The 72,089-nt window shown below is 38.0% G+C and overlaps 3 protein-coding genes and 1 pseudogene across 4 annotated transcripts; 2 read left to right on the top strand and 2 right to left on the bottom strand.

Annotated features, from left to right (window-relative positions):
- Positions 1-14,983: 14,983 nt before the first annotated feature.
- Positions 14,984-28,543, top strand: LOC106876100 (uncharacterized). Its single transcript, XM_014924509.3, has 3 exons — positions 14,984-15,573; positions 24,588-24,835; positions 25,505-28,543. The coding sequence occupies exons 2-3, from the start codon at positions 24,690-24,692 to the stop codon at positions 26,982-26,984; spliced, it is 1,626 nt and encodes a 541-aa protein (XP_014779995.1). The 5' UTR covers positions 14,984-15,573; positions 24,588-24,689; the 3' UTR covers positions 26,985-28,543.
- Positions 28,544-36,215: 7,672 nt separating this feature from the next.
- LOC128248563 (uncharacterized) lies at positions 36,216-53,826 on the top strand. The gene is made up of 2 exons (XM_089356355.1): positions 36,216-44,686; positions 51,674-53,826. The coding sequence occupies exon 1, from the start codon at positions 38,182-38,184 to the stop codon at positions 38,830-38,832; it is 651 nt and encodes a 216-aa protein (XP_089212481.1). The 5' UTR covers positions 36,216-38,181; the 3' UTR covers positions 38,833-44,686; positions 51,674-53,826.
- Positions 51,494-53,632, bottom strand: LOC149134359 (SCAN domain-containing protein 3 pseudogene; annotated as a pseudogene).
- A 464-nt stretch (positions 53,827-54,290) lies between the features above and the next one.
- Positions 54,291-67,131, bottom strand: LOC106876098 (medium-chain acyl-CoA ligase ACSF2, mitochondrial). 2 transcript variants are annotated; one of them, XM_014924506.3, is made up of 3 exons: positions 66,958-67,130; positions 61,034-61,221; positions 54,291-58,303 (listed from the first exon to the last, which is right to left on the bottom strand). In XM_014924506.3, the coding sequence occupies exons 2-3, from the start codon at positions 61,177-61,179 to the stop codon at positions 56,818-56,820; spliced, it is 1,632 nt and encodes a 543-aa protein (XP_014779992.2). In that variant the 5' UTR covers positions 61,180-61,221; positions 66,958-67,130; the 3' UTR covers positions 54,291-56,817. The 2 variants fall into 2 exon arrangements, with proteins under 2 accessions (XP_014779992.2, XP_089212480.1); XM_089356354.1 differs by having other exon boundaries at positions 56,600-58,303; positions 65,779-67,131.
- Between the last annotated feature and the right edge of the window lie 4,958 nt (positions 67,132-72,089).

The following is a 72,089-nucleotide window of genomic DNA, read 5'->3' as shown; positions in this document are numbered from 1 at the left end:
CGTTGGAGAGGTAGGGTGGTGGGGTGGCAGGTGAGGGAAAAGGGAGGCGGGAGGGGTAGAGAGCAGATGCGCGGCCCACGGAAGTGCTCTGGCAAGGGTGGTGTGGATAGTGGTGAGGGGATATCCACGTAGGATGAAGTGGCAAGCCATGAGTTGAGACTGAGTCTCAAAGTCATGGTCGTCACTACGGAGCCTGCGTAGACGGAGGAACTGGGAATAGAAAGCTTGGTGTGTTTAGGGTGGGAGGAGGAGAAGTTGAGGTATGAGTGTGAGTCTATGAGTTTGTAGTGGATGGAAATGGTAAGAGTGGAGTGATGAATGCTGACCGAAATGTCAAGAAAGGAGACAGAGGTGTCAGAGATCGTGCAGGAGAAGTGGAGGGCCGGATGGAAACATTTGACAAAAGAGAGGAAGGAGTCTAGATGTTCGCAGGAGAGAGAGGTTGCATTGATACAGTCATCAATATAACGGCCATATAGTTCGGGAGTAGGACCAGTGAAACTTGAGAATATTTGGGCCTCAACGTAGTCAACGAACAGGTTCGCATAGTTGGGGCCCATTCTCGTTCCCATGGCCACTCCCGAAAATGCTGGTAGAAATCGCCCGCGAACGAGAAGCAGTTGAGTGAGAAGACAAGTTCGGCCAGACGAACGAGTGTATAGGTGTCAGGTTGGGGGTTGGGTCGGAGGTCAAGGTAATGTTTGAGTGCACGCATCCCCTCGTGGTGAGGGATCACTGCGTAAAGGCTCTGGATGTCGAGAGTGAAGAGAAGTTTAGAGGGGCCAGAAGGGAAGGAGAAAGAGTTGAACAAACGAAGCGCGTGGTTGGTGTCATGGATGTGAGAAGGGAGAGAAGTTACTAGTGGGGCAATGACACGATCAAGATAAGCTCGGTGGAGGAGTTACAGGCGGAGACGATGGGGCAGCCAGGGTTGTTAGGTTTGTGGATTTTGGGTAGGAAGTAAATGATGTGGGTGCGGTAGGTGCGGACAATGAGGTTGGAGGTGGTGGGGGAGACGAGAGGAGGAGATGAGGTCATGGATATTGGAAAATATAGCCTGTTGATAGCTGGGCGTGGGGTCAGAGGGCAGAGGGCAGTAGAAGGAGGTGTCTTGAAGTTGGCAGAGGGCTACAGCCTTGTAGAGGTCCGCGCGCCATACTACCACGGCTCCACCCCTGTCGGCCGGTTTTATGATGATGTCACTGCAGCATCGGAGAGATCGCAGGGCCGAGAGTTCGGCTGGGGAGATGTTGAGACGACAGGGAATCCTGGAAAAGTTAAACCGGTCCACAGCGCGCTGGCAAGCGCCCGAAGAAAGATCAACTGCTTGGAACTGGTCAGGAGCAGGCGTCCTCGTTAGATGCGAGTGGAGTGTCGCGAAAAAGCGCACACAGCCTAACACGACGCACAAAGCCGTGGGTATCAGTACGAGTCCCAAATTTGTTGCAGGATGGAGTAAGGGTGATGAAACGCAGACCCCTACTGAGGATGGAACGCTCCGCCTTAGAGAGGGGAAGATCTGGGGAATGGTAACAACAGACTGATGGAGAAGGGGTGGATGGAATAGAAGTAGGAGGGGTGGATGGGGTAGAGTTAGGAGGGTGGTAGGGATGGTGGAAGGGTGGGAGGGTGGGGATGGGTCATATATGTGAAGAGGTTGGGTGTGGATGGGGTGAGCGTATCAGGGAAGGAGAAGGGTAGTGTAGGAGTTGGGGTAGTGGCATATATATATATATATATATATATATATATATATATATATATATATATATATATATATGTATGTATATATGTATATATATATATATATATGTATATATGTATATATATATATATATATATATATATATATATATATATATATATATATATATATATATATATATATATATATATATATATATATATATATATATATATATATATATATATACATACATACAAGCATATATACAAACACGAGGCATTTGAATATCTGCAGACTTTAGACTGCAAGAACTCAAAAGTACCCTAATTGACAGACACTACCCAGTTCAACTCATAGAGGATGGTATCAGACGTGCAACACAAATCGATATAGAAAACTTAAGAAAAGTTCAACACAGCAATGTACCTTCCTCGAAAATACTGCCGTACATATCCACATACAACCCCAGAAACAAAGAAGCCTTCACCATCATTATCCAAAATTTACCAATGCTACATAAGGACCCCAAATTAAAGGAAATTTTACACATACATAAAATCATTAAAAGCTACAAACAACCGAAATCACTAAAAAAGATACTTACAAAGTCAAAATTATTTTCTAAAATAACAAATGCAAAAGTAAAAAAATGTGGTCGACCAAATTGCGCAACATGCCCAAACCTTCTAGAAGGATCAGAATTCCCTTTCAAAGAGAGACAAAAATTCAAAATCAAATCTGACTCCAGAAAACCTGATTTATGTCATAAGATACTCGGGCTGTCACCAAAACTACATGGGGTCCACGGGATTATCGCTCAGACGCAGATGCACTCTGCATGGAACAGCAGATCGCATGCCCAGTATACAGAATGATACCCTCTAGTGAACATATTGAGAAATGCGCAAAACAAATGCTACCACAATTTGTAATCTTTCCATTCTGTCAATGTGCCATTGGAACACCAACACAAGCTAGATTAAATAAGGAAACCTTCTTCATTGAAAAATATAAGCCAAAACTGAACCACTTCTAACATTTTTAAATAAGGAAACTCACCTCATTGAAAAAATATAAAGCAAAACCTAACCACTTGTAACATTCTATACCTTCTAAACCAAATGATGTTAAATTAATCAAACCTAGTCATCCCCAACATTTTTGATTATCTCCCTTATACCGGAAAAAAATCACTGATTACCTTCCCCTATCTGGAACTCCATCTTTTACACCATAGCGAAAACATGATACGTATAGGTAAAGAAATTTGAGAAATTTGAAAAGAAAATACGAAACCGGTTATTTCTCCCAAAACAATGTTACTATACTCAAAATTTTATAACATCTTTCTAACATAACGATTTAAATTTATACTTTAACCATATAACACAAACCTTCTGTAGTTTTTTCACTCTTTTTTGTCTTTATATATATATATATATATATATATATATATATATATATATATATATATATATATATAAGTAAATGTCGATCAATGAGAATGAGTGCTCAACATCACATTGGTGGATAGAACTTTTTTATTTGTGTATTAAGGCTACCATTTTTTTTTTCATGTTAAGAAAAATATCTTAATACCTTGACAATTTTCCAAGCCGATCACATGGAAGAATGGTGTTTGTCTCCATATTGGATGAAAACACAAAACGTCTCGTGAGATGTCTTGGGAGTTCACAAAAAGGCTCGTAAAGAAAACAAGAAATCCTTACTCTTGGATGACCCCTTTTAAGTCTGTGTGTGTGTGTGTGTGTGTGTGTGTGTGTGTGTGTTTATGAAGTTGTGTATGCATGGTTATGTGCACGTGTATGTGAGGATATCTGACTTGTGTGTGTGTATTCTGTCTGTATGTGTGTATATACGCGTGTATGAGTGCGTGTATATGTGTGAGGCTGCCATACTTGTGCGTATGTGTGTATGAGCGTGTGTATGCCTGTTAAGCTACTGTGTGTATACGTGAGTATGAGCACGCGTATGTGTGTGAGAATACCTGACTTCTGTGTGTGTGTATACTGTTTGTATTTATGTGCGTATACGTGTGTATGAACACGTGTATGTGTGTGAGGCTGCCTTACGTGTGTGTGTATGAGTGTGTTAAGTGTGTCGTACTGGATAGAGGTATTAGGTGGAGTGGTGGTGACAAAAGTGGTAGGTGTTGGAATGTGTAAGTATTTGAGTATATACTTACTCCTTTAAATGTGAAGATGGATTTGGAAGTGTGGGTGTTGTGTGTGTGTGGAGTAGGGAAGAAGGTTGTATGGGTTTTTGTGGGTTTACGTACAGACTGTCTGAATGTCAATGGTGTGTGTATGTAAGGGGAGTGTTTGGTTATATGTATATTCAGTGTGTGTGTGGTGGGTGGGTGGGTGGTCTGGTATGTATGTATATGCTGTCGGAACTTAAATGGTGTGTGTATATATGGATGTATGTATATGCAGTCTGAACGTGAATGGCTTGTGTGTGTGTGTGTGTGTGTGTGTGTGTGTGTGTGTGTGTGTGTGTGTGTGTGTGTTTGTGTGTGTATGTGCGTGCGTGTGTGTGTGTGTGGTGTTGTATATTTAGTTAAACACTCGTGATCAGAACTTATCTATTTTTAAGCTTGTTACTTATTCTATTGGTGTCTTTCTGTCTTTTAAGTTACAGGGACGCAAATACACCAACACCTGTTGTCAAGTGTTGGTGAGATACAAAGACACACACAGACAGTCAAATGTATATATATTCATGCACAGTGGCTTCTTACAGTTTCCTTCCACTAAATCCACTCATAAGGCTTTAGCCGGTCCGTGGTTGTAGTAGAAAATACTTGCGCACGAGCCATGCAGTGGGAGTGAACCCCTAACCATATGGTTGGAAAGCAAACTTCGTACCACGTAGCCAAAAACACACTCAATCTACACATACCACATACACACATTGTCACACACATAGACACACACACACACGTGGTTGCACTATATAGTTCGGGGTCAACATCTACTTTTTCACTACCAGTTCTATGTTTTCTCTCTAATCCAATTCTCGACGGAATTAAACGCATTTAAGTTCATTAGCAAGAACAATAACTACAATATTTTGACACCATAATAGAAACGTGGCTACATATTAACAAAAATACGATAAATTATGCTAGTTTAAAAATAGAGAGACTAATGTACCGATGCAACTTCTAGGCAGTGTAGATTCCTTATTTCTGTATTGTTTTTGTTTTAGTTGCACTTCAATAAAAGAGCTAAATTAAGTACATGCGTGGCTGTGTAGTTTGCTTCCCAACCATGTGGTCTCAGATTCAATCCCGCTGCGTTGTACTTCGGACAAATGTCTTCTACTGTGGCCCCAGAACGACCTGGTGAACGAATCTGGTAGGCAGAAATTAAAACAAGCCTGTCATATATACCGCGGCACACTGGTGCGTCACGAAACGATGCTAGATGTGCCGCAGTGTAACCTGAATATAATTCCCCCCTCCTATACTTTTAGTTCAAATGTGCCGCCAAATTTGGAAATTGTACCGCAAGTGAAAAAAGGTTGCGGAGCGCTATTATATACATACATATCGACGTGTAGGGAGCTTTTCCAGGACACTTTTCCGCAGTGAATTTGGCGTATAAACAAAAACACATACACTGTGTATGTATGACCGATAATATTTACATTACTAGAGCTACTCTTAGTTCGTTTATCTTTTATCTTTGACGTGTTTCAGTCACCCTACTGCGGCGCTTTGGGCCACCGCCTTGAACATATCGACTACAGGACTTCTTTTTAAAAGCCTAGTACTTATTCTGCCATCCTCCTTTGCCGAGCCACTAAGTGACAGGGACGTAAACCCACCAACACTGATTGTCAAGTAGTCATGGAGGAACACACACAAACACAAAGGCACACACACACACCGATATATCTATACATATAAATTTGATATGGGTGATTCTTTCTTGTCTTCGGATTCACAATCAAACGGCTGGGTGGAATTGCGCGAAAAATTACACAGATGTGTAGAATGATCAGGTGGTGTTGCTGGGACTTTTATGTTTTCATAGCTCCCGTGGTTACCGAGATAATCTACTATAATAATACTCTTGTGTTTATGAATGAGAAAGGAAGGGGTGACAGATGAATAATGAAGGAAGGGGTGATGTTATACTTGGTAGTGGGATGATGAAAATTGTACGCTGAAAAAATAAATCAGCGTTTCAACTCTGTGTGAATATATGTGTGTGTATGTAAAAGGGGGTATGTAAATGTGTGTGTGTGTGTGTGTGTGCGTACGCGCGCAATGGAAGTGGGATGGTTCGTCTTTGTTCGCTTAGTATTTGGGTCTTTTTTTATTTGGTTATATCTTAGTTGTTTTTTTTTTTGTTGGTCAGTTATTTTTAGCGTTTTGACAGAAAAAAGTCATTCTAAAATTGTTTTTTAACGTAAGCTTGCCCAAACAAGTCGAATGCTTACACAAAATAGGTTTTACAGCCACATCATCCAAACCAATCGGGTGAAACCGGGCTTAGCTGCTAATATATATATATATATATATATATATATATATATATATATATATATATATATATATATATATATATATATGTATGTATGTATGTATGTATGTATGTATGTATGTATGTATATAAACGATGGGCTTCTTTTAGTTTCTGCCAACCAAATTCGCTTAGAAGGACTTGGTAGACCTCAGCCTATAGTAGAAGACACTTGCCAAAGGTGCCACGCTGTGAAACTGAATCTGAAAGCATGTGGTTGGGAAGCAAGCTTCTTACCACTCTGCCACACCTGCGGCTATTTTTGTAATTTAATTTTCTTCCACGTCTGCTACGCCGCAGCACATCAGCAAATAGACGTCACTCTATTTGCATGTAAGCCCCAGACCAATGATTCACTTCGTTTCTTCGTGTCCGAGTGCATGTCATTAAGCCAAAATAATAGCGAAACATTGATATCTACCATTGTCGGTCATTTGAGGCGAATTGCCTCGCCTGGTCAAGGAATTCTGTGCTCTTTAACACTCAGCATCATATAGGCAGCTTTCTTCGGACACTATCCCGCAGCAATTGGGCGTTTAAACAAAACATAGGCATTATGCATATGCCACTGATAATGTTTATATTACCAGAGCTGCTTTTAATTTGTAAGTTAATGTGGCACCTTGAGCAAGTGCCTTCTACTATTGCCTCGGGCCAATCAAAGCCCTGTCAGTGGATTTGGTAGACGGTAACTGAAACAAGCTCGTAGTATATATATATATATATATATATATATATATATATATATATATATATATATATATATATATATATATATATATATATATATATATATATATATATATATATATATACATATATATACATATGTTTGTGCGTCTGTGTTTGTCCCCCACCATCGCTTGACAATCGATGTTGGTGTGTTTACTTCCCCGTAACTTAGCGGTTCGGCGAAAGAGCCCGATAGAATAAGTACTAGACTTACAAAGAATAAGTCCTGGGGTCGATATCTACAACTAAAGGCGGTACTCTAGCATGGCCGCAGGCATATGACTGAAAGAAATAAAAGCATAAAAGAATATATATATATATATATATATATATATATATATATATATATATATATATATATATATATACAAGAATAAGGGCAGAGAATCGTCAATTAATAATAGAATTAATAATTAACAATTCTGCCAAGTAGTTCAGTATGAAAAAAACCTTTATCGGTAAGACTATTTATCATTATAAATATACAGGGATTAGCAATTGAGTTGCTTCTCCAACATACTGAAAATTTAGAAATAGCAGTCAAAGAACTACTGATTCCAAACTACAAATTTTCTCTAAAGAGAGTGCCTTTCTTATCGTTGATTTTTGGTGTCGCATGGCCAAAGATTACCGTGAATTTTTTTAGAGACACTTTCAAATTTATCAGAATATTGAGGCTGAAGATTGGAATAGTGAAATTTCTATTCACTTAACCATGAAACGATTCGTATCCAATTAACTAAAAGCTTGGCTTGTTTACGCTTTTCCCTCCGGTTTTTTGTTCTATGTGTGCCATAAATATCGCCATCCACTTTAGAGAAAATTTGTAGTTTGGAATCAGTAGTTCTTTGACTGCTATTTCTAAATTTTCAGTATGTTGGAGAAGCAACTCAATTGCTAATCCCTGTATATTTATAATGATAAATAGTCTTACCGATAAAGGTTTTTTTCATACTGAACTACTTGGCAGAATTGTTAATTATTAATTCTATTATTAATTGACGATTCTCTGCCCTTATTCTTGTATATTTTATATTTGATATCTCTAAGTTAGATGGCTAAACCGTAATCCAGTTCGACACGGAACTTTTTTTCATACGGGACTATTTGTGACGCACATGGAATAGATTTCTTTGAGGTGAGGTGCCTGAACTCGCTAGCCGATGAATTCGTAAGTGCCTTTCTTATCGTTGATTTTTGGTGTCGCATGGCCAAAGATTACCGTGAATTTTTTTTTAGAGACACTTTCAAATTTATCAGAATATTGAGGCTGAAGATTGGAATAGTGAAATTTCTATTCACTTAACCATGAAACGATTCGTATCCAATTAACTAAAAGCTTGGCTTGTTTACGCTTTTCCCTCCGGTTTTTTGTTCTATGTGTGCCATAAATATCGCCATCCACTTTAGAGAAAATTTGTAGTTTGGAATCAGTAGTTCTTTGACTGCTATTTCTAAATTTTCAGTATGTTGGAGAAGCAACTCAATTGCTAATCCCTGTATATTTATAATGAATTATATATATATATATATATATATATATATATATATATATAGTTGTGTCTTGGGGAGTCACAAATACAAAAAGTATTTGTGTGTGTGCGTGTATGCGTGTATGTGTAAGAGGATCTCCAGAGGACCGATGTCACCTTGAAGCATGCAAAAGGGTTGGAACGGGGACCACTAGTGAGGAGAGTTCTGGTGGTAGATCTGGTCGGCTTTACGCATGATGACACCTCTAGGACCACTCCCGTCGGATGACCAAGCCCCATGAAACAAGAGCATGAAGTGAAGCGATATAGACATATACGTGTAACGGAAACTGAAAAAGCCCATCGTATGTATTTATGTGTGTGTCTTTGTGTTTGTTGTGTCTGTGTTTGTCCACCACCACTGTTTGACAACAGGTGTTGGTGTGTTTACGTCCCCATAATTAGCAGTTCAGTAAACAGACTCATACAATAAGTACATGGCTTAAGAAAAATTAAGCACTGGGATTGATTCATTCGACAAAAAGTTCTTCCAGGCGGTGCCCCAGCATGACTTCTATTTAATAATTGAAACAAGTAAATGATTAAAAGATAAGAGATATAGATAACCTATAACATATTTACATAAAGACATAGATAACCTGTAACATATTTACAAGTTTCACATAAACCCCTCCTCTTCACACACCACATACCTCTTATCTTCCCTGTGCCCCCTCCACTTCTACCCCGCACGCATCTACTCTACCGTTCGACTAAAATTCATCAAGGTGTACCCCAGCACGGCTGCAGTCTGATGATTGAGACAAGTAAACTATAAAACATAACAGATAAAGACACAAACGGCAGAAATAGAGCTATCAATTGATAAGAGGTTCTTCGCGAATCAAGAAGCTTTGGAGATAAGAAATATATGAATAAGCATATAAGCGTGCATGTGTGTGTGAAATATATTTCTTACAAACGTTTACATAAATTTATTCGGTCTTGTCACGGAGAGAAAATGATCATTTGGTTCACCCCAACTTTTCCCCTTCTAGTTAAGAATGTCTCCGAATTATTCTTTAAGACCATTGAAAAAAACTTTCCTTCGGATAATAAATATCACCCCATCTTTAACAAATCTAGTTTAAAATTGTAATAATCAACATCACCTAATTTAGGCTACATTATTGCTACTAATAATAGATTTGAACTTAAAAAGATTACTAGGGAATCTATGGAACGTAATCAGGAGAGTAGGAATCTGAATTCCATAAAAATAAACTTTTAATTGCCGATCCCCTGAATTTTTCCTGTTAAAGGGGTCTTGTTTGAGAAAAAACGTAGTCTATAAGTGCGGGGTAAGTACCTCAAAAGAATCCAAGAAAATCTACATGGGGAGCACAATAGATTTTAAAACTAGATGTAGGGGGCATACGAATTCTTTTACAAACCCGAGCACGAAAAATTCGAGAGCACTAGCCAGACACATAGATAGTTTAAAAGCGCAAAATAAACAATTTAAACTAGATTGGTTAATAATTACTCCACACACACACACACACACACACACACACACACACACACACACACACACGCACATTAGAATATGTAGATTATGCACTAAAGAATCCATAAATATAATGTGTACGAGTAGAAAAATATTAAGATTTCTGATGCTTTAATATTTTGTAAACAAAGGTATTTTTTTTTACTTTAAAATTTTTTTCACCAACCCATGTTAAAAATTGAAACCTGAATCCCGATCTTTCATCTCCAATATGTTTTAGAAAAGCCGTAAATGCATCATTTTAATGTAAGATTTGTAATATGTTTACTCCTAATTTTAGAATGTATTTTTCTGAACAAATTTTTATCACAACATAGGATACCTGGTTCAAGTATGAAGTCTTTTGATATTTCATAAACAATTTTAAAGACTTTTTAAAACTTTCCATATAATCCCCGATGAAAGAAATGTATATATTCGAGATGAGTACAAATAGACCACTCATTCTGAAATACCTTTCCTGAGACGGCCGGAGGATATATACGAATTCGAGATATGGAATTAACCATTTGCTCTTTTAGATACTCATTCATCTTTTAATATTTAAGATTTTACCAAGGCGGCGGCATGGCAGAAACGTTAGCACGCCGGGCGAAATGCTTAGCGGTATTTCGTCTGTCTTTATGTTGTGAGTTCAAATTCCGCCGAGATCCACTTTGCCTTTCATCCTTTCGGGGTCGATAAATTAAGTACCAGTTGCGTACTGGGTCGACCTAATCGACTGGCCCCTTGCCCCAACATTTCGGGCCTTGTGCCTAGGGTAGAAAAGAATATTTATGATTTTACATATGCAAGAGTGGCTGTGTGGAAAGAAGCTTGCTTCCCAACCACATAGTTCCTGGTTCAATCCCAAAGGGATGTGAGCTGGCAGAATCGTTAACACGCTGGGCGAAATGTTCAGCGATATTTCGTCTGTACTTACGATCTGAGTTCAAATTCCGCCGAGGTCGATCTCACCTTTCATCCTTTCGGGGTAAATAAATTAAGTACCAGTTGTGTACTGGGGTCGATCTAATCGACTGGCTCCCTCCCCCAAAATTTTGGGCCTTGTCCCTTAAGTAGAAAAGAATATTTATGATTTTGCAATGCACTGACTGAGTACATTTAACATCCGACCATTTTGTTTTAGAACTGATTCAAGCGACCTCATACGAATATATATTTTATATTTTACATTTCAAAATAATATTTATATATTTTATATATATTTTGTGTATCTATATATTATATATTTTATATGAGGTGTTGTGTCTTTCGAAGAATTTATTGAGGAAAATGATCTGTTTTTTGGTTGTCAATATCTCGAAAGTTGTCTTTTCATTGAAAGCTACATTCCTTATATATATATACAGATATAGGGAGGGAATCGTCAATTAGTAATAAAATTAATAATTAACAATTTTGCCAAGTAGTTCAGTATGAAAAAACCTTTATCGGTAAAACCATTTATAATCATGAATATACAGGGATTAGCATGAGTTGCTTCTCCAACATACTGAAAACTTAGAAATAGCAGTCAAAGAACTACTGATTCCAAACTACAAATTTTTTTCTCTAACCGATGGCGATATTTATGGCACACACAGAACAAAAAACAGACGAGAAAAGCAAAAACAAACCTGCCTTTAGTTAATTGAGTACGACGTTTCACGGTTAAGAGTATGATGGTACTCTATTCCGATCTTCAGCTCAATATTCGAATAAATTTGAAAGTGTCTATATAACTCTTGGCAAAATTGTTAATTATTAATTTTATTACTAATTGACGATTCCCTGCCCTATATCTGTATATTTTATATTGATGCCTCTAATTGGATGGTTAAACTGTAATCCTTTCATACGGGACTTTTTATGCGGGACTATTTGTGGCGCACATGGAATAGATTCTTTGGAGTGAAGTGTTTGAACTCACTAGCCGATAAATTTTGTCAGTGCCTACCTCATGTGTTTTTGATGTAGCATGGTCAAAATTCCCATGAGTTATATAGACACTTTCAAATTTATTCGAATATTGGGCTGAAGATCGGAATAGAGTACCTTCATACTCTTAACCGTGAAACATCGTACTCAATTAACTAAAGGCAGGTTTGTTTTTGCTTTTCTCTTCTGTTTTTTGTTCTGTGTGTGCCATAAATATCGCCATCCGTTAGAGAAAAAAATTTGTAGCTTGGAATCAGTAGTTCTTTGACTGCTATTTCTAAATTTTCAGTATGTTGGAGAAGCAACTCATGCTAATCCCTGTATATTTATGATTATGAGTATATATATATATATATATATATATATATATATATATATATATATATGCATGCATACATACATACATATATATGTGTGTGTGTGCGTGTGTATATATATATATATATATGTGTGTGTGTGTGTGTGTGTGTGTGGTGCAAGGTAAACATTTATGGTTTCTGATTCAGACAGCAGTTTTGAAGGAGGAGATTAGTCGATATCACCGACTTCAGAGCTTCGTTAGTTCTTTACTTTTAGGACTTTGACACAATGGAATGAAGAGGTGACCTGTACAAGATTTCAACTCAGGACGTAAAGGTCCAGGACATATAGCGCATAATATTTTTTCCGATTCTCTAACGTTTCTGCCAGTTTACAATTTACCCTCTCTTTCTATCAGTCTGTCTGCCTGTCTCTCGCATTCTCTCTGTATATATATATATATATATAATTATATAATTATAAATTATAATTATAATTTAGGGCGCTTAAAGGACAACACCAATACGCTATAAGTAGGTGTTAGATGTCTACAAAGCACTCAAAATTTGTTCGCCTTTTTTGCATAAAGTCTTCTAGTCATACTTGTTCAGGTACTATTCTGAGAACCACATGGCTGATGTAGGCGATTAGATATATTGTATACGTAAGAAATGTATGTATAGATTGGTACCAGTACGCAAGTATTTATCGATATGTATATATATATATATTTTCACTTATATATTATCGTTATACTTCTATTGAAGAGTGTAAAGTAATTTTTATTACAAAACACAAAATCTTAAGATATAAAGTTGTCCGAAATTTTATTAATCTTCTTGTCCATTTTCTCACATTCAGTTTTGTGCAAAAAAGAACAAATTTAGAGTAGTTTGTAGACATTTCACATCTACTACTGGAGTATTTGCGTTGTCCCTTCAGTGCCCTTAAATATAATTATATATTTACAATTATATACTTAAATATTAATTTTACCGATATGGTGTTTTTATAAGCTGGTTACTGGTGTAAGCATTTTAATGATCATACCCTCAATTTATACGTATATATATAAGGAGAACAAAAAGAAAATTGATGGGCGAATGGAGACTTTTTTTGGTTCTAACAGACAAAATCTAATTTTGTATACGTTACGGTTCGGTTTATATATAGTTTTTATTTTCAGACTTAGGAAAGATGAAAAACAAAAGTAATCGAGATTTGGTTAAGTGACTATGAGTTGACTGCGTGTGATTTAGTTAATTCCATTTACCAGATGTCTGAGAGCCGCAGTTATAAAATAAAACGATATTTCTTCAAATATTCCAATTTAGTAATTCACGTGAAATCGAACTTCTTTTTTTTCACTAAGTCTTCACGTGACATTTTCTATCGTGAAGATTTTCATTGGAAATGGACGGGCATAGAAGATAGAAAGTTAAGTTGATCCTCAAATAAAAATATGAAACTTTCATGGGAATAATAATCATATGCAGGAACATGCCGAAATAGACTTAAACATATTGCTTTCAAAATATGTATGCCTATTTTTAAAGAGTGTAAACAAATATGTTACTAAAAAAATTAGGCAAAATTTCATTTACAAAATCTAGCTTGATCTGAGACTGTGATGAAGTATATTTCCTCAAAATATCATGCTATGGGAACTGAATGCGAGCTCATCTTAAGCACATAGACAAATGACTATTGTTTTTTGTTTACATTACAGAGCTGTTGGCAAGTGTTCCGTAAGCGTTCTAGTTGAGGAAGAGACAAGGGAGTACATTGATGGGATACCGAGCAACTAGCTGAAAGTATGTAATGCTCGTATGTTGTTGTCTATACAGAATAAAACCAACGGAAAGTGGCTGAAATACTGTATGGTGGCGTCCATTTATCCTTAAGTAGTACCTCGAATAGTATAATTGATAGTGCAAAAGGATTTATGAGTGATTGTTTAGTTAGCGTAACTGAGACTTGCACTATCTGTGCTGACTCAGTGTATGCTATTTAGTATGGGGATTCAACTTTCATTGCTTAATGTAAGGGATAACCATAGATGACCACGAAACCTGCTACATATTTTTATCATTCTGAAAACTATAGGTTGAGCTTAATATTCTTTAGTCTATTAACTCGACCTGTCTCATCTGCGAGTTCTCTCTCAGAACTCATCTGTATACAATGAGTGCTGGTTTTGATGAACATAATTTTGTTTGCCCAAGTACAGTTCCCACCTAAAAGATTTATGACGAAAGGGTCTCCAGCTATGACCAAACTACTATATTTACAGACACAGCGTTATGTTCAAGGCTATATTGCTTAGTGCATCATTCATTTAAACATGGTGGGATGCAATTTGAAGGCAATTTAGTTGCCACTTTTGGTAGTTTGAGTGACCTCACAGTCTCCTTGCTGGTTTGTACAACAAAGTTCAATAGATTAACGTCTGGACAGTAGTGTGCTGAACTGAAGATCGAACTTCAATTCTTTAAGACTTTCTCCAAACCAGCAACGTATGCTGCTTTTATTTTATGTACAAGAAAACGGAGATTAGTATCAGCTTGGCAGTGGATCCATGGGATTCAGAAAAAGATTAACTAGAGAGCTGGCTGGTTTGTTTTTTATTTGCATCTTCTAGATGTTTTAAAAGTAGTTCACATCCAAATTCACTATATATATATATATATATATATATATATATATATATATATATATATATATATATATATATATATATATATAATGTGCCAACAAGGGAACCTAGACGAGCTTGGTTGACGTGTTTGAATTAGCAGCTAAATATCTATCAAGTTAAACATTAGCATCTAGAAAAAGGGAAAAATGTATCTGACTAACGTGATTCTCAATATGGTATTTAGAGAAAAAGATAAGACCCGCATGCACTACAGTTAAAAAAATTTGAGTGTAACTGATAAGAGTTGATCTGTGAGAAATATAACGACAACGCAGACATGCAGTTACAAATATTGTGCCGGAAAACTCGTCTATGACAAATGGCAAAATACTGTAAGGACAAATTAGATATCAAATTTCCAAAAACATAGAGTAATTCAGAACAGCAACAGCAATCACTTAGCAGTAACAGTAATTTTGAGCTGTAAAATGACACATATGCACATACAGGCGTATGCACGTATAAAAATAGAGAAACAAACAAAACCATAACTTGTTAGGACACAAAGAGTTGTTTACTCTTGGGCTTATGTAATAAACTGTTTTCATCATACACATTACTGTAAGAGATATAGCAGACCACGTTTACTGAAATTCCAAGCGACACTATATCTGAAAATATCAGAGTGGAAGAGAAAATTAGTAAGTTGTATTGATATGCTAAATTTTCTTTAAATAATAATTATTTTATAGACACATGTTACGTTTATTTGTTTTTATTTCAGGACCTGTGCTTCTTCGACATTTAGTACTAGCGGTATACTTTTGTGCTAATTTAGCCCCCGATGGGCAATAAAAAAATTGGTATACTTTTGTGCTAATCTTTTATTTGTTTTTATCGTTTATTTGTTTCAATCATTACACTGGCCATGCTGGAGCAAAATCATTTTGTTGGACTTTGGGCTTACATTACAAAATACATAATAAAAAAAAATAGAAAATGCTATTTACTGTTTATCAGCATATAAGACGCGATTTGTGGAGGCGCAATGGCCCAGTGGTTAGGGCAGCGGACTCGCAGTTATAGGATCGCGGTTTCGATTCCCAGACCGGGCGTTGTGAGTGGTGTTTATTGAGCGAAAACACGAGGCTCCGGCACGGGATGGGGATCTATTTTAAAACGGGGGCCACATTTTTCATTAATGTTTTTGGTACGAAAAGACTTTCAAACTTCGTATACTTATCTATTTTGTGTTATAGAACAGAAAAATATTTTTGTATTCGAATTTATTTCATGTAAAAAATTGTCTTATTTCGATAATTTCAACCATGGCTGATTAAGCGATGTAAAGCGTATTTAATCTCCATGCCTTCGTTTTATTTGCTTTTTTCATTTTAAATTTACTTTAACCCTAACCCTAACCCTAACCCTAACCCTAAGGTTAGGGTTAGGGTTAATTGTTTCAGAATCGTTTGTTTATGTAGTTGGCACTTAATGTATATCAGCTGAATGGACGTCAGTGATTGGTTGAAATTACAGAAATACGACAACTTTCACATGGAATAACTTATGGATTTCTTTTTTTTTAAAGAAGACTAAGAGAAAAAGATGTTTTATATGACACATTCTACCAGTGTTCCAAGTTTCAAAGTGTTTCGTTAATGAAAAATGTAGCCCCCGTTTTAAAAAAGATCAAGGGGATGGTGGTGAACCCTGCTGTACTCTTCCACCACAACTTTCTCTCACTCTTACTTCCTGTTTCTGTTGTGCCTGTAATTCAAAGGGTCAGCCTTGTCACACTGTGTCACGCTGAATATTCCCGAGAACTACGTTAAGGGTACACGTGTCTGTGGAGTGTTCAGCCATTTGCATGTTAATTTCACGAGCAGGCTGTTCCGTTGATCGGATCAACTGGAACCCTCGACGTCGTAAGCGACGGTGTGCGATTATACATAAGACGCGATTTAAAAACAGATGTACAAAAAAATGCTCTACGTTTAATTCGGCCGTATAACGGGAGGAAGACTGAGCACCACAGACTAACAACAGGTTGAGCATATTCCTGCTCATTTCAGTAATTCCTACTCAGAACAGAATATTGGTTTCAAATTTTGGCATAAGGCCAGCATGTTTGGGGGAGGAATAAGTCGATTATGTAGACCCCAGTGCTCAAATGGTACTTATTTTTTCGACCCCGAAATAATGAAAGGCAAAGAAGACCTCAGCAGCATTTCGAACTTTTGTCTGGCACATAATGATTTTGCTAGCTCACCACTCTTATATATGTCTGATATTAAATAATTAGCAGGACCCGTGAATATTTCACAAAATTAATGGTAAACCTATTGGGTTATTTCTGAAAACTTTATCCCAAAAACCTGAAAGCATAACCTGTGTTGTGTCTTTATGGAAAGATAGTCGCTCATCTGCTGCTCATTGAAAAGTAAGAGAAATTGAAATACGATGATAACTTAATGCACTTTATATATACACTTTACATATTTTATGCACAATTTTATAGACTTAATACAAAGGCACTCATAAGATAAATATTCACTCTTATTTTTCCATTTTCCCCATAAACGAACCCCCCCCCCTCCACCTTACATATGATGCAACCTTTAGTTAAATTACATACATCTATCACGTAAATAAGTGTGAATCCCTTTGTACTATCAATTATACTATTCGAGGTACCGCTTAAGGATAAATGGATGCCACCATACAATGTTTCAGCCATTTTTTCGTTGGGTTTATTCTGTATAGACAACAACATACGAGCATTACATACTTTCAGCTAAGTGCTCGGTATCCCATCAAATCCCTTAAATGATTTGTGGTCACAGCTGTAAAGCATTTTGCATGTGCAAGTTTAATCTTAAGTTTAATCTATGAGAGCTGATCTGGAACAGAACACTGAATTAACACGCACATACCTACAGACGCACACACATGCATTTTTCATAATTGTTTACATTGAAAACAATATGTGACACGTATCAGAACAACATATGTATGATGCCTAATGACTACGAATACAGAAAAAGCAAACACAATCACAACAGTGGCAAGAGTTCTGTCTATGTATGTATGTATGTATGTACGTATGTATGCATGCATGCATCTATCTATCTATCTATCTATCTATCTATCTATCTATCTATCTATATGAGTATGTGTGTGTGTTTGCTCCCTCCACACGCCATTTGACAACCGGTGTTGGTTTGTTAATCTCAGTAACTTATTCGTTCGGTGAAGGGGACTGATAGAACAGGCACCAGGCTTAAAAGAAAAGGTGCTGAGGTCGTTCAGTACTTTTCACATATACTCACTTGAACTTATTTAGTATCGTTCGATTTGGCTACGTTAACCTTTGAACAATGATAATGGTGTTGATTACTGATTTTCGGGGTTAATTCACACACACACACATACACACGCGCACGCACACGCACACACACAGACACACACACAGACACACACACACAGACACACACATACACACACAAACGCACACACAGACACAGACACATACACAGACACAGGCACAGGCGCAGACACAGACACAAATACACACACACACAGACAGACACAGGCACACACACACACACACAGACACACATACACACACACACACACACACACACACACACACACACACACACACGCGCTTTGCTTTTAATATTATCTCAAAAAGTTGTTTATTGCTTATTTTGAGACAATACGTTTCTCAAAACCGTCACCTTGGCATAGACTTGCTTGGTTTCATTTTTTTTCTCCCTTTTGGGGCTCAAATCCAAAAAGAAAAAAAAATTTGCTTTTTTGAAAGAAACTAAAAACAAATATGGTAAGGACAGCCTTGTTGAAAGACATGGAAGACAAAGTAAGAGGAAGCTCGGATAGTGTCAGATATGGAACTGTACTCTGCCTTCTACCCAGAAATAAAAGGTGGGGTGAGCACCCACTAAGTTCAAAGTTCACATTACCACTATGACAACAAATAGCAGCAGCAGATTTAGCAACATCACAGCTCAAGGATTTAGTTCCAGTTTTAAAGCTGAGTTTCTCTCAATTAATGAAACAATCCTAAAGACATCAGTCAACAACAGCGACAAGTCTTCGAGAACAGCCTTAACTTATTTCGCCATTACGACCCTACGATAACAAAAAACTATGATAGAGGCGAAAACAAGACCAACAGTAGCCTCGACAACTTAAACGGCATCAATATTTCCATTACGGATACCACCGATAACAATACATTCGCTGCTACAGCTGCGAAAAACATAGCGCTATATAAAATGGGCATTCTGCAGAAGGATATGTATAGCTCACGCAGTCAAAGTGATAAGTCTGGAAAAAAGAAAACACAATAAAACACACACACACACACATACACCTACAGTATCAGCAACCCCTCCAGTACTGCGATCGTTAACATATCTTCGGCTATCACAAAGAGCCACACCATTTTGTGATCTGGTCGACATAGACAGGGTCCATAGACAGGGCCTCGCATATTGGAAGCTGAATGCATCTTTCCTGACGCGTTAAGCATTCAAAGATCGGGTTAGCAAGTTAATCATCTGAAGTTGTTGGGTGCAATCGTCAACAACCGATGGTGGATAGCTCTGAAAAGTAAAGAAATGGGGTTAGAAGAATATAGGATAGAAAGAAACCTTGCTAGATAGCTAGAAGAGGCGCTTAGAAATGGCTTGGCGACCGATGTGCTAGAGACGAGATTGGATCTTGATCAATTCTTCAATGCCAAGCATGAGGGCTGCGTTGTCAGAGCTAGGGCGCGTGCGATAAGACACGAGGGGATGAAAACCGTTCAATGGGCATGGGTGGAAGAGGCACTACGTGGCTACAAAGCCACAATTCGGTATTTTGACAAGCCAGGAAGGGCGCATGCTACTCGAATCCAAACAGATGTGTACGGAGTATCAACGGCACTTTGTCGAACATTACGTAGTGTGCAGTGGGTCGAGGACGGGAGTGGATTTCAACGCCTATCTTGGCAGTATGTTGCGCCTTTTGTCCAGGGATGAGGAGTTCTTCGAAATGCCGATAACAACCGAAGATGTATGAGATGCGATGACGAACTGTACAAGGGAGAAGTCTCCGGGACTGGCTGGTGGCTCTTCGCGCTTTATCTTTATATGACAGACTTGTTCAGTGATTTCTTGACAGATATTTACCGCAACTGGCAGTAGAACTGGAGAATACCAGTACTGTGGTACGTGGTGTGGTATTGCTGCTGAAGAAGGATCTGAACAAGGTGATCAAACAGACAATTTTCGGCCTGTGACACATCATAAGATTTTGGTCAAGGTGTTAGCCAAGCGGTTGGCACTTGTCGATAAGCTTGTCTGTGACACGCAAAAATGCCCTATCCCGAAAAGAACTATCATTCGCCTCACGTGCTAGATCATAGAGACGTTAGACAAGGAATCTGGCATGGGTAGGGTTCTGCTCAATTTACATCAATCGAAAGCTTTTGCTAATGTCGACCATCAACTCTTGGAGGCTGTTCTCGCGGCAGCCGGTTTTGGGTCCCATTTTCAGAAGCTGGATAGCTGCAATGTACAGCGATGTCTTTTCGGTGGTCAAATATAAATGGCCATCTATCGGAATCATTTAGCATTGCTCGTTCGGTCCATCAAGGATGTCCACTCTCGCCCCTTTTTTATGTCCTGGCTCTCGAGCTTATTACTAAGGAAGCTGGATATTTCGAGGGGTATCCCGCGTAAACTAGGATGTGGAAGGTTCATGTTGGTTTATGTGGACGATGTGACCATAATAGTGTCAGATATCTCGGAAATCAAGGTGATCGGCACTACCTTAATGAACTACGAAACGCTGACAGGAGCAAAGATTAATCAGAAGTCAGTGGTCCTGCAATTAGCATCTGAAAAGATAGTCCCATGTCGTCTGATAGCGTCGTAGGGCGCTGGACAGAAGGACCGGTTAAGCTGCTCGGGGTCTGGATTGTTCTGTACCTCCAGGTGAACAAGAAGTGGTGCGTGGTGAGTCTCACGCAGAAATAGACAGAGAGAGAGAGAGTTGTCCCTGAAGGGTAAGGTGGAGGTGGCGAATGCGTACATCGCTTCCGTCATCTTCAACCGCTTGACCATCATCCCTTGCCCTGCTTTGTAGCTGGTCAAGCAGGAACGCTTGCTCTCCCGTTTTCAGTGGAAGGGACGTGTTCTGCTTGTCAGGCGGTCTATCTACTGTCAGCAACCGCTGAGTGGAGGACTGGACATGCCGAGGCTAATGGTACGCAGACACGTGCTGAGGTTGCGAGATCTACAACATTCCGTTAACAGTGAGCAGGTGTGGTCACCATTTATCAGACAAGATTTTCCACAGCTCGTCTCATTGACAGAGCTACAGTCCTGGATCAAGCGTAGACCGAAGAAGGGCGATTGGCATTTGGAGTGTCAGCAAGCGCCCACAACCCTCTGTCATTCAGGCAACGCGCTCGGAAGAAGTTCCACACTGGAGTTTTAAAAGGAATTAGTGACAGGGAAGAGCGACGACGTCCTCGGGAGGTACAAATTGGTTGGTCATTTTTTTGGAGATGAACCGAGAATTCAACTCCACTTCGCAAATTGCCACCTATCCCTCAAGGTGTTGATGAGTGCCTCATGATATTCCGCATCTCAATAGGTAAATCCTTATCTGTGCACATTATCAGTGAATATGCCCCTACCTTATCAGCATGCGAACTGGAACACAACATCTATTCCAAATTACAGACAATTGTCAGTAAAATTCCATACCATGACAAAATCATATTGATGGGCGAATTTAATGCCAGCATACGTAACAAACATACAGTGTGGTTGAGAGTAACAGGAAAGCATGGAACAGGAAAGATAAACGAAAGCGGTTGATGACTGCTGTCTTTTTGTCGACAGTTTGGTCTAACAATCACAAATATAGTGTTTCAGCAGACACATAAATATAAAAGCACCTTGAAGCATCCCCTATCTGGTAACTAACACATGCTTGACTGTGTTATGAATAAGAACATGGAATGCAGAGATTTGAGATTAACCAGGGCTCACAAAGCTCTCGAGTGTTACTTGGATCACAGAATGGTTTGCAGTAAGGTATTTGTTAAACCGTTTGCAAAGAAGCCACTGAAATCCAGTATACATCCGTGAATAAACGTCTCTCCAGAAATAACAATAATTTTGAAATGCATTCAAATTCAAATTGCTAAAATTGAGGAAAGCAATGACCCTGAAGTTTTGTGGCACAATATTCATTACAGCATCGAGTCATCTGCTGAAGAATCCGTAGGATTCGTGAGACACAAGCATCAAAATTAGTTCGATGAAAAAATTATTCTCAAATTAAACCTTTCCTAGAAACTTTGCGCAAGAGATACAAGGCATGGGTCTCAGACAAAACTTCACCAAAACTTAGATCCCGGTACATCTCCTATAGAAAAATTGCACAGAAAAAAAACTGCATAAGATGAAAAATTCTTGGTGGGCAAAAAGGCCCAAGAATTGGAAGAGGCTGCTAACTCTCACAGCTTGAGAGGTATTTGGTCCCTAAAAATGGTTGTACAGAATCTATGCTTTCTAACGACGGAACAAAACTCTTAAGTAGCAAAGATGAAATTCTAAAAGGATGAGTTGAACACTTTATATCTGTATCAAATCAAGAATCCACTACCGATCCTGAAGTAATTAATGAGGGTTATTTAAATATCTTGGAAGCATAGTCAACTTTATGAGTACTCTTGATGACGAAATCAAGGTTAGAATATCTAAAACTACAAGTGCTTTTGGAAGATTTTCCCATCGTTTGTGGGCTAAACACGGTGTCAGTCTGAAAACTAAAATAAGTGTATACAAATCTTGAATTTTGTGCACACTTTTGTAATGTACAGAAGCATGGACTCTCTACTGCAAACATATAAAGAAACTTGAAATCTTTCTCATGTGCTGTTTGCACAATATCTGCAACATAAAATAGCAAGATAAGATATCAAATGTCAAAATCTTAGAAAAATGTGATATCTCCATTATTCAAGGCATACTGCTGACAATTCAGTGCAGATGAGTAGGACATGTTCGAACGAAAAATGACCGCATTGCAATAATTCTTTAGTATAGCCAACAAGTGGAGGGCTATCGCGGCGAAGGAAAACCCGTCCTTAGGTATAACGATACGTTGAAGCAACCAGTAAAATCTCTATAGCTTAACTTAACATCTTGGGAGCTTCATTGCTTAGATCGATCTGCGTGGTGTAGAATGTTTCACGATGCATCAAAACAATTTGAGTTGAATAAAAAAAGAATTATATCCTGCAATCAACGGACACATTTGACCGATCCTAGACAAAATCTAAATCATCAATGTCCCCATTGCGACTTCATAGCAAAACCCATGCCTGAATTCAAATTACATTGCAAGTAAATGCATCTTCTTTGTTTTTTTTTTCTTTTAAAAAGTTGTTTTCTCTTTTTCACACATGTTTTCCCCACATATTTTAAAACTTTAAATCCTCTCCTTCAAACACTCATACGTCGAATCAACGGGAGCGACCATCATCATCATCATCATCATCGTCGTCATCATCATCATTATCGATGTCGTTATCGTCATCATCATCATCTGTACATACATTGTATGTTTAATACATACATACATACATACATACATACATACATACATACATATATATATTAGTAACCCTCAGTACATCCTGCTACTGTTCTTTAAAAGAGACCATACGGGAATTTATTGTTTGTTTATACTCTCACTCTTCCCCTGTCTCTGCCTCTTTCTAGTGAAACTAGCTGACGCTATATTTCTCTCTGGGTGCTGAGAAACCTGTTATTTACTCTCAGAGTTTTTTTTTTGCGAAGCTAAACTATGTTTATTAAATTAATGTTTATAACAAGGATAACAGATTTAATCCTAGACAACCTAGACAGCATCAGGAAAACGGTCACTCAACTGATCAGCATAAAATTATACACAGACATATTCCAGCTCAATGCCTTTTCTCTTCACCTTTTCTCCCGTCAGGATAATGAACCCTACTCCTCGCAGTTGGCGAGAGTCGTTCTCTTCTACTCAGGCATTTTCAGTCACTCATCTCTTTCCCTCTTATCGTCCATCTTGTGTCCAGTTTTCCAGATCTCCGCGTTGTGTCCATAGTTCACAGAACGTTGGTCTCTGAATTTCCTCCCTACTCAGGTCTTTCCGATATTAATGGCATAAATCTGACTGATTTAAGGGAGTCTGTGCAAGCCATGGACACGGTGCCTTTCTTCAGATCCAGCAAGTGAAAAGAACTATATTATACATTATATAAGTAATATATGATGTTATATATATTTAATTATCTCAATATTTAAAATATTATTATATGTAAATATATTATTTAATGTATCGTTTTAGTTTATAAGACAATATAAATAGCTTCATAGAGAATCACTCGTTGGTTAGACATAAAGTATCACGATTTCTTCGTAACAACTAACAAGCATAGTTTAATGAGTAGCGTTTACGTCAGCATTTCTTGTGCATGAACAACAATCAAAACGATAGTAACTGAACATAAAAAGATACATCAAAATAAGGTAAAGTGGGTCTAGAATTTTAACCACTCATTTTCTTTCATAGAAATTAAATGATTCAATGTGTCTTATATAATCAAAACTAATGATAAATTTGTATTAAACAGAGAAGAATTAAGATCAGACCCGAATAAGGCAAGAAGAAATATCGGAAAATAAGTCCATTGTTGACTCTAGAATTTCGTGCAGGTGACTTCGTAGTTAGCAAGATGACAAGTTATATCCATGAACCAAGTCGAATACCAGCTGTTTGGCAAACGATTCCTGAGAAACTAAGATGCTTAGCGGAAGAGCAGCCAGACAAATTAGCATTTGTTGTATATAAAGAAAAACACGATCGACAGCAATTGACACGGTAACTATCTATCCATCTATCTATCTATCTATCTATCTATCTATCTATCTATCTATCTATCTATCTATCTATTTATCTATCTATCTATCTATCTATCTATCTATCTATCTAACTAACTAACTATCTATCAATGCGTCTGTCTGTTTGTGCGCCTGTCTCTCTGTCGATCTATCTGTCTGTCTGTCCCTTCGTCTGCCTATCTGTCTCTCTGTTCATCTGCCTATCTCTGTATCTGTCTGTCTCTTTCTATCTATCTATCTATCTATCTATCTATCTATCTATCTATCTATCTGTCTGTCTGTCTGTCTGTCTGTCTGACTGTCTGTCTGTCTGTCTGTCTGTCCGTCCGTCCGTCCTTCTATCTGTCAATCAATCAATCAATCAATCAATCAATCTATTTGTCTGTCAGTCTGTCCGTCTGTCTGACAGTTTGTTGTTCATTTCTTATTTTTCCGTTTTTTTCCCATTCATTTGTAAAGTGTTAGCCGTTTTCTTTTTAGATAATCTCGGGTTTCTTATTCTATTTGGAGGCTTTGGGAGAGAAACCATCAGTTAATGAGGCATAATATTTCCAGTAGTATTAAGAGTAATTAAAAAGGGTGATGTTAGATCTCACCTATACCTTGATATATGCACTATCTCACTTCTACCCTCCATATATATTTTCAGAAAAGAGGTGTATGACGGTACTGTGAAGTTTGCAAAAGCTCTTGTTAATTTAGGCGTTAAGAAAGGAGATCACGTCGCTTTATGTATATCCAACTGTGTAGACCTCATAATCTACGATATCGGAATTATTATGGCCGGAGCAGTTTCAGTGAGGCTGAATCTAAATTCAGGAGATTTTAATGTCATGTTTTCCGGATGCAAAGCGGTAATATTTGACTCAAAAGATTCATTGGATAAATTTTGTACAATTGCTCAAATTTCCGATAACGGTAAAGTAACTAGCGAAATATATCCGGAATTGAAGTTTGTCATTAATATATCCAACACATATTGCCCATCTAACGTTCTATCTGCCACAAAACTCATGTTAAATATCATAGACAGTGAGCAAGTTGACTTACCTAGTTTGGACCCAGAAGACGTCGCATTTATTTGCCAAACTTCCGGTACTACAGGCCGACCTAAAAATATCTATCACACACATTATAACTGGTTGAATTGCTCAGTATATATCATGAATGCAAGTAGTATAACCTCAGATGATACAATGTACAACACTCGTCCAATGATATACATTGGTGGCTATCCATTTGGGTTTTTTACTTTTGGAACCACCCATGTAACTGGAAATGTTCAAATGCTAAACGACATTAAGAACTTAGAGTTTATTGAAAGTATATGGAAAAAAGAAGGCTGTAATGTACTCTGGCTTCTTCCACAGCATCTACAATTACTCAGAGACTGTGGGCATCGCGCAAAAGCTATTTTTACCGGTGGAGATATGCTTACAAAAGAATCGTTAATGCATTCCTTAAACTTTACTGAGCATATACAAATTGTTTATGGAAGTAGTGAAGCTACATTTTTAACTTCACGGGTATTTACCAAAAAAAATATTTCTGAACATCTTCCAAAAATGATAGGGAGGCCTTTTCCCGATACAGAATTGAAAATTGTTGACGATAACGGAAAAACCGTTAATATAGGAGAGGTTGGTAATATTCAAGCGCGAAATAAATGGATTGCTAAAGTAAACCTGAGTGGCGATTCGACAACGACAAATGGCTGGCTGTCAATGTCAGATATAGGTTATATGACACCAGAGGGTGATGTTTTTCTAGTCGGAAGAAATACAGATTTTATTAAGAAGTCAACAGTGAAGATACCTATCAGACAAGTTGAGGAATATGTCAGTCATCACCCTAGTGTAGAAGACGTAGTTGTGGTTCCGATACCGGATGAGAAAGTTGGTGAACAGGTGTGTGCGTGTATTACCACCCGAGATAATCACGAATTCAATGAAGACGGGCTTAAAAAGTTCTGCTTGGAAATTATGCCACAGCAAAGCGCTTTTGATTTTGTAACGCTGCAACCAGATTATTTCTTACATTTTACACGCTTTCCATTATTATCCTCTCAGAAATTTGACAGAAGGGCAATTAAATCAACAGCAATTGATTTAGTAGAAACAAAATATTAAAAAATAAATCAACCTTTTTTCAGAACTGAATTAGGGGTAATTTATAGTCGGTTACTGAAATTAACCACTAGTGAATATTCATTCTTAGAATTTATTTCGTTACAACTCTGAATTAGTAACGGAGCATGTTTTAGTTCTCGAAATTCATCACTTATTTTATATTTCTGCTTCCAATCCATTCAAAGTATTCAGACAGGAATCTTTCCAAAGCAACATTTTAATTATTGTCAACTAATTCCGACACATCTACATTCGTCAATGATTGATAAATTAATTAAAATAGCAGCCTTGAAGAAAGCAAATGTTGAGTACATTTCGATTCATAATGCTTTTTGAAATATTTGATTCCAATATCTTTACTATGATAATTGTTACTTACACTGATTCACAACAATGTTGACAGAATCTTTGACGCGTCGTACAGCTGTGCTTCATGATATTTGTTCCTATTCTCTGTGTTCCAAGTTCAAATTTCACTGAGGACGTCGTCTCTCTTCCCTGTCACTAATCTCTTAAAACTCCAATGTGGAACTTCTTCCGAGCGCATTGCTTGGATGGTAGAGGGTTGTTGGCGCTTGCCGACGCTCCAGGTGCCAAGCGCCTTTTCTCGGTCTACGCCTCATCTAGGTGTGAAGTGATGAGCTGGGTGGCCTGTCTCACGCTGAAACGGCAGAGAGGAAGCTGTCTCTGAAGAGTTGGGCGGAGTTGGCGAATGCGGAAATCGCTTCCGTCGTCTACAACCACTTGACTGTCGTCCCTTGCCCTGCTTCGTAGCTTACTTTTCCTTTCATTTTTTTGACCAAAAATAGTTAATGAAAAAGAATTGATAAAAATGTAAAAAAAAATATAACAATTTAAGTTGCTGGATTGACAAAACAGCAAAACTACAGACAGTATTCGTTCCGGCTTATTATTCTGAGTTCGAATCCCGCTGTCCTACTTGGCTACTAGACTTCACCTGTCTACCGGCTTAATACTATCACCGTGGGTGCTTTTAGCAGAATCCATTCTCTGTTGGTTGCAAACATTCGGGTCGGTTTTTCCAGTTTAAGGACATTTGCATCTCATCTTTCTCGAAGGTCTTGAAACGGGTCTTTCTCTCCCACTAAAAGATAATGAAAGAATACTAATAATTTCTTAAATATTGTCATTTCAATAAGTTTTAAGTATGAGGAGTATAGTCGTGCGAATCGACATCAATACTTGACCGTTTCCTATTTTACCAACCCCAAAAGAACGAACAAAAAGGAGAAAAGGCAAGACCGATCTTTGCTGGACTTGAACTTAAAAAAAAAGCCATAAAATGACAGAATCTAATTCACCTATGCTGACACTCAACTAGTCCTACCAAATTGCTCGCAAGCCTATGCAATAACTATGTAAGAGCACTGAGTCACATGTTATCACTCCAAAACCAACTGATATTTGAGAGGCAATTACTAATTTTCAGTCTATTATATACTTTCATATATTATATACTTTCATATATTATATACTTTCATATATAATAAATTTCCGCTGGTATTTCTTCAATTTCTAATAAAATTGTTATTTCACTACCACAGTAATTAAAGTTGTGCTTAAAAAAAAAAAAAAACTCCTGTAATAGTAATATGATAAATGATATCTTTTAAAACTAGTTCTTAAATATTAACATTGTAACTAAAAGAATTTCTGTATATAATTTCGCTGGCGGAAAGTAGGGACGGAATAGCAACTGTGAACTGTTTTTTTATATTTTTTATCGATTGGAAATGATTTCACTCCAGTCATGTCGCTAATGCACTTCCAAAAAGCATGAAATTTCCAATTGCTAATACGTACAGATTTCCAAATACAAATATTCAATAACAAACAAATACAGTAATGAACTGATACGCAATTTTCAGTAATAAATTTTCTGATATATTATAATTAGAGTACACTTACTATACATACATCGATACATGCATGCATGCATACATACGTACATACATGCATGCATACATACATACATACATACATACATATATACAGTACCGTGCAAAAGTCTTTCGGCCACTTTAAACTATTGTAAATTTCTACGAATTACCAACTTATAAGTAGATGTTTCGCATTGTGCTTTTTACAGATGAAACATTGAGCCTGTTGGAGTCATTTCTATACCTAATCATTATATTTTGTAGTAGTGGTTCTGAATGAGAGGGGAAGATGGCCATGCAAAACTTTTCGGCCACCTCACATCAACCAATCAAAATACAGTGTGTTAAAACAGAAAAATGTCTATAGTGAAAATTTATTACATAATGTCCGTTTGAAGAAGTTACTGTACATTGTTAATATTTCGTGTAGCTTCTCTTAGCTTGAATAATTGCTTCAATGCGCCTGCGGAGAAATGCATACAAATCCTTCACCATCTTCACAGGTGTGAGATACCATTCTCTGTGGTTGAGCTTCCACAACTCTTCAGGATTGCGTGGATTCATCTGACGAACTATTCTCTTTAGTTCTGTCCACATTTGCTCCACGATATTTAAGTCAGGGCTCTGAGCTGGGCAATCTTTCAATAAGGTAAAACTTTTATCAGCCAGACTCTGTTGTGTTGCATGGGATCTGTGACATGGAACTCCGTCATGTAGAAAAATCTCACTTCAATCCAAGAATGGTATCAAATTCTCCCTCAGCAACTGGATGTATTTAGCACTATTCAAATTGCCGTCAATTTTAACGAAATTTCTAGAAACACCACTTTTTATGTATCTCCAAAGCATCCAACTCTGACTCTCAAACTTCACTGTTTTCGTCGTGTAACGTGGGTTGTTTTGCTTTCCAGGACGCCTTCTTACAAATTCTCGCTTATAAGAAAGTGAAACGACTCAATAATAATGATAATAATAATACAAAAACAAATCTAATCCAATAACATCGATGGAATTAGGCAAAAGAACCGGTGGAAGATTTGAAGAAAGTAGTCTTTTAACGAAGATAATTTTAAAAAAATATTTTTTATTTAAAAAAAATGAAATTTTACTGCCATACAAAGTACAGGTCCTCCTATGCACGATGTCTCAGTGAAACACGTGCGATCACACACGCAAAACCACACCGGAAAGTTTACAAACTATATAAAAAAAGAAATGGAACAAAATAGTAAGTACATATATTGAATAATTACGCATACACTCGAACGTGTACACAATGATATATACGTTTTGATATCCATAGAACTACACATGCATCTTAATGTTTACACAACTACGTGAAAATCACAGGACACACTCACGCATACGAAAACACATATCACAAACGAAACAAAACCAAAACTTTTTTTTTTCTTCTTTATTTATTTTCATTTTGTGAACAAACACAGACAGAGTGAACCATTCATAAATTTAAAACGCCACACATAGACAAAAAAAAATACACTATGCCCGGAGATAAATCTATCAACAAAAAAAATACAGATGAATACCGATCTGCTAGCCTTAAGAAACTACGCTACGAGCAATGTTTACATGCTGAGAACTCGGTGACGGTGTTGTCTCAAAAAACTGACCTTAAACAGACAAATCCGTCCCCTAATGTCAACGCCAAAGCTCGTCATGCCTCAATGATAACAAAGCAGATCAAAAACCAGATTGGTCGTCGACCGAATCACAAAGGGCCACTTACTCGATATAGATCTGCTAGCCTTAAGAAGCTAAGTCACGAGAGCTCAGAGACGGTGTTGTCTCAAAAAATTTACCCTAAACAGACAGATCCGTCCCCTAGCGTCAACGTCGAAGCTTGTTATGCCTCACTGTTAATAGAACAAAATGCAAACCGGAATGGTCATCGACCGGATTATAAAGGACCACTTACTCGGATAATGAACCAGATCCGAGACGAGAAATCTGCTACTGGTTCAAATCTTCCCGACACACAGGAGCTGAAAGTACCCCACAACCGGAATATTCCAACAGATGGCCATCCATGCTCGTCATCAAATAACCAAAAGAAAAAGAATGAAAAATGGTCTAGGGAAGATAATAAAGAAGTTCTTACAGCCTTCTACCATGCCATATATTTCCCTACAGATAAATCTAATACTTTACAAACCTACTTAAACTGGAGACAGAAACACCTTGAAGTAAGACCCTACATAGACAGTAACAAACTTGCCAACGTCAGAAGAAACATTATGAAAAAAAAATTACTAACTGAAGTAGAGATTGACCAAATTAAACAAGCAGTAAGGGATAAAAAGAATGAAACTGCAACTAAAGAAGATACTACAGAGGAAATAATTATAAACCAGCCCAAGGCTGATGAAAATACAGTAATAATTGAAAGAGTTAAGGTAACTGATAGGCAAAGTGAAATACTCTCTGAACCAAACATAAACACTAAGGCAGGTGAAAAACAGATGAAGAAAGTCATACAGAAATCGACGCAACAGAACTACATGATCTAAAAAATCAAATCATGATTGAATGGCTGAAAATTAAAGAAACCAGTATGAATGAACGCGACACTCTCCCCAAAATTCGCAATTCTAACCAAAACCTGAAAATAATTGGTAAAATCCGCCTTGCACTTAAGGATATAATTTCAGCTAATGATGTTGATATTAAAGATCTAAACCACCTGTACTATGCATCCGCAAAAATCTCAACGATTCTATGTGGTGAAAAGATTAGAAAACGACAATACTCCCACAAAAAGCCTTCTTGGCAAGAGCGCATTCAACACCAAATTAAGCTACTTAGATCTGACATAGAATGTTTGAAAAACCTTAAATTTGATAAGAGTATCAAACCTACAAAGAACCAAAAACTAAAGAAAAAATATAGTGTGAAAACCATAGTTGACATTGATACCACCATAGAAACCATCAAGCAAATGGTATGTGCTAAAGCTGCCCGTATAGCAAGGGATGAAAAGCGTGTTAGATTCTTCAGAGATAATAACATGTTCAAAAATAACCCCAAAAATTTCTACAGGAAGATAGGGAAAACACCAGTAACAATAAAGTCTGTCCCATCACAAGAAGAAGTGCAAGAATTTTGGAATAAAATCTGGGCAGAAGATAAAACACACAATGAAAAGGCCCCTTGGATTGATAGAATATCTACAGACCTAGACTCCTTAGAGGAGCAAAAGTGGGAGGGGGTCAAGGTAGAAGATATAAGATCTGCTCTCAGGAGGTCAAGCAAATGGAAGTCTCCAGGAAAGGATAAAATTCCTAACTTCTGGTTGAATGCCTTCCCAGAGAGCCATGAACTGCTAACAAAACTTTACAACGATGTCTTGCAAAATCCTAGTTTGATGCCCTCTTGGCTAGTTAATGGTTTAACATTCCTGCTTCCAAAAAATGAGGAAACAAACGAACCAAAAAATTATCGACCCATAACCTGCTTAACAACAATGTATAAGACGCTAACATCTGTCCTAACCGAGTACACCTATAGTTTTTTAATAGAAAGTAGCATATTCCCTAATGAGCAAAAGGGATGTAAACGTGGATCTTATGGTTGTAAAGATCAGCTACTCATCAATAAGATGATCTTAGAAGATTGTCACAAGCGACACAAAAACTTGTCAATAGCCTGGATAGACTATAAAAAGGCCTTTGATAGCCTACCACATAGCTGGATTAAGAAATGTCTGGAAATGTATAAAATAGCTCCTACTCTGGGAAACTTTTTATCTGTAAGTATGAGATCATGGAGAACCACACTGACGTTGAACAACGACAATGAATCTCTAAATGCTGGAGATGTAAGAATTTCATGTGGCATTTTCCAAGGTGACTCACTATCACCACTCCTCTTCTGTCTAGCCCTAATACCGCTCTCAAAATTGCTCAATGATGCACAGTATGGTTATAAAATATTTGATAAAAATATAAATCATCTCATTTACATGGATGATTTAAAGCTCTTTGCAAAAAGTGACCAACAACTCAAAGGCCTACTAGCGATTGTTAAACAATTCAGTGATGACATCAGGATGCAATTTGGCCTTGATAAATGTGCAAAAGCTACATTTATCAAAGGAAAAATGACAAAAACATCTAATGTGAACCTTGACCAGCAAAATGTCATAAAAGAGTTAGAACCAGCGGAGAGCTACAAATACCTAGGGGTAATTGAAGGGGACAATATCAAGCATTCAGTGATGAGGGAAAGGATCAGAAGAGAATGTTATCGCAGGGTGAGAGCAATACTGAAGACAGAGCTGAACGCGAGAAACAGGATCGAAGCGATCAATGCTCTAGCCATACCAGTCGTGACTTACAGTTTCAATATCGTTAACTGGTCAATTACTGAAATATGTAATGTTGACAGAAAAATACGAAAACTGTTGACAATGCATAGAATGCACCACGCTAAGGCAGATATAGAACGTCTTTATCTGCCAAGAAAAGAGGGAGGACGAGGACTTCTACAGCTGGCATTAACAATGAAGGTAGCCACAATTGGCCTAGACACCTATCTGAAAAACTCTGAGGACTGGATGCTAAAACTTGTCTCAAAACATAAAAGCAAGAAAGCATCTTACTCAGTAACAAAACAGGCAAAGGAATATCTAAGTGAATTCCAATTGCAACAAATTTAAGAATTAGACGAACTAGAAACACCTGCAGAAAAAGCTAAGCGCTTGAAAACCCGTGCTAAAATTGCTGCCTTAGATATTATGACTGAAAAATGGCATGGAAAACCTCTCAATGGCAAATACCCAAAGAGAGCGAATAATGTAGATATTGACAAAACCCTTACCCATCAAAGGCTAATGGCCTCTGGCTTGAAATCAGAAACAGAGGGGTTTATCATAGCAGCTCAAGATCAATGCCTACCTACAAAGAACTACCAGGCCAACATATTAAAGAACGGCAGCACCCCATTATGTCGTATATGCCAACAACAAAATGAGACCATCGATCATGTTGTCTCCATGTGCAGTCTGCTTGCGCCTACAGAGTATCTCAACAGGCATGATAGAGCTGCACAATATATTCACTGGGTAATATGCAAAAACCTGGACTTGCCCCATGATTAAAATTGGTGGGAACACAAACCACCCCCAGTACTTGAAAATGATCACATTGCACTCCTCTGGAACTTCACCATTCAAACTGACAGAAAGATAGACGCAAATAGGCCAGACATCATACTGAAAGACTTCAGACAAAAATCATGCCTCCTCATTGATATGACTGTCCCAATCGATATAAACGTATCTGTCAAGACCTACCAAAAACTGAGCAAATATAAAGATCTTGAAATAGAAATTAGCAAAATGTGGAATCTGAAGACGAAAACAATACCTATTGTCATAGGTGCCCTGGGAATGACAGCGAAACGGGCTGATTACTACCTAGCTCAGATACCAGGAAACCCCAAAATGGATGAAGTTCAAAAGATAGTGCTCATGGGAACTGCCCATATCCTACGTAAAATACTGTCTATGTGATCTCAAATTTTAAAACAAACACATAATTTTCTTATGGTTTCCTAAACATTCACTAGAACAAAACTGTACAAATCCAAATATATGGTACCCTAGGCATAACACCTACATGAATTTCTAACTCGTCTCTTGAGGTCTCTGGGTGAGACTTGGATCCAACTTGTACAAATGCAAAACAAAAGTCAAACATAAAATAATAATAATAATAATAATAATAATAATAATAATAATAATAATAATAATAATAATAATAATATGCCCGGTGATAAATCTATCAACAACAAAAAAGAACGCTACCATTTCTCTCTGTGCGGTCATACAAAAGACCATATTTAGTAAATCTTAAAACTTTACTATCTACAACTCGTTTTATTTTTCTTTTTGACTCCCCCTTAGTATGCGAAAATGCAAACAACCTTTTCATTTCAAAAGTCCTACTGTATTCTCCAATTGGACAGACAAACGAACACCCCAGGAAAACTTAAAAAATTTAGTTTATTACTCAAATACGTAAACACACCTTTTATTGCAACAACACAATTGAATTCAAATCCCAAAATTCAACGCCGTGAATATCAGTATATATATATATATATATATATATATATATATATATATATATATATATATGTGTGTGTGTGTGTGTGTGTGTGTGTGTGTGTGTGTGTGTGTATGCATGCATGTATATATATATATATATATATATATATATATAAGCAATGTTAATTCTCTAAATGAAGTATTAACAGTAACTGCACGATAAAGTGTAGTATATTGCCACTTAAGTGTGGCTGACCCCTAGGGGTGGATGTTACTGTTGCTTTTAGCCCCAGGAGGACATCTCCTCCAGCTGGCTTATCGACACACGACTGTGTCCTGTTTGCCAAGGGAAGTTATCCCTCTCACCTCGATCAGCAGCACGAACGTATCCGGAGTTCAGCGAGGTGAGAGGGATAACTTCCCTTGGCAAACAGGACACAGTCGTGTGTCGATAAGCCAGCTGGAGGAGATGTCCTCCTGGGGCTAAAAGCAACAGTAACATCCACCCCTAGGGGTCAGCCACACTTAAGTGGCAATATACTACACTTTATCGTGCAGTTACTGTTAATACTTCATTTAGAGAATTAACATTGCTTGTTTTCACCTTTTCAATATCAGTGAAGAATTTCACTAGAAAAGAAGATATAAGGTTTGCCAGGTTTTTGTCTCTCTCACCAAGGTCATCAGCTGTCGAACGCCGACGAAGGGAAATAACCCTGAAATCCGGATACGTTCGTGCTGCTGATCGAGGTGAGAGGGATAACTTCCCTTGGCAAACAGGACACAGTCGTGTGTCGATAAGCCAGCTGGAGGAGATGTCCTCCTGGGGCTAAAAGCAACAGTAACATCCACCCCTAGGGGTCAGCCACACTTAAGTGGCAATATACTACACTTTATATATATATACATATATATATATATATAATTGTTTTTCTACCAGTAATTACAAATAGAACAGGTTGAATTGATTCTTTTCAAGGCAGCGCTGTCAGTGGTCACTGGTAGCTGTAAACACATTTGACCTCTGCTGACCCAAAGGGTGCGAAGATTCTTTTGTCCCTATGGCTGACCTCCCCACCTATTTATAGACCTGTAGAATATGATCTATTCACCAAGCTACTACCCAACTATTTCCTTCAACAATCACATATTTATGATTATCTCAAGTACAAGACAAAATTTGAAAATAAAGAACATTTAGTAAAATCTTTTAATTATAAATGGAAATAGTAATAATGATAATAACAATGGTAGTGGTCGTGATGGTACAAATAAAAATAATAATAATATGCTGCAGCTGCTAATACTATAAATACTACTATTATGATAGCACAGGAATCTGAGGCCCATCTATAACCCTAACCACTACTCCACCCCTGCTACTGTTACTGTTGCTGCAACCACTGCTGCTACTACACATGAAAACTATAATATCAGTGATATCAGCGATGATAATAATAATAAAGAAAGGAAACGGGTGGAACTTCCCCATGGACTGATTGATGATACATTTAGTGATGGTGTCACAATAAAAACACTGGTAATTGTGCAACCTAATAGTTGCTACCTCATATGAGTGACAATGTAAAAACAAAATATTGTGAATAACAGTGGTAATGAAACTGAATCCAATGATGGTGACAGTGTTACACTCAGTACGCTCAGAGATTCTGGTCCGGCTCCAGCCTGTAGATATCCAGAAACTGACCACCACACACGGCGTAGGTAGAGCAAGCAAATTGATGCTGTGGTCATGGAGTGTTACTACCTGAGCAGTCCGGTAGATGAAAATGGTGCTCAAATTAGGGGTTACCAACAACGTATTGGAGAGAAAAGGGATCGTTTCAACTCACGGAACACAGACTATGTGATCAAGGTAGAGCGATAAGAAAAAATCGTTGGTTCGCAGAAGTAGAGCTAGAAACTGTTAAAAGACGGGTCTTGGAAAATAGCAGCAGAGATAACAATGAAAATACAGTTCTAACTAATAAGAGTAATCTCATAGCGCAGGAAAGAAGCAGTGGTAGTTTACTTGATGAGAGACATATAAATGATCTAAAAAAAGACAATAAAACTAATGGCGACATGATAGATGAACAAAAGGTAATCTACGGCAGAATAAAGGCAAGACTACAAGAGAACGATAGCGACATTATTTGCAACCTTTAAAAGGTTGATCGATGGAAATTGAACAAAGAAACGAAAAATGTCAATGAAATTCTGAAATACATCAAAACAAACAACATCACAGAAATAAATAATTTGATCAAGGCAGCAAGTATTGTTGTAGCAGAAAACGTGGGTATTGATGTCAAAAAAAAAAAAAAAAAATTGGGGGAGTGACAAAAGAAAAAATCCATGGTGGAAAAGAAGAATACAGATATGCTCTCGAAGGAAATCTCTGTTAGACCGAAAAGAGAAAGGGGATCTTAAAAGCGAACAGAAATCACTGAAAAGGAAGTATATTGAAAGAAAGGACCTGAAGGTGGTGATGGAAGAACTGAAACAGCGCCTCGTTGCAAAGAAAGCAAAGATGGTAAGATACGACCAAAGAATGAAGGGTTACCACCAGAATAGGTTTTTCAGAGTAGATAAGAAGAGATTCTACAAAGAAATAATGGAGAGTGTACAGATGAAAAGTTGATACCAGATAATATTGAACGGCAAAGGCTTTGGAGTGACATCTGGAGCAAAGACAAGGAGCACAAGAAGGATGCTGAATGGCTGAAAGAACTGAAACGAACAGTAGTCTGTCCAAAACAGGCAGAACTAGTCATTTCAGTCAGGAAAGTGAAGGAAATCAGCAAAAAGATGAGCAACTGGAAGGCCCCGGGATCACATGGAGTTCAAGGCTACTGGATCAAAAGATAACTAAATGGAACCGGGAAGAATATAAAGAAGTAATATACGCTTATTACGTTGCATTAAATAGTCCAACCCAAGAGAAACACCTCAAACTCCTACAGAATTTGGAGGAGCCGGAATCCAACTAGCAGACCAAACCTGTATGAAATGAGATTAGCAAATGTTAGAAGAGATATCTTCAGAAATACCAGACTCACAGATGCAGAATTAACTTCTATTAAAAAAGTGGTAGAGAATGACCTAAATATAAGTCAGGAAAGAAATAACAAAGCAGAGGAGAGGAATTTTGGACCACAAGCATTGACCGAAAGGCGACCATCTGCCGAAACCACTCAAGAGCCCGAAGAAAAAGGAAAATGTAATGACCCTAGAAAAAAGTCAGGAAAATGATGCCAAAACAGAATTTGGAGACCACATATTTGCTGAACAACACAGAAAATCTACCATTGAAACGAGACAGGAAGTTCTGAATGAGCTTGCAGTTGTAGGGTATACAAATATGAATGGTAGGGAACCACTCCATAAACTCTCAAATGCACACCAACATAAAACACAAATAAAAATTGGCAACTGCGTTATACAAGAAATCATACAACAACTAAAACCCGATCTTAATAAGTTAACTGAAATTATTTACTCTGTTGCTAAGGTAATCGAAAGACGCTGTTTAACATCCAAAAAACCAACAATACCAAATTCGAAAAGAAAATCAAACTGGAGGAGTAGAATTGAAACTGATATTGAGTCATTGCGAAGGGAGCTATCATTATTAACTGAGCTAATCTCTGTAAATGGTGTACGATCAAGAAAAGGCAGGAAAATTGTGAGAAAATATGGACTCTCAACAAGAGAAGAACTCATGTCAGCAAAAGAAACACTTAAACAAAAAGTTCAAGCAAAAGCTCAGAGAATACGCAGATTTGAGAAAAGAATCAAATTCTACAAGCAAAATAAGATGTTCAAATTCAATGCCAAATCATTTTACAGGGAAATAGAGAAAGAAAACAAATAACCATTGAAAATCCACCCTTAATGGGAGAAGTTGAAAACTTTTGGAAAGGGATCTAGAGTGATGAGAAACCATACAATGAAAATGCAGAGTGGATCAAACGCACCCAAGATGCCTACAAAAATTGACAAGAACAGGTATGGGAAGACATCTCAATCGCCGACCTAAGGAGGGCACTAACGAAGGCTCATAAGTGGAAATCCCCTGGTATTGATAGAGTACCAAATTTCTGGCTCTCATCACTCTCGTCTGCACACAAAATGTTAGAATACTATTTAATAGTATTATGAAAGACCCGGAAAAAACTCCCCATTGGATGGCAAATGGTATTACTTACCTCCTCCCCAAAAATAACGAAACCAAAAATCCAAAAAACTACCGGCCTATAACATGTTTGTCTACTACCTATAAGATTTTGACATCTATTCTAGTGGAGAAAACATATACGTTTATGGAAGAGAATAACCTCTTTCCCACTGAACAAAAAGGATGCAGACGAGGCTCATACGGATGCAAAGATCAGCTCTTAATTAATCGTATGATCCTTGAGAACTGCCTTAACAAGCGCAGAAATCTCAGCTCTTCATGGATTGATTATAAAAAAGCCTTTGACAGCATACCACATTCGTGAATTCTGAAATCGCTGGACATTTTCAAAATTTCTCCTGTGATTTCAGATTTTTTAAAGTATAATATGTCACTATGGAACACGAAGCTCCAATTATATCATTCTAATGGAGCATTGCGCTCAAACAATATTAGCATAAATTGTGGCATTTTCTAAGGTCACTCACTTTCACCACTAATTTTCTGCATAGCACTAATACCACTCTCAAGCGAACTGAATAGAACAGGGTATGGCTACGAAATTGACAACAGGAAAATAAGCCATCTATTTTATATGGATGATTTAAAACTATATGGCGAAGATGATGAAGAGCTTGAAGGACTACTACATACTGTGAAAGGATTCAGTGATGATATCGGGATGGAGTTTGGCCTTGAAAAGTGTGCCAAAGCCACTTTTTAGAAAGGGAAACTGGTAAAGTCAAGTTCAATCGAATTAGATGTCTAAACAGTAATAAAAGCACTTGAGCAGGAACAAACTTATAAATACCTAGGAATAAATGAAGGCTCTGGTATCCAACATGCAAGCATGAAAGAGAAGGTTAGGAAGGAATGTATAGAAGAGTTCGAGCAGTCCTGAAGTTTGAGTTGAATGCATATAATAAGCTGTTAGCCATAAATTCCTTAGCAGTCCCAGTTGTTCTTTATAGCTTCAATGTACTTAACTGGAATACCAGTGAAATAATGAAAATGGATAGAAAAATCCGCAAGCAACTGACTTGTAATAAGATGCATCATCCAAAGGCAGACGTGGATCGTCTTTACGTTCCCAGAACTCAGTGAGGTCGAGGCTTCATCCAGCTTGAACTTACGTACAAAACCACCACAATCGGACTGGCCAAATACCTTGAAACAACCAAAGATTGGATGTTGTAACTTGTAGAAAAACATGAAAGACCGAAAAAACACTCTATTCTGAAAGAGAGCAAAAAATTCGCTACTGATCTCTTAGATACCTACCAGATTGATCAGGTTGAAGGAAATGCGCCAACCGCTGCTGCAAAGAAAATAAAATTAATGGCAAAGACAAAAGCACATGAAAAATTAGCTAGCAGATGGGAACAGAAACCTCTGCATGGCAAGTATGTGGCCCGTAGCAAACAAGCTGATGTCGACCAGAAACACGCATCAATGGTTACGAAATTCAGGGCTAAAAGCAGAGAGTGAAGGTTTCATATTAGCTGCTCAAGACCAAAGCTTATTAACCCGGAGCTACCAGGCCAATGTGATAAAGTATGGAGCTGACCCAAAATGCCGATTCTGTAACGATGAGATTGAAACTATAGATCACCTGATTTCAGGGTGTAGAGTCTTAGCACCTGTAGAATATAAAGCAAGATATGACAGAGTCGGCCAGTATTTACACTGGACAATATGTCGGCATTATAAAATCAAAACCGCTGACAAATGGTATAAACACCATCCTGAAGCTGTGATTGAGGGAGAAAATGTATCGATTCTCTTGTAGAATCTCTAGGAATGATAAAAAAAAGGGTACTGAAACCTGTATGAAAATGATACCAGGCTTACCATCCCTGCAGGAAGTGCAAAAAATCGTGTTGACTGGAACGACTTATGTACTGAGAAGAGCATTATCGCTGTGAAAACAACATCCATTCATGAATTTATTTATTTATTTATTAATTTATGAATTTGCGTGTGTAAACTGGGAATGCATACAATGAGCATCTCTGCCCTAGGTGTACGGAAAACACTTGGCGAGAAATGGAAGAAAATTTGAAGAAAGAAGAAAAAATAATAAAGCAATAAATAATAATAATAACCAGGGACTTTTAACATGTGAGAGCAGTGAAACACTGCTCCAAAATCTATCGAAAAACATCGGGAATAAAGTCATCACATGGAGCCAAAAATAGTTGACAAAATGTTGGACTATATCCGAGTAAGTAATACTCATTGAAACTTATTTCTATTTTCCAAATGAAATCATGTATTTTAACTGTATATCATTTCCACAACGCGCACAGCACATGTAAACACGCTTGCCACATTACGATCCAATCAACACCAGACCATCTCCGTCCCCAAACACCATGTACAAAATAAATAAATTAATTAGTTAAATAATATCGGTGTTATTCAACCCAAGAATAACAATCGGGAAGTATGTACTTTAAACTTGTTACACAAAAAGTACGAAAAATTACATGTACAGTACAATTTAACACCAGAAATGAAAGGACCGGTACCCTACGAAAATGATGACCGTCAAAATAAAGGGCCGGACGTTATTCCTCATGTCCCGCAGATAAAATCAGAAAGCATATATGGACACGAGAGGAATATATTTACGCTTATTTTACAGTAGTGCTCTACCCAAAGAATGAAAACACCACAACATATACATATAAAATCTGGAAAAAAAAGCCTAAATAAAGACTTGAATACAGCATTGAACCCTAATAAACTAGTTAACATACGAAGATATATTCTCAAAACAAAAACAATGAAAATAATATCAGAAATAGAAATAGAACACTTAATAGGAAAAATACATCAGGAAAATGTAGATAGTAACCACACATCAATGCTAAATAATATCATAAGCATCAGAACTGTAAAACATGAAGACAGGCGTAACATTTCCAACAAAAGCGAAGTGAACAAACCCAGACCGTAGGAATGTATAATGATGCGCAAAAAGCACCAAACCAGAACACCACAGACAAATATATGAACGGGAAGGAAGGCGAAACAAATCTAAAACCTGGAAACAGTGAAGGTGAACCTAATGATTGTGATACTCTAAAATGAGCATAATCAAAGAAATGAAAGCCACAGATCTCAGTATGGACCACCGAATGTACCTCCCAAAAATTAGAATTGATACTAAAACAACGTCACAGAACTAATAGCCACAGAAAGAAATGTCAATATCATCGGGCTAAATAACATAATATATGCAGCAGCCACTGTAGCCACAAAAGAAGCTGGATACTCCCTCAGACCCATCCAAACAAGAGTACCACCACCCAAACAAACACTGTGGATAAATAATATCCAGAAAACAAGAGAAAACAAGAGAAAAGACCTGTCAATCCTTAACGAAACTAGTAGACATTCAACACCACTAAGCAACAAGAAGAGAACAAAGATACTGTGCCAATACAACATTACAGTAAAAGGTTTACCTGAGGTAAAACAACAACAAAAGCAAGATATCCTTGCCAAAGCACAAAGGACGAGAAACGCCAACGTTTCTTTGAACAAAACAAACAGTTCAACTTCAACCTCAAACGATTCTACCAGGAACTTGGCAAAAATAAAATAGGCATCAATGCGGCATAAACAGCAGAAGAAGTGAAAGAATTTTGGAAAGAAATATGGTCGGCGAAGAAACAACCTCAGAAAATGTCGATCAAAACAACGAACTCATTACCTGAACAACTCTGGACCCCTATAACGACTGAAGAGGTCGCCCAGGAACTGCAAAACTAAGCAGCTGGAAGGCACGATAAGATCCCCAACTTCTGGTTAAGACATCTGACAGGAACACACAAAAAGCTGGTTGAGAAATTTAATAACATACTAGCAGAAACAGAGACAATCCCTGAATGGCTCTCGAAAAGGAATCTTAATTCCCAAATCCACTGAAACGGCAAACCCACAAAATTACAGACAAATAACTTCTCTTCCTACAATTTACAAAGCCTTTACTGCAATAATATCGCAAAGAATGGGCAAGCACCTGGAAGAAAACAACCTGTTTCCAGAAGGGCAGAAGGGATGCTGCAAGGGCTCATACGGCTGTAACGATCAACTAGTGATCAATAAAGCCATATCTGAAGACAGCCGCAGAAAGACGAAAGGTCTAAACATGACCTGGATCGATTACTGAAAGGCTTTTAATAGTATTCCCCACACAAGGATCCTAGAAACACTAGCCAAGAACAAGGTAGCACCAATAATCATAAAATATATAATCAGTTGAGTATGTCACCTGGTGGCTGATGATATGTGCATCTCTGATCTTGAGCAGAAGTAGTGGGAGAGCATCATAGCCATGTGTTGAGAAGAATTCTTTGGGGTTTGAATAATTCACCTTTGGAAACATGCGTATTTTGCTCAATATCCTTAAATAAACCTTATTCAAGGACCTTTTGAGCGGGATGGGCTACGCGACCTGACGAAAATTCTAACTGGGCCCCACCTGCGAGGTCATGCGCTGTTTATCTTGATATGAGATCACCATGTCGCGTACATATGGTTGTGATGCATGTGCCGGGTGTACCCTTATCAGACGGGTAGTCATGATGGATATATTGGGCTTCGTATATTTTACCCCAGTGTCACTTTCATGGCATGCACTGCTCTCTCACTCAATAATAATAATAGGAATAATGATGATGATGATAATAATAATAATAATAATAATAATAATAATAATAATAATAATAATAATAATAATAATAATAATGCCAACAACTATGAGAACCTCATCGCGCCAGATTCACCAGCTCTCAAGAAATCAGGACATCTATTCTTTTTATCACCAAAACATATAAAAGGATTAATCTGAATAATAATACCATGGATAGTACTAACAACCCCCTTGAATATAGCATGTTGTTGGCACTCCGTCGCTTACGACGTCGTGGGTTCCAGTTGATCCGATCAATCGAACAGCCTGCTCGTGAAATTAACGTGCAAGTGGCTGAGCACTCCACAGACACGTGTACCCTTAACGTAGTTCTCGGGGATATTCAGCGTGACACAGTGTGACAAAGCTGACCCTTAGAATTGCAGGCACAACAGAAACAGGAAGTAAGAGTAAGAGAAAGTTGTGGTGGAAGAGTACAGCAGGGTTCGCCACCATCCCCTGCCGGAGCCTCGTGGAGCTTTAGTTGTTTTCGCTCAATAAACACTCACAACGCCCGGTCTGGGAATCGAAACCGCGATCCTATGAGCGCGAGTCAGCTTCCCTAACCACTGGGCCATTGCGCCTCCACTGAATATAGCATATACAAGGAGGATCAATCTGAAGGATGCAACTCAACTCATTATAAATTTCCTAGTAATAGAAACAATAACATACTTAATTAAAAGTATCCTAGACCGAATGGCTCCAACTGCAACTTCAAAGTACGTGCTAATTGTCAATTGAAGATTCAACGTCGTTTATAAGGGCGCGGTCTTTAACAAACAGCGAAACTCTATCAAGTTTTACATTGGAGAATCCGTCGACTTTAAATGTCAGAACTGAGACCAGGTAAACCCTTTTAAATCTGATAAACACAATAAATCAACTTCACTAACCGACTACATACATAACTTTAAACAAAGTATACTATATGATATAACCTGGTCTATCACTAATACTGATTCTCCATACCAAGGCCAAAATGTTCTGTTTTGGTTATTCTTGAAAGAATCTATACAAATACTAGCGGATAACCAAATACAATTATCTTGTTTTCATACATTCTTTAGGACCTTTTGATTTTGCCATAAATCTAAATTCATTAATACGAATCACTCTACATAATCATTTTATCCTGACTTCATTTACTTTTCTAACCTATAGTTTTTTTTTTATCTCCTGATACCTAGTATAACTATTTCCTTCCCAAACACAGTGCTTGAATTACACTACCAGACGGCTATTTTCAAGCGATTTTCTGTATCTTTCAACCCCCAAGTGCTACCTCTTTACTGCACAAAGTAAAGATACTGCATACACTTATTTAGCTTAACTAAATTAATATATTCATTTTATTTTATTTGTTTTAATCTGTTATACGTCACTTTATTATTCGTATAGCAACTACATAGTATGTTTTCATTCTGCACGCAACTTACAGTTTATATAATCTATTTAAATTAATTACCATTTAAATTGAATTGAGTTGATATATTTTATTTTATTTCAATCTGTTACAGAGCTCTTTATTTGAATCTTGTGACTGCTTAATATTTTCTTCACTTTCATTAAACATACCATTTGAATGCTACTTATTTATAGTTACAACCATGTAACTAATGTGTTTATCCTGACATCATTTACTTCTCTACCCTATAGTTTTTTTTGCCTGAAGCCTAGTATAACCATTTCTTTCCTAAACGCAGTGCTTGAATTACTCGACCAGACGGCTATCTTGCAACACTTGATATTGCCATTATGAATATGGTCTTTGTCATTACACATATGGTTTTTATCATACTTTACTACTGAACTTCCTTTTCCTATTCCTTTATCAGAATTCCTCAGTTCTTTACACACACACACACACACACACACACACACACACACACACACACACACACACACACACACACACACACACACACACACAAGAGCGCGCATACACATATACACATGTTCACACACATATGCACACACACGCATACACACACATTCATCTAACCTATATAATATGCGCGCGCATGCGTGCATATATCATTGAAGGGGAATATGACTTCTGTTTTTAATTTAAGTGTGTATTTGATATAAAAAAACTGGAAATTGAAAAAAAAAAAACCAAGTTGGGGACTTAGAATGTTGAATAGTAGTTCCTAAATTCAAAACGATTCCTTATGCGTATGGTATATGGTCAGTCGAATCTATCAGTGGTATATATTTTTCATAATCCGACAGAAAATAAAACAAAACCAGATGTAATTATGTATTCTAAAGTATTTAGTTACTACTACTTCTCTTCATTCTTACTCTCCTTCTCTCTTCTCTTCACTCCTACCTGCCTTCTCCCTTCCCCCTCTCCCTTCATCGTCACCCCTCCCTCGTAACCCCACACTTACACAATCCAACTCCACCTTCCCTCTCCATCCCACCCCTCCCCATCCCTTACACCGACTCCTTGTTTCTTTCCGTGGAAGAGCGTAGACTCGAAACGTTAAGGACTTTTTCACTTCCCGAGCGTTAAACTAATACATCTGTTTTTTGTCTACACCACCTGTCTTCGTCTTTTGTTTTTTTTGTGAATTCTTCGCTATTTAGTTACTATATAGTTACTATTACTTTCAATGTATCTGAGATGCCAGGTAATTTGGGCGAATATATGCATGCATTAAGAATATATGTACGCATAGATATATGCATGTCTGGTCTTTTAAGTGCCACTAGTAACATGTAATCTAACACAACCTGCCACATTGTTGGGGTGTCGGGTACTAAACTGGCAACCCTACCAAGCCTTCTTGGTAAGGAAATTGATTTTCGTTGGAAACCGTGTAGGACGAAAAATAAAACCAGTGAAAAGACGAATGAACTCAGTAGAGTCAATAGCTACTAAAAATCTGGGAGTGAGAGACCACTAGTCTTTATTTAGACATCTTCCTAGGAGAAAGAAATTCCGAAATAGCCCCTGTCTCATTGGGAAGCCGAAGATATTGCTCTTCCTTCATTTTGACTTTTTAGGTAAGAGTCTTAGCAGTGTTCTGCAAGTTGTTACTGACTTTAGATTTCAGCATTGCTGACTCCATTGTCTTTAACATCTAGGGTAAGATAATTTGTCAGTGATGATCATACATCCTTATGAGTTGAAAGTCCTTATGCATGTCTGTATATATGCACGTATGTATATGTGTATGCATGCCCCTTAACTCACAGATGCAGCAAATATAATTAAATTTAAGTGCTAGACTTCCAAAAACAAAGTCGATACGAACATCTGAGGTGGTTTTATAAGCAATGTGTTTGTTTGATATTTGAATGTGGCTGACCAATAATTCTAGCTCCCTTGCAACTCTTGACAAAGCAGCAAAAAACGTCGAAATGCACAGCACTTTCGCACATATTATGCTGGTGATTTTACAATTGTCGTAGCAGTGTTGACTAAAAATCTTATTGATATGTTTACTTGTATATTATTGTAACGAAACAAATTACTGTTAGCACATTAGTAATTTAGTATTGAGAAAAGTAAGATTCCGAGCTATTGGTAAATTGGTTAAATTTAGCCAAGAGTATTGAAGATAGGTGCAGGCATAACTGTGTGGCCAAGAAGTTTCGAGTTTAGTACCACTGTGTGGAACCTTGGGTGTCTTCTATTTTTAGTGCTCAGGTCTACCAATACCTTGTGAGTAAATTTGTCGAATGGAAATTCTGCAGAAACAAGACATGTATTTATTTATATATAAGTGCGTCTATGTGTATATGAGCCGATATGTTTGTGTTCACCGCTTGGTGACCAGTATAACTTTCTTCATGTCACTGTAACTCAGCGGTTAAGCAAAAACACACCACTAGAATAAGTACTGGGCCTTAAAGAAAGAAGTACTGAAGTAGATTTCATCCATTAAAACCTCCAAGCTAGTAACCCAAAAGTTCAAGCTGGTGACCCAAATTTTTGAGGCTGGTGACCTGCAGTTCAGTGACAGAAAAAAGATAATGAATAAAAGATATATTCGTATTCTTTTATTCATTGTCTTTATATTACATTCGGAGAAGTGATACACTACACATATAAACTAATTATAAATATACATTCATGGTCACAAACATAGGTTATTGTGCATAAGTATTTGAAAAAAGCTGCTAATTCATGCATATTCATGAACACAGAGGCATAGTCTGTCTGTCTGTCTCTTATACACACATACACACTGAGAGGTTGGCCAAAAATAAAGGAAACAACACTTTATATTTATTTATTTCTCTATTGGCAATATACTAAATTCACAAGTCTTCAAGTCTGTATATATGTTTTCATTTACATTATGTTTGCCTTGTAATGTATAATATAGACACTTTTATTCTGTTTTGCAGATATTAATAATGAAATAAATAGTAAAAGGTAGGGTAAACTACTTCGTGTGCACCCCAACCAACGACGGTCACTGGCTCTCAATATTTTACATTTTGGAGTAGGAAGTAAAGAACTTAGTAAGAATGGCAGCTTTATAGACTTGTATACTTGATAGACTTTGGTGTCAAGTTTAATGTTCCTTTCATTCCATAGGCGATGATGGAGTTTACCAACCGCATTGGTCGCTTTTGCAAGACGGTTGACGATTTCATCTTCAAGGGAAGCGCTCCAGTTCACTTTACTACCAATATATGTAAATAACTTCACATAAGTTAGGTTTTACCCATCTACCTTAATAAGAGTGTTAGGGAAATTGTGAACCGGTGGCCTCTACTTGACACCTCGAACTTTCTTTGGAGTAAGGCAAGGTTGGTGCATTACTTCCATCTTCTTTATGCTGATGGTCAAATCAAAGCCTTTACATGCAACAGAAAACCGGTCTAGAAGTTCTTCAGCTTCCTTTAATGAAGTCGCTACTAGTGCAGTAGCATTTGCAAAAAGCAGATTACGAATGATACTGTTCGTAGCAGTGCTTTGGCTTTGAAACGCTGATGATTTAATAGTTCACCACTTGCTCAAAACTGGAATTTGACACCACTTTGTATGTCACCAGTATCACTGAAGAGTGCAAACAAAGTAGGGGCCATAATATGACATTGCTTTGTGCCGTTTGTAACGTCAAATGAAGCCGAAGATTCCCCACCGAACACAACAGCAGCATTTATTCTCTCATGAAAGGAGATGATAATATTCAACATCTTGTCAGGTATTCCAAGCTTTTTCCGAGCTTTCCAAAGTGCTTACCGATTAACAGTGTCAAATGCCTTAGTAAGGTCAACGAACACCATGAATAACTCTTGGTTATTCTCACGTACTTTCACAGTGACCTGTCGAAGGGAAAAGATCCTGTCGATAGTGCCATGACCAGAGCGAAATCCGCACTGTGGTTCTGGATAGGTGTCGAGTAAGACTCTTACCAGCAACAGACAGAAGCGATGATTAGCACAGACACTTCTGATTTCCTTTGTCCTTATAAATATGTTGAATTGAGCATCTTTAAAGTCCTGTGGTACACGGCCTACCTTCCAAATATTTATGAAGAGGCCATGTAATTTCTCGAAAAGCTTTCGTCCGCCATGCTTGTAGATATCAGTAGGGGCAGCATCCTTGCTAGGTGCTTTACCAGAACAGATCTGTTTAACAGAATTTACCAGTTCCAGGAAGGGTGGCTCCAGAGACAATTCCGGTATTTCAGCGTGCTGAAATACCGGAATTTTGTATGTATATATATATATATCCTAAATATATGCGGAGTGGATAATGGTAGAATGTAGGTTACTTATGTTTCTAAATTGGCTGAAACTCATTATGTAAGTCATTACGTAACGGACACTCCTGAGATCATCTCAACGCAAATGACATGCTGCACGAGTTTAACTAAGAGTCACCAGTTAGACACTGAATATTGACAGCAAAAAAGCAGAAAAGTAAAAGAAAAAACCCAAAAGTTAAGATGACCAATGAACATTTTAGCACATAGAGCACACCTAAAGTGGGCATATAGTGAGAGTGGCTTAGCAGTCAATGAATGGGAAGAAAAAGAAAAAGAAAAACAAATAGAAATTAGGAAAAAGAAAAAGAAAATCGAAAGATATTATCAGTAGGAGAAAGGACTCCTAATCAGGAGATGCAAAAGAGAGACTGAGGCAGACTGGTAGGATGTAGCCGTCAGTTATTAGAAGGTATTGATAATTGTGCGAATGTCACCGGGTTCTGTTAAAACAAAGGAAACATGTACACATGTGCTCATATATACACACATTCGCACATACACACACATATATACACTTACACATACACACACACACACACATATATATATATGTATATATAAATATACATACACGCATGCACACACACATATTTATATGTGTGAATTCATAGTTTGGGCTTAATTAACCCTTATAACAAATATCACTTTTTTAAATGAGCAGACGATAAATAATTACACTAAGGTGGATGCGTTAAACGATGATCGTTATAACCGCCTCCCTTGTCTATCTCCCTCTATCTAACTCACCACCAGAAAGTCACACTCCACTAAACATTCTTTTCTACTCTAGTCACAAGGCCCGAAATTTTGGGGGAGGGGTCCAGTCGATTAGATCGACCCCAGTATGCAACTGGTACTTAATCTATCGATCCCGAAAGGATGAAAGGCAAAGTCAAACACAGTGGAATTTGAACTCAGAACGTAAAGACAGACGAAATACTGCTAAGCATTTCGCCCGGTATGCTAACGATTCTGCCCGCTCACTGCTTTACACTACTAATTATTGTATCATAAACATATCTCTTTCTATTCACTTTTCCCTTCTGCAAACATTTTAACCACGTAATAAGTATTCCTTCCTCACCCCACCCCATTGCACGTCATTAATACCTCTCTCTCTCTTTTTCTCTCGCCGTCTTTTTCTCTCGCCGTCTTTTTCTCTCACCGTCTTTTTTCTTGTTTTTCAGCTGACCACGTGTTGGATTTGGCCTATGTGTATTAATATTAATAATTCTTCTTCTTCTTCTTTACCCCTAACTCCCCTTCTCTTCTCCCTCACTCTTACTCCACATCTCCCTCACTCCGCTTCCAACTCGCTAACTAACTAAAGTATTAGAGGTAAATGAACAAGCAGATTATATATATATATATAACAAATTTAAACTTTAAAAGAGAGTTTTGTCGCTGATATCCATTATTATTGAAATTTATTCCTATGTCAACATTTCTGTATAAGGCTATATTTAACTGTCAAATTCAAGTCAAATATATAATTTACCATACACATCTTCAGGGAAAAAGGTAAAGAACAAAAAGTAAACACCAAAAACATCGGCTCTAAGTCTAGTTCATATTCAAATTTCTCCTTAAATAACTCCTTAAATAAAGGTCTGTCAAAGAGAGAAAACACCTCATAATATTATTAATAAATTATAAACAATCACATATTACAATGGAAATCTATATTATATTATCTCTAGAAACTTTAGCAAATAATCACAACTGCTATTGGTAAATTATACATTGATATGGCCTATATATATATATATATATATATATATATATACAGAGAGAGAGAGAGAGAGAGAGAGAGAGAGAGAGAGAGTGCGGTGAATAAATTGTCGTCTAAATCAGTGCTTCTGAAACTATCTGATGTGGTGTACCGGCAGTTTCCCCCCCCCCCCCCATGTGCCAGGAACCGATAATAGTTCTTAGTAATATTAAATTATGCAGGAAACAATATATATATAATGAATATAATAAAAGTTGACAATATTCTTTTTATCTTATATCTATTTTGTAAACAAATAATACAATATTACATAAGCATTTTATACTAATTTTAATGTGAATGATGAGCCTGCTTCTTCTTTGTCAGTTTATCCAGTCGGGGTTCAATTGAGGACAGTGATTCGTGCAATGCAGAATGAATATCCATATTCTTTCTGTACTTTGTCTTAATGAAAACTCACGGTTGAGAAGTCAGTCTCGCAGACGTATGTTGAAGGAAATGGAAGAGTTTTCAGAGAAATTTCACTAAGCTCAGGATATTCTGCTTTCACTTTAATCCAAAAAGAACCAAGAGATGTTGTGGTTTCGAAATTCCTCTTCAATCCTGGTGACCCAGCCAGTTCCAACAATTTATCCTCCATAATGACACTTAAGTCATCTTGCAGTGAAACAAACGGATTTCGGATCCATCTATTCCCTTTCCGTGGATCTTCTTCTGCTGGAAATTAAAATTGAAACCGGTCTGCTAGATTCGTCAAGTGTTCTTTGATGACATTTCGTAGAAATGTAATATTAAGTTCTTCGCCAGCATCAGCGATGATTGTCACTAATTGATGAAACATGTCATAACAATCTCTTGACACTCGACTCTTCCATACTTCTGGCTTTCGTTTTTGTCCGTCAATCATGTCTGCCATTGTAAAACACGAAGCCATCGTTCCCTGAATGGAGGTGTTGAGATCATTAAAGATGGCAAAGATATCAGCCAGATAAGCCAGCTTGGCTAACCAATCTACATCTCCGCACAATTGTGACCAATTTGGATTTTTGTCCAGAAGAAACTCGGCAAACTCGTTTCATAGCTCAAACACTATTGACAGACCTTTCCCCCTTGATAACCAACGTACGTCGGCATGCAATAGGAGATATTTATGATTAGCTCCCATGTTATCACATAATGCAGTGAATAGTCTCTAATTTAAAGCATTCGCCTTTACATGTTCACAATTTATACAACCTCGCTCAGCACACTGCTTAGTTCTGTTGACATTTTTTTGTTGTTGCAAGACTTTCTCGGTGAAGGAAGCAGTGCGTCGACTTGCATTCTGGGTCAAGCGCCTTAATCTGGGTAACCACTCCTGAATGCCGTCCTGTCATTGCAGCAGTGCCATCAGAACACACGCTTTCACAAAACTTGAAATCCAACCCACATTTGTTAACAATGTAGTCGCTCACAGTCTCGAACACTTCAGAACTACTTGTTTTTGTTGGTAGTGAGGCAGAGAAAAAAAAAACTCTTCCTTCAAATCACCTTGTTCAAAGTGCACATACACCATCAGAATTGCCTAATTAGCAAAGTCTGTGCATTCATCAAGCTGCAAAGAAAAGCACTTTGCTAATTTAATCTGTCCTATGAGCTGATCTTCTATTTCGTGAGCCAGATTGTGAATTCGTCGAGCTATTTATTGTGTTATCTGAAAGTGGCACCTGAGCCACTTTCTTTGCCGCCGGCTCGCCTAGCATTTCGATGTAGACATCTTGAATACAGCCTACCACTAGCGTCTCACCGATTGTGTATGGCATTTTAGCCTTAGCAATTCGAATCGCTACTTTATAAGAAGCCTGCAAAGCACAAGTATTTATGTGTGACACTTCAAAGATCTGTTTCTGACGGCCTTTTAAATCAACATGCTTTCTTTCAAAGAATTATTTTGGCTTTGAACTCATTTCTTTATGTTTTGTATTTAATTGTCTCTTGAGATTTGATGGTTTCATTGAGTCCTTAGCCAACACATCTCCAGAAATTAAACTCTGTGTGATTTTTGCATTCCCCCATCATTCATGGCTACAAAAGCGAATTGAAGTACGAGGAGTCATATTACCGAGTGAAGCTAGTTCGAATTCTTTTTGCCGGCAATACCTCGGTTTCATTTACCTCGCCGTCATCTGATCCAAAATCGCGTTCAGCAACCGAATGTCTCGGATTGATAAATATGTCCATAGGACCTCGCTTCGCCACCTGTAAATATTTACAATACGCATTTTGAATCCACTCTTCGATTTTACAATAGGATGAATTTATATTGAATTCATTTATTTTGTTCATTGCATACGTTAGACCGTTACTTGAAAGGACCAATGAAATAAATCCATTTTTAAATGTGTATCCTTTAACTAGTTTTGATTACATCGTTATTTCTGTTCCATTTTAACAAAACTGTCCGACGAACGGGAACGTGAAACTCTGAGTAACAGCTTTTGTTATATTTCTGCTGCTTTTAAATAAAGCATATTACTCTACCTCTGGTATTTGAGTACTCTTGTTTCCACCTTGTTTCACATTTATATGCTTACTCCGGTATATATATATATATATATATATATATATATATATATATATATATATATATATATATATATATATATATATATATATATACACATGCATACACACGACGATTGTCTTTCCGTTTCTGTCTACCAAATCCACTCACAAGGCTTTGTTCATCCCGATACTATAGTAGAAAACACTTGCTCAAGGCATCACGCAGTGGGATTGAACCCAGAACCATGTAGTTGGGAAGTAAACTTCTAACCACATCGCTGCGCCTGCGCGATATCTTTCTGAAATTAGAAAAGTTCGTTGACGATGGCATTAAATTCAGACAATGGCAGACAAGTATTTTCAACTCATATCTTAAATGTGTCACAATAACAGCAACAACAAATAACAGGAATAACAAAGAAGAAAAAGAAAACAAACATTAACATTTGTAGATTAAGAATTTTATTCGATTATTTACTGAAGTACATCGATTGATAACTATATTTTCGGCATAAGTGATATAAATCTAGCAGATCTGGCAAGATTTGAACTAAGAAATATAGGCTAGAAAGTTATCTCATGTGGATGCATGATTACAAATTTTATAGAGAGAAAGAACTTAAATCATTCTCAAGGTTTAAATTTCGATCGGAAATTAAAATTGGCTAAAAATCTCACATTACTGGGGACACTTTTTTCGGATCTTTTCCCTTTGGCCAGCACATTTAAAAAAAAATTTGTAACCAAACACTTGGTGAAAGCAATTACTGCTGTGTATATTTAGTTTGTCACTGTTATTTATGACATATTTCATCTCAGTTACGTTTGTATGAATAAACGAGTGTATCTGAAGCATGTTTACTTCATGGCACCACCACAATCGTTCGTGCATTTCTACTGCTTTTAGTTTTTTTTCCTGTTTTTCAGCTACTATTTTCGGAAAGACATTTTTGCCCCCCCCAACCCTAAACTCCTAACCTTAACCCTAAAACCCCAACCCTAACCCCAAGACCCTAACTCTAAAACCCCAACCCTAATCTTAAAATCCTAACCCTAACCTAACCCTAAGACCCTCTCCCTAACCCTAACCTAACCTTAACTCTAAAATCCTAACCCTAACTCTAAAACCCTATCCCTAACCCTAAAACCCTAACCCTGACCCTAAAACCAGTAAAAACGCACGAACGATGTCATAAATAACAGTGACAAACGAAATATACACTGCCAATAGTTGTTGTTGACAAACAACGGTAGTAATTTTATTCAGCTGAATACACGTCATTGATTGGTTGAAATTACTGAAATACGACAACTTTAACACGAAATAACTTTAAAAATATAAACTTTTCTCAACAACACTAAGAGTAAAAGATGTTTTATATGACACATTCTACCAGTGTCCGAAGTTTGAAAGTGTTTAGTTACAAAAAACTTAATTTTTCGATGTGCTGTTCAAAGGGATAGTTACTCAGGGAATACGAATATTGGCTTCCCGTTTTAGCACAAGGACTCAATAACTCAATATTCTTTTCTACTCGACGGAATTTGAACTCAGAACGTAAAGATAGACGAAATACCGCTAAGCATTTCGCCCGGCGTGCTAACGTGCCTACCTGTTCACTGCCTTTAGAAGAACACAATATTCTTTTCTACTCTAGGCACAAGGCCCGAAATTTTGGGGGAGGGGACCAGTCGATTAGATGCATTACTGAAATGAAATGTTCAATTACAAAATGTGCCGAGTCCCAGCTTTTTCCCCAATGGAGCAGAATTATTCTAACTATGACTATCCTGTCTTCTTACGAGTATAAGAACTTTTTATTTGATACCTGTATGACGTCGTGCAACCATGTAGAGGACCACTGATGGGAAAGAATGGTGTGTCACCGTTGAAAAATAATGTTAATATTGTTTTATGTGAATAGATACAAGAAAAGGTAAATAGCTAAAGAAACGATACCACGACTAATTCTTATTTATCGTAACTGGTACTTAATTTATCGACCCCGAAAGGATGAAAGGCAAAGTCGACCTCGGCGGAAATTGAAGTCAGAACGTAAAGACAGACGAAATACCGCTAAGCATTTCGCCCGGCGTGCTAACTTGTCTGCCAGCTAGCCGCTTTCACAAGGACTGAATATTAAATGAGCGAAGCCAATGAGATGAGATGTCTTCCCAAAGATATTAGTACGGTAAATGACATAACAATTTCATTTACGATAAATAAGAATTAGTCGTGGTATCGTTTCTTTAGCTATTTACCTTTTCTTGTATCTATTCACATAAAACAATATTAACATTATTTTTCAACGGTGACACATCATTCTTTCCCATCAGTGGTCCTCTACATGGTTGCACGACGTCATACAGGTATCAAATAAAAAGTTCTTATACTCGTAAGAAGACAAGATAGTCATAGTTAGAATAATTCTGCTCCATTGGGGAAAAAGCTGGGACTCGGCACATTTTGTAATTGAACATTTCATTTCAGTAATGCATCAAGACAGTTGTTTGCCCTGGTGAGTCCATCCATTTTAAGAACATTCCGATCCAGCCGCACAAACTCTAGTATGGCACTTTCATTACTTATGGGCCTTTTCAGGACCTTCGAGACTGGCGGGAGGAAGGATAAACATTATCTCCAAATCAGGGACCTAAACTGAATGAAACGTGTCTGCAACTCAAAATGTCATTATTAGAAGCATGGAAATAATTTCTATTCTAAAATCATGGCAAAGAATACATTAATATAGTTTAAAGATAAGTATTCGAGAACATTTTACAAATTTAACTCTATGTTCTGACATCACCTCGCCATATTCTCAATTACGGCTATAATATTTTTCACTTCATTGCACGGGATTTAAAATCGATGTGCTATGAAATAGTTTTTAAGAAACAGAATTCAGTTGAAATATCTCTTTAATTAGAAAAGCAACACTTATTGAGAAACAAAATTCAGAATTTTACTTTCCGTATGATTCCTTCACCATTTCAATGGCAGAACGCTTTATGGATTGTTTGTTAAATTTTTCACTGGGAAGCTTTGGAAAGCTGGTAAAATGTAAGAAATAGTCCGGTATTATTGTTACATGATCAAAGTTACTTGGATGCGGCATTGTTTCTGTGCAGAATTTTGTTAAATCCTCTCTATTGAATTTGTGACCAGGTAGAATGGTAACACAGGCACATATACATTCACCAAAGCTTTCATCTGGTATTGGGACCACAATCACTTCTGCAACGCTGGGGTGACGGCCGACGTATTCTTCAATAGTTTTTATGGATAACTTCACCGTAGACTTTTTGATAAAATCTACACTTCTTCCTATCATTATGAGATCACCTTCAGGAGTCAATTTACAAATATCTGAAGTAGGTATCCAACCCTCTTCTAAACAATGTGTTCCATCCTGAAATATTTTTTGCGTCCAACAACTACGAATGTACAGAGACCCAATGCTTCCGATGGGAACAACATTTTTGTTTTGATCAAGGATTTTAACCTCTGAACCTGGAAGCGGTCGACCTAACATTCCTTTTACATGTTGGTCCATATTTTCTTTGGAGAATAGTCTCTGTGCTGATATTACCGTTTCAGTACTTCCATATCCGAGGGAAAATTTGTCTGCCAGACGAAAAGAATTTTCAATCCAGTCTCTTGCAATTAAATCTCCTCCTGATATAATCCGTTTTACTCGGAAACTTGATTCTTTGATATATTTTAATCGCTGTGGAACTACCCATATTACGTCGCATTTTTCTGTCTTCCATAAATTCATAATGAAATCTATGTTTTCGTTATTATTTAGCATTGTCACATCTCCCGTGACGTGTGTGCAGCCAATTGACAAAAACATTGACGGATAGCCAACAACATATCCCATTGGACGGCTACAGTAAGCCTTGTCTTTTTCATTGACACCAGCATCTGTGTAAAATGTGTAAAATCCATTGATCCAGTTAAAATGTGAGTGACAAATTCGTTTAGGAGCACCTGTTGAACCAGATGATTGAGAAATTAGAGCAGTATCATCAGGACTTATGGAGGGAAGTATTACATCAGTTTTACTACTTACGTCTTCCATCAACTTAGCTGCAAACAAAGCATTTTCAGGACGCTCCGCTTCTGAGACAGCAATGGCTAATCTCAAGTTTGGATATATTTCACTGGAAACCTTCCCATTATCAGAAATGTCAGCGATTTTAAGAAAGTTTTCCCAAATATATTTGGAATCAAATACAACTAAACTGCAGCCATATAATACCGTTTTAAAATCTGCCAATCCAAGCATTACTTTCACAGAAATTGCCCCAGTCATTATTATGCCGATCTCATATATCAACCATTCAACACAGTTGGATACACTGTAGGCAACCAACTCTCCTTTCTGAATTCCTAAATTGATAAGAGCTTTGGCAAATTTTACAGCACCATCGTAAATTTGTTTCCTGAAATAAAGGAAAAAAATAAACACATGCTTAAATAGATATACTTGATAATGCTTTCGGTATAAAAGTGTATATAAAGTATCACATAAATAAACATTTAAACGATACTATAATATCAAAAACTCTTTTAAATGATGCTTGGTATAATTTTTCAGATTTTCAAATCTACCAGAAATTAACAGGATTTTATATATATACCTTAGCCTCGGCTTACGACCATCCGGACTCACAACCACAAAAAATAAGGAAATAAAACATAAATAAATAGGTTTTAAAAAATCGATTTTCGGACGTTGGGCAACTGCGCGTACGATAACTATGGCAGTATCTGGAACCGCAGGCCTCCCTCTGACCCAGGCATCCACTGCCTGTCACTGTTTCTCACTCAGTCATTTTCAAGCATCAGTTGCATTTGAATCAAAATAACGTTGAAAAATATAAACCTGACATACGACCAGATCAACTTATGACCTGTAAGTTGGAACAGAACTCGGTCGTAATTCAAGAAGGTGTTCCAAATGATCCTTTGTGCTATTGGCACAAGACCTAAATTTGGGCAGGGGAAGGAGTTAGCTGATTACATCGGCCCCAGTACTCAATTTATCGACCCCGGTGAAAGGTCTTGCCAAGAGAACATATTACTTTGCTTGAAAACAGGGAAGGCTAGTTACGAGAAAGGTAACGGTTCATAGCAAACTTGCCTTCCTAAACTGTGTCCGATCGATGCAAGCTTGGTAAAGTGTACAATAAAGCGATGAGATGCTGATGTTGACGTGTCCTAAATTATTGAGATTCCAGGTAGCAGTTTATAATATACTAGGAGGTATCCAAAAGTCACCGGAAGCGTTCTCTGTGGGACAAGCCCGGTAGAAGTCCATTGATGCGATCCTCGGGCATTAGTCTGCCGACCAGTGTTTTCGAGTGGAGTCGTACTGCCATGTAGTACGCCTTTGTTATGCAGTGCTTCTCCCCCATTCGTCGATTTTTGCGATGGTTTTGAAACGAAGAAATAGACTGCTTCTATAAAATTCTGTTTTCTGCTCGGAAAAACGCCGGCTGAAACAGTTGTCATGCTTCAAACAGCTTACAAGGACGCTGCCATGAACAAAACACAAGTTTAAGAGTAACCTTCACACTTTAGGAATGGTCACTTGTCGCTTGAAAACCAATATCGACCAGGGCAACCGTCGATCTCCTGAACAAATGAAAACATCACGAAATTCATGAACTGATCTTGGAGGACCGTCGTCAAGCAATTGACGAAATTGATATGACTAATGTGTCCTGGATTTCCCGCCAATGAATTTTGAGCGAGGAATTGCGAATGAAAAGAGTTACAGCAAAATTTGTACCTCACTGGCCCACGGAAGATCAAAAGCAGTCATGACTGAGTTCGTGCCGTGAACTGAAAAAACAGTTGCTAGTTGATTCGACCCTTTTCGAAGGTCATCACTGCTGACGAAAGCTGGCACTACGCCTACGACTTGGAAACGAAGTAACAATCAAGTCAACGGAAGCATTCAATGTCACCACATTCCCACAAAAGTGAATCAAGTGAGGTTCAGACTCAAGACGATGCTGATTTGTTTCATCGATGCGAATGGAATTGTTCACACAATATTTATTCCTCCGGGTCAAACTGTTAACCAGACATGTTACTTGGCACTTCCGAAGAGTTTCCAAGACATGACGAGATGAAAACACCCTGACCAGTGCTAAAGTGGAGTGTAGGATTTCTTCACGACAATGTGCCTGCACAAACTACCTCGAGGACGAGACAGTTTTTGACCAAAAATGGCTTGACCTCGTTTACCCACCCTCCCTATTCAACCAATCTGGCACCTTGCAACTTTCCCTCCCACCCCCGAATGAAAAAGTCCTTAAAGGAAAACGTTTTGCAGACGTGGAAGAGTGAAGAAAAAATGACGGGTGTTAAAAGGTATCACTTCGGAAAAGTTTTAGGAATGCTTTGAACAATGGAAAACGCCTCAGGACCGATGCACTGCTTCAAATGGAGAATATTTTGAAGGCGATAAAAGTGTAAACATGTAAAACTTAGCGAATAAAATAATATTGTAAAATTCTGGTTTCTTTTGGGTACCAAGCAATAAACAAATTCATATATTATTACTATTTAATGTTATGCAATGTATTACTTGTTATAGGCGCAGACGTGGGTGTGTGGTAAGAAGATTGCTTCGCAAACATATATCCGTGTTCAGTCCAATTGCATGGCAACTTGAGAAAGTGTCTTCTACTACTGTCCCGGGTCGACCAAGACTTGTGAGTAGATGTGGTAAACGGAACTAAAGGAAGCCTGTTTTATATATATATAAATATATACATGTATGTGTGTGTGTGTGTGTGTGTGTGTGTCTGTGTGTGTGTGTGTGTGTGTGCGTGCGTGTATGTATGTGTCCTTCCTTTGATATCTTGTAAGAGTTTTTAAGCGAGTATCACTGTCATAAAAATTTTGTTCGATGTCCTTCCATGAAAACGTGTGGTCATGGAGAATTGTTATCTTACTTTGAAATAGCTGAGAGTTGACGATAGAAAGGGTATCCAACCTTAGAAAATCCATCTCAACAAATTCTGTTCGACCCACGCCAGCATGGAAAATTGGTGGCTAAAGCGACGGTGATGAACTTACGTAATGTTTAGAAATGTAATACAACGAAGGTATTGTGAGATAAATGTAGACATTAAGATAAAATTCAAACCAAAACATACCGAGTTATCTGTTGTCGATCCTCTTTGTTTTTATAAACGACAATGGCTGGTTTGTCAGGGTCATTTTCAGCAAGCTGGTTCACGCGTTGCGGGATTGTTTGATACATGAAGGAGACTTTACCTGGACGATGAAGGTAACTGGTCATTGTGATGTCAGTAACTATACGACGCCTTCCTCAGAATTTATCCTTAAAAAGAAATAAGGTTATGAACGCGTTTAATGGTAGCGATAACAACGGGAACAATATTTGCGTAGGGACAAACACGTTAGTTTGTGCGTACAACTGTAGTGTTAAAGAAGCTAGTTCGCCTTTCATAACACAAGAACTTTTTGATTAAAGAAATAAAAATTGAGAGAATTTTGTGATATTAGTTAAGACAAAATGCGCAAAGAGATATGACACGCTTACGGCAATGCAGCGCACATACAGTTCTGCAATTAAAAGATTATCCAGTCACTTTTACATCGAGGATATAAGTTCCTTATTTTTCAAGTTTTCCTGGAAAACAATATTCAGTTGAATAAAGTACTTAAAGGTGATGCAACTAGTTAGGTCGGAGTAAAATGGATGCACAACAGTTATAGATGAATATCAGCCTTGCTACAGAAATATTGAAGAATGATAATCGGGTAATGTTAGAAGTTAATTGGTCCCAATTGCGTATATAATCCGCTCTTGAACTATTCAGACATGTATACTTTATTAAATATACAGTCCATAATATACTTCGGAATACGCGAGGGGCATGTTCCAAGACAGGTGAATTAAAACTAAATAACAGTTGATGGACACGTGTCAGTTCATTACAGCCATTGTAAATCGATGACCGTTGTAGATCGATGAAGATCACGTTTATCTTCTCTTTACCTTTTATATTCTATGAAGCTTTATAACCTATCCTGAAATATTACATCTCTAATATTACTGTTTTGTTATCCCTATTTAGATTCGGGCCTATATTTATAATCGCATGGTTTATACATCTTTTATGCATATAGTTCATTTGCGGTATCTCACTGCTTAACATCTATAATAGAAAACGTTGAATGGAAGGTAGATAAGAGGTTTAAAGAAAGGGTGATAATAATGGTGATCTCAACGAACTAAAGTGTGCGAGCGTGTGTATGTGAAAATGGTGTGTGTGAGTGTGTGTGAATGGAGGCAAATGAGACTAACGTGTGTGTGTGTTTGTGTGTGTAAAGTGTGTGTGTGTGTGTAGCAGCTGATGTGTGTGTATGTTTTGTGTGTAGTAGTTGATATGTGCTTTGTGTGTGTGTGTGTCTGTGACCAAGTGTACATGTGTATAGTGTATGTTTGGGGCGAAAGTTATTTTTGTCTATGCGTGTTGCGTGTGTGTGTGTATATATCGTCTGTGTTCAGTTATTATGTGCTTGTGTAGGAGTATATATTGTCTGCGTTCAGGTATTATGTGCTTGCGTAGGTGTGGGAGTGTGCATGAGGGTGTGTGATGTGTGTACTGAGTTAAACAGTGTGCGTAGCTGCTCGTATAGTGGTGACTCTTTTGAAGGTTGTGTGTGGATAATGGTTTGTGGTGTGGGTGCTGAGAAATGGTCGGTGCTATTCTGTGTGTAGTGGGAAGGTGTTGTGGGTGTGTGGTAATGGTGTGTGGGGTGAGTGATGGTTGAACAGTGTGTATGTCTGTTTGTATAGTGGTGCATGTGTGGTGTGAGTACCGAGGTAAGCCGTATGCAGGTGTATAGGTGTGTGTTTGTGTGTGGGGGGGATGCAAGTGAATGTGGGAGGTCTGTGGGAATCCGTGTGAGGTTGGTGTCAGATGAAGAGAGGAAGTGAGTTGAGCCCATATGGCATAAAGGAGCAAAGAGAGAAAATTACTTTCTGTTCACAGCGAAGGTAGAAGTCTGGGTGGTATCTATGCCGAGACAGTCCGAACACAGAGAGATGTTGTAGCGAATGACCGGTAGAGCGGAATTGGCTCAACACCGGGGTATCATTGTTAAGTCTCATGTCTCGGAGGTACTCTGCGAATCGGTCATCCAAGCTGCGTCCCGTTTGACCAATATATAGGGAGGACAGAGAGCTGGTGATGCAGTAAATAACATTAGAGGCGCAGGTAAAGGAGTCGGTGACATGATAGGGACGGTGATGGGTGCCTGTGAGGATGGTATTGTTGGAGTGGTAGGGGCAGATGCGACAGCCTGGTCGGGAAGGGGTGAAGGAGCCATGCTGGAATGCGGGGGTTTGAAGGAAAGAAGGGGTAGGTTAGGGAAGATGTGCGAGGTGGAGGGGTCGGACTGGAACGCTGGAAGGCTCGGAGAATGATGCGTTGGAGAAGTAGGGTGAAGGAGAGGTAGGGTGAAGGAGAGGTAGGGTGAAGGAGAGGTAGGGTGAAGGAGAGGTAGATGAGGGTAAACGGAAGACGGTTAAGAGTGGGGCGAGTGCGAGAAGAAAGAACAGAAGCACAGTCCACAGATTGTGCCCGGGTAAGAGCAGTGTAGATAATGGTGAGGGGATATCCACGTAAGATGAAGTGGCGAGCTATGAGTTGTGACTGAGTTTCAAAATCATGATCGTCGCTGCTGAGCCTGAGTATACGGAGCAATTGGGAGTAAGGGATGGAGAGCTTGGTGTGGGCAGGGTGGTAGGAGGAGAAGTTAAGGCAGCAGTGTGAGATAGTGTGTTTGTAGTGGATGGAGGTAGTGAGAGCGGAGTAGTGCATGCTGACAGAAATGTCGAGAAATTCGACGGGAGAAGTGAATTGTGAGAAAATTTAGGCCTCAACTTAGGCAACGAACAGGTTCGCATAGGTGGAGCCCATTCTGGTTCCCATGACCACTTGCGAGAACTGTTGGTAAAACTACCCCGCGAAAGAGAAGCAGTTGAGGGAGAGGACAAGTTCGGCCAGATGAAGATGTGTGGAAGTGTCAGGTTGAGGATCAGGCAGAAGGTCAAGGAAGTGTTTAGGCGCAAGAAGTGCCCTCGTTGTGTGGGATCACCGTATATAAACTGCCATCAAAGTGACACTGGGGTAAAACATACGAAGCCCATTATACCCATCATGACTACCCGTCTGATAAGGATACACCGGACACATGCATCATAATCATATGTGCGTGACATGGTGATCTCATATCAAGATAAACAGCACATGACCTCGCAGGTGGGGCCCAGTTAGAATTTTCTTCAGGTCGAGTAGCCCATCCCGCTCAAAACGTTCCTAAATAAGGTTTGTTTAAGGATGTTGAACAAAATACCCATGTTTCCAAAGGTGAATTATTCAAATCCCCCAAAATTCCCCTCTCAACACATGGCTATGATGCTCCCTCACTACTTCTGCTCAAGATCAGAAATGCACATATCATCAGCCACCAAAGGGCATGCTCAAATGGTTAAGGTCAAACAACTGACAAGCAAATCTGTGGTACTAAGCAGAATATTTGCTGTAGCCCATCTTTTTATACTAAGACAAAACAATGTACATGATAACACTTCCAATCAATCAAGATCAGAAGCCATGAGAGCCACTGCCTGATACTGCATCACGGCATTTATTATTATTATTATTTTATGTTTGACTTTTGCTTTATATCGATTGGGACAGTCACATCAATAAAAAGGCACGATTTTTGTCTGAAGTTTTTCAATATGATGTCTGGCCTATTTGTATCTATATTTCTGTCAGTTTGAATGGTGAAGTTCAAGAGGAGTGAGATGTGACCATTTTCAAGCACCGGGGTGGTTTGTGTTACCACCAGTTTTTATCAGTGGGCAAGTCCAGGTTTTTTCAAATTACCCACTAACTATATTGTGCAGCTCTATCATGCCTGTTGAGATATTCTGTAGGTGCTAGAAGATTGCACATGGAGACAACATCATCAATAGTTTCATTTTATTATTGACGCACACGACATGTTGGGAAGCTGCCGTTCTTTAATATGTTAGCCTGGTAGTTCCTTGTAGGTAGGCATTAATCTTGAGCTGCTATGATAAACCCTTCTGTTTCTGATTTTAAGCCAGAACTCATTAGCCATTGATGGGTAAGTCTTTTGTCAACATCGGCACTATTCGCTCTCTTTGGGTATTTGCCACTGAGAGTTTTTTCTTGCCATTTATCATTCAGAATATCTAAGACAGCAGTTTTAGCACGGGTTTTCATGCACTTAGATTTTTCTGCGCCCAATTTGGAAGGGATATGAATGTAGCTCGGCCAAAATTTCAGAATGGCTTTCTACTCCCTGTCGCAAAACGATCAAGTTCCTATATTCGGGATACCTTTGATTTTGTATATAAAATCAACAACTTTTTTAAGCACCGAGGCCTTATTGAGAAATGCTTTTTAGTAACCATGGATGTTTCTTCCTTATATCCTAATATTGACCACAATGAAGGAGTAGAAGCATGCATGGATCCTTCGAAAAGTGGTCTAACAAAAGTATTCCATCAAATTTACTCTGTAGATTATTGAGGTTTGTGTCAGAAAGTAACCCAATGGAGTTTAGACAAAGATTTTACCACCAAACGAAGGGTTGCGCCATGGGTACCCCATGGCAGTTAATTTCGCTAATGTCTTCGTGACGAAATTCGAGACACAGTTACTGAAGACATTCAAATTCCTTCATGGTCATAAACTAATACTCTGGTTACGGTTCATTGACGACATAGTTTTTGTCTGGGAAGGATCAGAGGATAGTTTAATGGACTTCTTGCATTTCTGTGACTGTTATACTAGAAACTATGTATGTACAGATGTATATATACACACACCTAGACTATTTTTCATTCTTTTTTCTTTTGGTTATTTGATGACGAGAATGGATGGCCATCTGTTGGAATATTCCGGTTATAGGGTACTTCTAGCTTTTGTGTTTCGGGAAGATTAGAACCAGTAGCTGATTTTTCGTGTCGAAAAATTCGAGTACGCGGTCCTAGGTGTTCTGAGTGACAGCCGATTTGGTTTGTACTTTGCTTTGTTATCACTGAGGCATGACGAGCTTGGACGTTGTCATTAGGGCACGGATTTGTCTGTTTACGGTTAATTATTTCGAGACAAGTCCGCCTCCGAGTTCTCTCCATGAAAACATTGCTCGTAACGTAGCTTCTTAAGGCTAACAGATCTGTATTCGTCTGTAATTTTTTGTTAGTAGATTTATATCCGGGCATAGATTTTTTTCGTATTTTTAAACTTATGAAATGTTCAGTCTGTGTTAGTTCGAAAAATAAAAATTGTTTTGATTTTTTTTTACTTTTGCTTCTTTTGTGACTCGTGTTTTCATATGCGTGAATGTGTGTCCTGTAAATTTCACGTAGTTGTGTAAACATTGGGATGTATGTGTTGTCCTATGGGTATTAAAATGTATATATGATTGTGTAAACATTCGAGTGTAGCTCACCAAATAACACAGGGAAATCCTCAAGTAACAGCTTCAGGACAGAGCTGGGACACTTTAGCTCTCCAAGTAACATGCAAAACCCGCAAGTGAGAGCTTCGGAACAGATAAGGAACACTCCAACTCGCCGAAAATGAAGACAGGTGCAGTTTCCTATAAAACTGGTATTCTCATCCACAACAAACAAAGCATAGACTCTAAATCGTGTAGATGTATTTTTACTAACTCCGATGTTTACACACGGCCAGTTATACGTCGCTATGACTAGAGCAACGGGATTCCAATAATTTGAAAATTAATGTCGACCACACACAAAATATCGTCCACAAAAAAAAGTTTTGTAATCATATTCATATTAAAATCCATTTATACATTTTTCAATACATACTACTGTTACGACTTCGTCCCTCATTTTATGCCTGCGTCGTAGTTATATTTTCCATTGTAATAATACATATAATTGTTTTCCATTGTAATAATACATATAATAATACATTTAATTGTTTTTTTTTATCATCGTTCAGAAGGAGGTTAGCTCAATAATAAATGTACTTACCAACAGTTGGGAAAGGTGGAGAATGTGTGCAATTTAAAAGCTGTATTTTCTCTTTTTATAGCGGAATCAACAACTTTGTTATGCCTTTTAGATACTAGCTGTTACGACTGCTGATTAATCACACTTTTTCCACTAATCTGCATGCAACATGTGTATGTGTGTGTGTGTGTATGTGCGTGTGTGTGTGTGCGTGCGTGCGTGCGTGCGTGCGTGCGTGTGGGAAGGGGAGGCAATTAGCTCGCAAATTTCATGTGAAAAGAAAAGAAACGCCCAATGATGTGCAAAATTCTAGTTACACTGTGCCTAAATAACGTACCTGATCATGATCAGGGAAACATATGCATGTCCGCCTGTCGGAACGACGAGGACCATCAAGCTTTTCTGAATGTAGGATGACTGATGGCATTGAGGGCAGTGAAAGTGACCACGATCAACAGCCTCTCTTCATGCAGTTACTTGTGTTCGGTTTTAAAACACTCTACTCCAGCATCACACACGAACTTCCATGCCTTCCGATTAAGATCCAGGGCCTTCAACCAATTAGGAGGGACACCACATAAAATGAGAGACCACTTGAGATGATCATGAAAACGAAATGTTGGGTGTCCATTATACCTACCTTCACTCTCGATCTCACTGAAGTGGACCATGTTTGGGAGGCGGTTACCCGCTATCCGAACCACATGACCAACCCAACAAGAAGATGACAAAAGATGCAAGCCCTGACACTGCAGATGCCAGCCCTCAGGAGGATTTCAGTATGAAGGGCCTTGTCCTGACAGGCGAGATCAAGGATATGTTGGGGCAATCTGATACAAAACGATTCTAGTTGTCTTATCTGGCATACCTTTCCTAGATCATTCTCGGATTGAAGTAGGCAGTATCCTTCCCTAAATAAAGCTACCTAGATACCTGTGCAGGACCGAAGATGTCTGATGTCCTCAGGTGCAGAGGTCAGCAACTATTTTACTCATGCTACCACCGTGCAAGCTTTAGGCTTACGTTTCCAGCATCATCTATGCCTGCCTCCGTCACCAGCAGCTAACCGCCTATGACTTCGAGACAAGAAAAACCAGAAAAACAAAAGAACAAACAAAAACAAAATGACTTGGGCAGATATAACAATAAAATCATAGCTGGACTATATATTTGGTAAGAATCAACTCCTTTTATGGTAAGAATCAACTCCATTCGTTCTTTTATTTCTTTAAGTCATTTGACTGCGGCCATGCTGGGGTACCGACTTGAAGGGATTTAGTCGATCAAATCGACTTCAAGATTTCTTAAGCCTAGTACTTATTTTATTGGTCTCTTTTGCCGAACTGCTAAGTTACGGGGACGTAAACACACCAACAAGAAGTGATGGAGAAACAAATACTGACACACACACACACACACACACACACATTTTTCTGCCTCCTTACATGGTTGCACCATTTTTTCTAAAATTGACTTAGTACGTGCATATAACCAAAACCCTATCGAACTTGCGGACATTTCTAAAACTTCCATCACTACTCCTTTCGGTTTATTTGAATTCATTGGAATGCCTTTGGGTTACGCAACGCTGCGAGTACATTTCAACGGTTTACGGATGAAGTCACTCGTGATTTAGATTTCATTTTCATCTACATTGATGATAGCTAATGCTACAGAAGAAGAACATTTAGAACATCTACAACAGCTTCTTACTCGCCTATCGCAATACATCGTTATCATCAATTCTAGTAAATGTCTTTTTGGTGTTTCTTCTCTCACGTTTCTCAGACAAAGACGGAATACGTCCATTACCATCTAAAGTTGAAGCTATTCGCAATTTCCCTGCTCCTGGTTCCTTACAGGAGTTACAAGAATCTCTCAGTTTAATTAATTTTTACAGAAACAATCTGTCTTCTGACTGAACTTTTACGAAACCGTAAAAAGAAAAATTAAGCGATATCACTAAATTCTTCTCATCTGCAATCGATCGAAGATATTAAAAAAAGAAAAAGAAAAAAAAGTAGAGTAACTCTGTTGTCCCACCATACCCCTGATGCACATATGTCATTAATGGTTGACGCATCCGACGTTGGAGTCGGTGGAGTTTTCCAACCATTTGTTTCTAGGCACTTACGACATTTAGATTACATCTCGCAGTATACCATGGACATCTAGTATATCAAAAGAACGGATAATTCGGTAGCATATATCTTATCTCACATGCACATCAGCGCTTTGCATACAACCGATTTTATAGATTTACAGTAACTGGCTTCGGATCAATAAAATCGTGAATTTTTGCTTCCGCAGTCATCAGATGCCTCAGGTTGGTCAGCCCTGGTCTTTACTTTACGCTCCTTTTAGTTATAGGAGAACGGTTTTTTCAGTTCTACATAACCTGATGCCCGATTTAAACATATTCATATTGATATCGCCGGCCCTTTGCCACCAGCACAGGAGTACTCATATATGTTGACCTGTATTGATCGTTTTCTACGATGGCTCAGAGCTATTCCTATCAAAGATATTTCTTCATACACAGTTGCGAAGACTCTTATAGCCGGTTGGATTTTGCGTTTTGGAGCTCGTCTTACCTTCACTACAGATCGCGGTCGACAGTTTGAATCGAATGTTTTCACTAACCTTTCAAATTTACTTCGTACACGTCTGATTCATACTACTGCTTCCCATCCCATGTCTAATGGGACGATTGAGCGTTTTCACCGACAACTGAAGGCAGCTCTTCGTGTGTATCCCGAATTAAACAGTTGGTTGGAAACGCTACATTTTGTGTTATTAGGTCTCCGTGCCGTTATTAAAGAAGATCATGGTTTTTCACCAACAGAACTACTGTATGACGCACCGCTTACTTTGCCTGGCTAAATAGTTTCATTTTCAACCTCATGTGACAGAATTTTTGACACGACGAATTGCGTTCAACGTTTGCAGAAATATATGGAAGAGTTACCTCCATTAGTAACTAGAGCACAATCTATCAAATCTTTTGTACCTCCAGACATTTACACATGGGCTCATGTGTTACTACGTAACGACTTAACCCTTTGCAGCCGTCATACGCGGTTATTATCGAGTCGTGAAAGTTAAGCTTAAAATTATGGTTTTGAACATTAATGGCAAACACCAGACTGTCAGTACTGATCGGGTTAAGCAAGCCTTTATTGACTCATTTACTGAACAACGGAATTCTTCTCAGCACGCCGACAGTCCAATTACAGTTTCAGCACCTCCGTTGCACCCTCCACATCATGTTACCAGGAGTGAGAGAAGAGTTCATTGCCAGCATAGTTTGTACAGACTTACTTTTCTAATTGTCGACTGATTTGCGCTAGTAGATCACCCGACCGACAAAAATAGCAAAATGTTAGCGCTAAGCAGTGTTTAAGCATAAGCAAAATTTTGGTTAGTTAAAATATGAAAACACCTGGTCTGTTCAGTGTCGCCTCGGATTATGAGCCTGTTCAGTGTCGCCTCGGATTATGAGTCTGTTCAGAGTTGCCTTTCTTAGGTACATCTTATTGACAAGAGTCAATAAACTCGAAATATCGATGTCTGGGATTCGTGATAGATGGCGACACTGAACAGACCGGATGTTTTCACATGTTTTACCATAAGAGTAATGTTTTATCCACGGTAAATGCAGTGTATTTGCCTTTTATCGGGCCGACCAAAGCCTTGTGAGTGGATTTAGTAGACGGAAACTGAAAGAAGCCCGTCGTGTATATATATATATATATATATATATATATATATAGACACACACAAATATATAATATACACAAATATATACATATATACAATCTTTTTACTCTTTTACTTGTTTCTGTTATTTGACTGCGGCAAATCGACCCCAGGACTTATTCTTTGTAAGTCTAGTACTTATTCTATCGGTCTCTTTTGTCGAACCGCCGTAACCGACGTAAACACACCAGCATCGGTTGTCAAGCGATGTTGGGGGGGGGGGGGGGACAAACACAGATACACAAACATATACACACATGCATATATATATCTAACAAATCTACTGGCAAGGCTTTGGTCAGCCCGTGGCTATAGTAGAAGACACTTGCCCAAGGTGCCACGCGGTGGGACTGAACCCACAACCATGTGGTTGGTAGGCAATCTACTTACCACACAGTCACTCCTGCGCCTATATATGCCTACATACATGTAGATATATGTACATCTATATATACACATATACATCTATATATACACATATACATCTATATATACATCTATATATATATATATATATATATATATATATATATATATATATATATATATAAACAAATAGTAAATGAGTATATGCATATATACGTACAGGTATGTGCATACCGACATCCACCTGTATGTATAGGTGCATATCTGAGTACAGGACATTGCAACAAAACGTAGACGAGAAAACACACAAGCCACATAGAGAACATTCTTCTTCATCAGCTACCCCCGTTTTAACACCGGCGTTTCGAAGAGCTGGGCAGGACGCATCGCTAAAACGGCTCTTCCCATGGACCGCAAATTAAATTTGTATACACAAATTAAACCTTGCCATGGAGGAATGTAGTGGCGGACAAAAAACAAGACTGGAAAACAAACAGAAAAGGCTATACGGCCAGACGGGAAAAAATATGTGTATGAACGCTGTGAGGCACGAACTTGAAAGTTGGGACGAAGTAAGTTCGCGTATTTGCTCGGCGATAGCCAAGGAAGAAAAAGATTATTGACCGGAAGCATGTGACCATGCCGGTGTAAGGGGAAGAGAGAGAGAGAGTGGTAGAGGGAGAAACAAATGGAGGAAGTAGAAGAATAAGTGAGCAACGAGAGGAAAAGAGGAAGAGAGGAAGTACGAGGGGGGGGGGGGGAAAGGAGATACGTAGTAGTAAACAGAGGAAGAACGAAAGGGAGAAAAATTGAAGAGGAAGAGAAAGAGATAGAGTAGCGTCGGAAAATATAAAGTTGCGAACACTACTTACAGATTGGTGACGCTGCGTTCGGTCATGTAAAAACAAATAGTAAATGAGTATATGCATATATACGTACAGGTATGTGCATACCGACATCCACCTGTATGTATAGGTGCATATCTGGGTACAGGACATTGCAACAAAACGTAGACGAGAAAACACACA

Source organism: Octopus bimaculoides, chromosome 8 (assembly GCF_046866305.1).
Source record: "Octopus bimaculoides isolate indiv1 chromosome 8, ASM4686630v1, whole genome shotgun sequence".
Lineage (NCBI taxonomy): Eukaryota > Metazoa > Mollusca > Cephalopoda > Octopoda > Octopodidae > Octopus > Octopus bimaculoides.
The sequence above is the reverse complement of the archived record's forward strand: the minus strand, read 5'-3'. Positions and strand labels throughout refer to the sequence as shown.

Excerpts from the sequence above, each read along its gene's own strand:
- LOC106876098 (XM_089356354.1), bottom strand. The coding sequence starts at position 61,179 with ATGACCAGTTACCTTCATCGTCCAGGTAAAGTCTCCTTCATGTATCAA. Across the intron at positions 58,304-61,033 it reads GATCGACAACAGATAACTCG|GAAACAAATTTACGATGGTG; the intron begins GTATGTTTTGGT and ends CCTTTATTTCAG.
- LOC128248563 (XM_089356355.1), top strand. The coding sequence starts at position 38,182 with ATGACCCTAGAAAAAAGTCAGGAAAATGATGCCAAAACAGAATTTGGA.
- LOC106876100 (XM_014924509.3), top strand. The coding sequence starts at position 24,690 with ATGACAAGTTATATCCATGAACCAAGTCGAATACCAGCTGTTTGGCAA. Across the intron at positions 24,836-25,504 it reads GATCGACAGCAATTGACACG|AAAAGAGGTGTATGACGGTA; the intron begins GTAACTATCTAT and ends ATATATTTTCAG.